The sequence below is a fragment of the Zingiber officinale genome, chromosome 5A, assembly GCF_018446385.1.
Source record: "Zingiber officinale cultivar Zhangliang chromosome 5A, Zo_v1.1, whole genome shotgun sequence".
NCBI classification, from domain to species: domain Eukaryota; kingdom Viridiplantae; phylum Streptophyta; class Magnoliopsida; order Zingiberales; family Zingiberaceae; genus Zingiber; species Zingiber officinale.
In genome coordinates this window covers 92,835,982-92,904,703 of record NC_055994.1, presented here as the reverse complement: position 1 = coordinate 92,904,703, position 68,722 = coordinate 92,835,982, and the positions used below count along the sequence as shown (strand labels likewise).

The 68,722-nt window shown below is 42.4% G+C and overlaps 1 protein-coding gene, 1 long non-coding RNA gene and 1 pseudogene across 4 annotated transcripts; 2 read left to right on the top strand and 1 right to left on the bottom strand.

Annotated features, from left to right (window-relative positions):
• The first annotated feature begins 11,368 nt into the window (after window positions 1-11,368).
• On the top strand, window positions 11,369-15,808 carry LOC121979801 (annotated as a pseudogene).
• Window positions 15,809-23,360: 7,552 nt separating this feature from the next.
• LOC121980996 (B3 domain-containing protein Os01g0723500-like) lies at window positions 23,361-25,690 on the top strand. 3 transcript variants are annotated; one of them, XM_042533296.1, is made up of 4 exons: window positions 23,361-23,948; window positions 24,038-24,461; window positions 24,839-25,080; window positions 25,171-25,690. In XM_042533296.1, the coding sequence occupies exons 1-4, from the start codon at window positions 23,817-23,819 to the stop codon at window positions 25,447-25,449; spliced, it is 1,077 nt and encodes a 358-aa protein (XP_042389230.1). In that variant the 5' UTR covers window positions 23,361-23,816; the 3' UTR covers window positions 25,450-25,690. The 3 variants fall into 3 exon arrangements, with proteins under 3 accessions (XP_042389230.1, XP_042389231.1, XP_042389232.1); XM_042533297.1 differs by having other exon boundaries at window positions 25,161-25,371; XM_042533298.1 differs by having other exon boundaries at window positions 25,154-25,370.
• On the bottom strand, window positions 24,221-26,836 carry LOC121980997. Its single transcript, XR_006111701.1, has 3 exons — window positions 26,731-26,836; window positions 24,453-24,544; window positions 24,221-24,362 (listed from the first exon to the last, which is right to left on the bottom strand). It is a non-coding gene; the product is annotated as an uncharacterized LOC121980997 (long non-coding RNA).
• Window positions 26,837-68,722: the final 41,886 nt, after the last annotated feature.

Sequence of the window (68,722 nt, the reverse complement as noted above, 5' to 3'; positions counted from 1 at the left end):
GTAACTGTGAGGACGCGTTCCCGAGAAGGGAACTTAGGCGTCGATCCGACTTAGAGCCATTTCTGAACTCTAAGTCGAGGTCTTGACTAGATTCCGGTCTCGGTGAGATGGAATCTAATTACTATTTCATATCCATTCTATTTTCTGTTTTCTATTTTCTGTTTTAACTCTGTTTTGCAGGTGACTAATATTTTTGTGCAGGGTTAGAACTGACCAGGATCGGTCGACCGAATGTCTGGATCGGTCGACTGAACCTCCAACTAGAAGCAGATCAAAACTCCAGAGCAACTAGATCAGGTTCGACCAAAGATCGGTCAACCGAACCAAGGAGGATCGTTGACTGGATTAGGCCGAGTTGATCGGGTCAGAGCAGCTGATCGGTAGACCGAAAAGGGTTATCGGTCAACTGAACCTTGGATAGAAGTTGACCAGATCGAAGCGGAGCGAACGGATCGGATGAGGTGGAAGTCATCTGATCAGTCGACCGAACCGGGGATCGGTCGACCGATCCGCTTCGGGTCAAAGCTGATCCCGAGCTTTGACGATCTTGATCACTGTCACAGAGCCTATAAAAGGGACCCTCAGGGAGCGGCCTAATTAACAATTCGAAAAGAACATCCAATTCTCCTGTACACTGCTCTAAAGTCTTCAACTGTGCTCTGTTACTCTGACATTTGACGTCTAATTTCCTTACCTTTATACTGTCGGTATATGTGCTCTTAATCTAATACTTGTACTCTCAAATTGTAATCATTTTACGGATTGATAGTGATTTCCCACCGAAAGCGGTCAACGCCCGCGGACCTTGGAGTAGGAGTCGACCTAGGTTCCGAACCAAGTAAAAATCTTGGTGTCTCTGTCTTCTTTGTGTCTTCCTTGCTTTAATTTCCGCTGCGTACTCTTATGAAAATTTTAAAACGCTATTCACCCCCCCCCCCCTCTAGCTTCAATTCAATCCAACAATGACCTCTCGACAATACAGCTTTGTCAAACGATCCAGAGAATCGGTCTTCCGAATCGCTAAGAAGTGCACGGATTTGGTTATTCGGTCAACGACTACCCAAATTACGTCATAGCCTCATCGTGTCCTAGGCAAGTCTACCACAAAATCTATAGTGATATATATGTTCCCATTTCTACTCTGGAATAGGAATCTTTTGAAGCAATCCAGCAGGTCTCTGGTGCTCAGCCTTCACTTGTTGACATACTAGACATCTAGTTATAAACTCCGCGTTGTCTTTCTTCATGTTGTTCCACAAATAGGAATGCCTCAAATCTTGATACATATAGGTTCCACCTGGGTGGATGGCAAATCGAGAGCGATGAGTCTCCTGAAGTAGCTTCTCTAAGATCGGATGAGATTGAGGTACGCATAATCTCTCTCAGAAATAAGTAATACCCTTGTCATCTTGGGTGATCTCGGCCTGCTGCCCAGAAGCTATCTGGCTGCCTACGGACTGTAAGTGTTGATCACCGGTCTGAGCCTCTCAAATCCTCGTCCTGATCGACGACTAAGCAACATGGTAACCAGAATATCCTGCTCGGTCTGTCCCTGCTCCTGAAGGCCCAACTCGGGGAAAATCCTGAATCAAGTTCGTGACTAAAATTCGGTGGCAAGCTAAGCGCCTCGTCAACCACATTAGTTTTTCCCGGGTGGTAGCTAATGGTACAATCGTAATCCTCCAGAAACTCCATCCATCTTCTCTGTCGGAGAGTGAGTTCCTTCTGGGTGAAAAGATATTTGAAACTCTTTTGATCTGTAAGAATCCCAAATGTAAATACCCTACAGATGATGCCGCCAAATCTTCAAAGCAAAGATAATGACGGTCAGCTCCAAATCATGTATTGGGCAATTCTTCTCATATTCCTTCAACTGACGAGAAGCAAGGAGACTACCCTACCGTGCTGCATCAAAACAAACGCCCAAACCTTATAGAGAAGTGTCAGTATAGAGTACGAACTCGTCCTCTCCAAAGGCAAAACCAGAACTGATGTCGACATTGATCTCCAATTCAGTTCCTGGAAGCTGGTCTCGCCGGCTTCTGGCCACGTGAACTTCACACCCTTCCTGGTTAAGCATGTCAGTGGCATAGCAACATGAGGAAAACCCTCAATGAACCTCCGGTAATAACTAGTTCGACTAAGAAAGTTGCAAGTCTCCTATATAGACTACGACAACTCCCAACTGGTAACAACCTCTATCTCTTGTGGATCCACGGTATACCCTGACCATGTGTCTCAATCATCTCACAGAAGACAATCAAAATATGTACTACTGAATTTCACATATAAATGTTAATGTCGAAATATCCTTAGAACTATGCGAAGATGGTGTACGTGATACACTTCGGATCGAGAATAGATCACCACGTCGTCAATAAAGATAACTGATGCTAATCTAATATCCTAGGGATACCCAAATCATCGAGTCCGTGATAACATCTAGGGCACTATAAGCCTAAATGATAAACCAAGAACTTATAATGTCCATACATCATGTATCCTCAACCATAAGATCCCTAACAATAAACACCAAGGAATATATCATCAAATATGAGAACAACGTTCTATCATAAGAAAAACAACATATGTGGGAGCAACGCTCTACCACAAGCAATCCTCAATATATGGGAGCAATGTTCCACCACAAACAATCCATAATACGTGGGAGCAATGCTCCACTACAACAAACTATAATATGTGGGAGTTATGCTCCGCCACAACCAATCCATAAGTGATCAAGACATCTAACTATCTAGCTAGAGAATGCACGAGATCGCTCTACCACAGGTCACTGTGGGCAGCCAAGGGTATAACAACCTAGTAAACATATCATATCCATCGTTAACTCTCTCAACATCGTAGTGGGACACTCACTAGTAAGAGAATTAGTTGAACAAGGTATATAGCCAAAGACATAATGGTAGACCCTCAACATAGGTAGAATCATCATAATACTACCAATAATACACCCGACATACGTGCATACACTACATCGGTATGATCGACATAATTCTCCAATTAGTACACACCAAAACACACTCATAGCATAGGTATAGATCAGCATGATACCTCCAACAATACATACCGAATCCGTGTGCATATATCGACGTAGGTATAATCGACAATACACCTCAAACAATACTCACCTAACATATTTACACATACGCCAAGAGTATAATCAACATAATACTTCCAACAAATCATAATAGACACGGGTGTACACACAAAACATATATAACCAACAAGATACCTCGAATAATACACTAAATCACATGTACATCTACCACGACACAGATTTAATAGACAAGATACTTCCATCATAACACCCAAATACATGTGCACATATCACTATCTAGATTCAATTGACAAGATACCTCCAATAAAATAATCAGACACGTACACCTAACCACATAGGTATAATCCACAAGAACCTTACAATAACTCTAACTGGACATGTATACACACACCCATCATATGTACACACAACCTAGATATACATAATTAGCATATTTAACCCAATCAACCAGACAATCCTTATAATTCCTACTCTACAAGGGTATATACAATAGAGTTCAGAAATTAAGACACGAGACTGTATAAAACATAAACCTCAAAAAAATCAAGCATAAGTACCACATAGGAAAATAACAATCATAGACAATCCAAGGTATAACAGCCTAACCATCCAATATTAACAATGCTCTAAGTTCAAAAGAACTAATAGAGAAAGGAAGAAATACCCGACATGGTTCAACATTGCACGTCCATGTTGTACCACTACCAAGACTATACCTAATGAGGAAAGTTTATTATCATATTCCTTAAGTACTCTCCACATTATACACCCTAATAACGGTTGCATCTTATAAGTGTTAAGCAATTAGCTCTACACCTTCTTACATCAGTGGGGGTCACCTAGCCAATTGTACCTTTTAAGTCATCTGACCAGGTACAGATAGTCCATGGTCAAAGTCCCCATGGAATAGGATACATTGATCCTTTATAGATTGACCAAGCCGACAATGGTATACGACTTAATTCAGTCTTTTCCACGTCAGTACAAGTCATATATTCAAATGTGCTTGTAATATCTAACTAAGCATGAATAACCCAAAGATCAAAATCTCCATAAAATAAAGTAAGTCAATCCCCTGCTGATCGAACCAACTAAAAATTAGATCGGTCATCTACTAACTAAATCTAACAAGAGTACATTAATCCTCCACAAGTAACTAAGGTAAATTGATGATCACGACTACCCAAGTTGACAAGTGTAAATCAGTCTTCTACTGACTGATCAAACAAGAGTAGATCAATCATCTACCGACGAACTAACTAAGATAAATTGGTACTCTACTAGCCGTGTCAACATAAATATGCAGGTACTATCCACTACAAGTTAACAGTAGCAGAGACTGATATGTGCCTCCAATTCCTAACCATCTAGTAGTAACAGAAGCTAAAACTACTGGTGATATGATATGAAAAATCACCTGAGACTGTAATCCTTGATCTGCAGTAGGGTCGGCCGTGATCAGTGGTTGACCCAACACATGTAATATATGCTACAACAACTAGACAAGTACTAATAAAGAGTGCTAATACATGTCATAACTATCATAGTCAACAATGCATATACTAACAGAAATGTATGATAACAATATACTAACATCCCTCCTATAGCTTGGAGATGTCCTATTGCTACCTGGTCCCAAAACCCGAAAAAAAATCAAATCGAGAAAACCAAAACACGAAATCCAAAATACAAGAAAGTAGGCATCGTAAACCTGTGGCTCTGATACCAAATAAATTGTCACGCCCCAGGTAGTCCCTACCAGAAGAAATTTCGAAAGCATCTCCCTTGTACGGGTGACAATCTAAAGCATTACTACATACAAAATATACATCAGTCACACACGGCTGGAATATATATATAACCACGCAGTTTATATCATTAGCCCACTCGCTGGAACAAAGTAAACACAACCATGCAGTTATATATATATTTAACAACCCACTCGGCTGTACTAAAAACCCACACAGCGGAAAAATGATAAAGAAAATCATAAAAACTGAAAACAACAACTGCTAGCCTGCAAGGCTTTACACAATAACCACAACACAAATACAATAACAACGCTAAGTACATCAAATACCAAATACACGAAAAACGTAAACAACACTCGAAGCGATCTTCGGATGTGACGTAGGACCGACGGACAGGATACTCCGAGCAACTCCATAAGTATCTACCTGGTATCTAAAAAAAAATATATACCAACAGGGTGAGTCCAAGAACTCAGCGGATACCATATAGACAGACATAATAAGTTATAACTAACAGTAATAACTATGCAGTACAGTTTCCTGAACAAAAGTAAGGAATAAAGACTGAAAAGGGCTAAAGAAATTGTATTCACCAAAACCTCCTATCCGGAATATAAGGGTCATCAGACCAGATGCAAAATGTCACCTATATGCATGTCAAGCATATGCAACCATCAAAATGCAACAAACAATATGCAGCAATCACAAGCAATAAATGCAATCATGCAAAATGACATGTGTCACCCCTATCACCAGTCAGTCATCTCACATGCGATGGTGAGACCGAGTGGGTAAGGCTATGATAACTGTGCACTCTGCCATCACTGCACCTGAGTGACGGAGTGGACAGAATGATGTCGGAGTACACCTATCCTCCTACCCCAAACAGAGTGGGGGAGTGCAATGCTCTCATCTCTCTGAGACAGTCCAGAGGAGGGATCCCTGATGTGCTACTACGCTGCGACATGCTACCCATGAGTGGACCAGCGGAGCACTGACAGAGCAAACTACACACACACACTGCCTGATATACCACTAACCCATGAATGGTTGTGTGTGCAGATCATGTAACTAGTGATGTAGTCAACAATAATGGAGTCGACAATCGCTCAACATGCAATCATGCAAGATGGTGCATGACACTAAACATGTAGATACAAACAGTATACACCTCCATATAACATGCATCATACAAGAAATAAATCATACAATGATCCAGGTAACCTAAATCTATGTACACAAATTAGATATATCAAATAACTAGACTACTACACAGTAGAACAATGTATGTCACTATTCCTATGAACAGGAGTAAACATGGCAACAAACAAGAGAATATAATCATGAGTGCACAACAGACAAGAATATAGGTAAACTACAAGAACCAAATAGTGACATACCAAAGCAGATGCAAACATAATCATTACTACTAGAAATAAATTATTATGCATATCTAAAATGACTATATCAAGAAAATAGGTCAGAAGTACCCGCCTCAATAGAAGATCGTGACCAGAAATCCTACGTCGAGACGCCCATCTCAAATCAACATCCTATAACGACATACATATAATTTTAGCTAATTCAAAGTACACCAATTAACAAAATCCAAAGTCCTATTAAACCAGGAAACTCTAATCCATCGATCAATTACCCAATAACAAATCCATCCCTAAATGATCGATCTTTTACATAATGAATCAAACCAATCCAAACAAACTCACCCAACTTCAATCATGCTAATGCTGACCCACGATCGGAGAAGTTTGATGTTGGAAATTGGTGGCCGAAGTTGGATGACGCTGCTAGCCACCAGAGTTGGATGACGCTGCTAGCCACCCAAACAGATTCCCCAAATCAGCATTGTACCTAGACCTTTACTTTAGATCAATCAAGCTTAATTCAACAACCTTACCAACTCTCGATCAGAAGTAGCTGCTGACTTGTGATGATGGTTTGTGAAGATGACCATGCCTAGCCGGTGAGTAGGTGACACTGCTTCGATCTAGTCCAAACGACAATCGAAAGAGGGAGATCATAGTGCAGTGAAATCGAGGGGTAACCGGAACTCTTACCTGACCTGTGGTTGTTGCTTCACCAATCCAAGCTCGCTCACAGGAAAGCCGCGATGGATCGAGCTAGGGTTGTCGGCGCTAGGGCAGAGGGACAACAGACGGTCGACGCTAGGGCACAAGGAAAGGGTCAGCAGCCGGCGCTAGGGCAGGGGAAAGACCCCGTTGTCAGCACTACTCCGTGCTGTGGCATCGGCTGTGGGCGGGGGTGATGCAAGGAAGAGAAGGACTGTCGCGCGGCGATGCTCTAGTGGCAATCCCCGCGGTGAGAACCTTCGCGACAAGGAGACGACGGCAGGGGAGGAAAAGATGTCGCGGGAGAAGAGAAAGGGAGTGTCGGCTAGGGAAGGAAAGGAAGATCAACTGCCGACGCTAGGGCAGAGACGTGTTGCTGGTGCCGATCCTTCCTCTCGGCGATGGTTGCACTCGGCGACGGCGGAGGATTGACTTCGAGGAGGGCGAATCCAACCAGGGCAGAAGGTGGCTAGGGCACAAGCAATCGATCGGGAGAGAGGGGGCGCAAGGAAAGGGAAGAAGACAAGAGAGGAGATGGCGGCGCTAGGGCGGTTAGGTGGGAAGAAGGAGAAGAGAGTGACGTCGGGTTGGGAAGGAAGAGGAGGTCGATGTTCGGCGGGGAGAAGAAATCGGGCTCGGGGAAAAGAAATAGGAAAAGAAAAAAAATAAGAAAAGGGAATAAATTAAAGAACTTAGGTTTTCCTTTATTAAAGTCTAGATTACTTCCTTAATCAAACTCTCATATTTGGATATTTTAAACAGATTTTTCCCATGCCTATTAATTTATACTCGCAAACTACCTCATTCGAATTTCGAAAAATCCCCAGAAAATTTCTAAAAATTCCTAAAAATTCCATTACGGCTATTCCTCAAATAACCCTATTATTTAATTATTATTTTGTTCGATATTTTACAGCTCGTGATGAAAAAAAATGAGGAGTGTCATCTGGTGAATGAACGCTATAGTGCTCCGGAAATGAGGAAAACAAATAGAGAAATTGTTTGAGGTGGTCGATGATGTTTCCGTCGGCTACTCACATGCAGGTTGAAGTCGAAGTCGATATGGACGGCGGCGCTATGCGTACATGGAAGAGAAACTTGAGATATTAGATTTTAATATAAAATATATATTAATAAATCTAATTAATTCTCAACTTAATTAATAAATAATTTAATAAAGTATAATGAAATTAGACCATAAAAATATTATATAAAATTTTTAAGTTTTAAAAAATCCTATATAAATTTTATATATTTATATTTATTTATTTTAATAATATGATTACTAATCAAATTAATAATATTATTATTAGTTTTATTACTAATCAAATTTATCAATTCAATATGATAATTTAGGTCAAATTTGTAAATAAAAATATTTAAAATTATTATAATATTATTCAATTTAAAATTATATTATTAAAGTTTTTTTTAAATTAAAAAGTGAGATGTTATCCCCTCTTGTTTTTTAGTCAAATCAAGATAAAAATATAAAAAATTAAAAAAATATAAAAAGTTGAAAAAAAAATTGGTATGGAAAAGTATGCTATTTATTATTTTATTAAAAAAATTAATTTAATTAGGTATTTTAAGTTTTGTTCAAAGATAAATATTGCGCGAGATCATGATCATCTATGTTTTTCCAAGATTGAATACACGCCTTAACCCTACGTGTCTCTCTCTTTTCTTCTGTCACAAGAGAGACATTCCTTTCTCTCTAGAAAACTACACAATCCTGGGTTCTCACTGTTAAATTTCAAAAGTATGTTTTTAATGAAATTTTTTGAATCAACCGAGTCGATAGTATCCACTGTATCAATTGGTATCAAATTCTAGTATTCATGTGTGAATCAACGGAGTCAATAGTTTCCATTGCGTCAAAAATATAGTTTCCATAAAGTTTACAAATATAAATAAAAGTTTTGTAAAAAAGTCTATAGAACTCAATAAAATTCATTTCACAATTATGTGGAACTCTATAAAATTAATAAAAATCTATCAACTTTAAAAAATCTATCATTAATAAAAAATTAAAATTAATAAAAGTTATTCAATCTTGGTTAAATACGTCCTAAAATTATCGAGAAGAATATTCGGAGGCTAGCTTTGACAATGACATCATGCAGTAATAAGAGCCGTCCGATCTGCGGATCGTTCAGTGGTAGTACAAGCTGAAGACGAACCTCCCCTGTTCCCGCCCCCACCCATGCCCACCAGTCGTTCGATGAATAACCGTAGTGAGCAAGCGAGGCCCAGGAAGAGCATGCCGCCGGAGAGGCTCCTCCTTCCCAGTCAGTCGTCCAAGACTCCGAGAGATTGTGTTTGGATTTTTTATTGCAACAATTTGTATCGTGTTGTTCACATTACTTTGTGGTAGTTTGAATGGCTACGTTTACACTATAGTTTTGATAGCACTCGGCGTCACGATAGTTTGCCATGCTTATAAGTTATATGTCACAACGACGGATTCAGTCCAAGCTAATGGTTTCAAAAGAAGCTTCTAATCTGACCATCAGAACCGTTCCTTGAGTGGAAAACGTTCGAACCCATCTGCCGCATCAACGACATCGATCACTTGTCGCGTGTGTTCAACAAACACACATTTGGTACCTTCTCACATCATGGCCAAGGACGATTACTTTTCCTGCAATGGCTTAATTACCAATTAATTGATTTTGTTGTAGGACAACACCCTCTGACTCTTAACTCCTTGTTAGAGCATCCACAGTTGGAAGTTCCCATTGTAGATGTGGCAGCACAGAAGAAGCTCCCTCCCATAATGAGGGAGCTTCTTCCCCATTTGACAAGGAGTGGCTCCATATAGATGGAGCCGCTCCTTCACCATTTTTTTTTTAATTTTTTAATTAAAATAAATTTTTTTAATTTAAATATAATATTAGAGATATTTTTTAATTAGGAAAGATATATATATACGAGGTTTAAAAAAATATGGGATCATCAAGTTTCATGTTAGCAATTTATAAATTTAAATTTTATAAAAATTTAATGGTGTATAATGTAAAATATGGAGAAGAAATGAGAATTATATGTAGTGAAAAGTGTGAGACCCATGAAGGAGTTGTTGAGAGGTTTTTTATAGTGAAAATATGTATGAGGTTTTTAATTTTTGATGTGGCACAGACGTGATAATGAAGGAGCTCTCAATGGGCTCTAACCGCTATGGATGTCCTTATGGCATTCTATAAGTGCACAAGGAAAATCAGTATTCCCAATTCATATTTACTGAATTAGAGTATGGAGATCAAACTTAGGACTAACCAATTCAAGGTGGTAAAAGACGAATACATTCGTCCCCAGCGTCCTCGTCAACTCATCCCAGAGTCAACACAGAAGAGGTAAATCACGGGCAGCTATTAGCCTTTGAAATAGTGACTAGCACATAAGGAAGACATTTACCTCGGCTTTGTCGAAATTCGAACTCCAGACCTCGTGTTGGTAACATCTCAAGCGCTAGCTACTAGACCCATCCGAGGGGACTAGGACTAGGGGTGCTCTGGTTATGATGTTGTTACCCATTGACTGAGGTGTCAAGTTTGAGCTCCCACCTACGCAGACTCTTATCAATTAAAAGTCCCCAATTTGGGGTCTGTTGACTGAGGTCGTCGTTTTGGCGGTGAGATGCTCTTATCAACCAAGTGGTACTGAGGTTTCCCAAAAAATTCTTTCGGGGATTTCTGGGATATGGGGCTGTGAAACGGTGGGCCCAGTCATTATAAAAAGTTTACCCTATCTTAGTTTTTAACAACTGAACTAGGGGTGCTCCGGTTATGACGTTGTTACCCATTGATTGAGGTGTCATTGTCAATTAAAACTCCTCAATTTAGGGCCTATTGACTGAGGTCGCCGTTTTGACGGTGAGACACTTTTATCAACCAAGTGATACTGAGACTTCCCAAAAAATAAGTTAGTGGTGCTGAGGCTCTCTAAAAAAATTCCTTCGAGAGGATTTTTAAGGTATGAGACTATGAAACGATGAGTCCAGTCACTATAAAAAAGTTATAATCAATAGTAATCTTGAGATATCCAAAAAAAAAAATAAAAAATTAAAAGGTATATTTTTGGGGCAGGTTGATCACGAACTTCAGTCGGACAGGGTTTAGCTTATCACAGTGATTTCTTCAAATAAGTAAACAATAAATTTCATGGAATTGCTACATAATCCAATCTTAAAGAATTACGTAAAAAACAAAAAACCACCTTCCACAAAATCCAAACTATGATCTTACATCCTATCGAAGCTTTTTCTTCTCTATCCAACTCCAACAAAAAAACATGAGCGTACAATGGAATATGCTCTTCGAGCTCCCGTTCTCCCTCGATCGCCTCGAGGATTGAAACGCCATTGTTTCGACTCAACGCTGTATAAATCACGCTCTCTAAATCTTCCAAGATCATAGGAAAATTGATCGAGTAGTAGCTGATCATTAATCATGTCTTCGATCGCAGTTCTCAATGCCTTGGACTCTGCCAGGACGCAGTGGTACCACATCACGGCGATCGTGATCGCCGGCATGGGCTTCTTCACCGACGCGTACGATCTCTTCTGCATCACCACCATCTCGAAGCTCCTGGGCCGCCTCTACTTCCCCAGTGTCGACGGAAAGACCCCAGGGAAGCTCCCCACCGGCGTCAACAACGCCGTAGTCGGCGTGGCCCTGGTCGGCACACTCTCCGGCCAACTTGTCTTCGGCTGGCTCGGTGACAAGCTCGGCCGCAAGCGCGTCTACGGTATTACCCTCATCCTCATGGCCGTCTGCGCTATCTGCTCTGGCCTCTCCTTCGGCGGCTCCCGTGGCGACCCGGCCAGGGCCCACAAGCCCGTCCTCTTCACCCTCTGCTTCTTCCGCTTCTGGCTCGGGTTCGGCATCGGCGGAGACTACCCTCTCTCCGCCACCATAATGTCGGAGTACGCCAACAAGAAGACACGTGGCGCGTTCATCGCGGCGGTGTTCGCCATGCAGGGCGTCGGGATCATCTTCGCCGGACTGGTGTCGATGACGCTGTCGGCGGTGTTCCTGCACTACAACCCAGCGCCAGCGTTCAAGGACGACCAGGTGAGGTCCACGCAGGCGGCGGCGGATTACATGTGGCGGATCGTGCTGATGCTGGGGGCTCTGCCCGCGCTGGTGACGTTCTACTGGCGGATGAAGATGCCGGAGACCGCGCGGTACACGGCGCTGATCGCCGGGAACGCGAAGCAGGCGGCGCAGGACATGGCGCGGGTGCTGGAGGTAGAGATGGAGGCGGAGCCGGAGAAGGTGGGGCAGATGAAGGCCGCCAACGAGTACTCGCTCTGGTCGCAGGAGTTCCTCCGCCGGCACGGGTTGCACTTGGTGGGGACCACAACGACTTGGTTCCTCCTCGACATCGCGTTCTACAGCCAAAATTTGACGCAGAAGGACATCTTCCAGGCGATCAAGCTGACGAGTCCGGCGAAGGAAGTGAACGCGCTCCGGGAGGTGTTCGAGATTTCGAAAGCCATGACCATCGTCGCGATGTTCGGCACCTTTCCCGGCTACTGGTTCACCGTCTACTACATCGAAAGGATCGGAAGGTAAAAGGATGAATCAAACCAATGCAATTGGATTGAACTGATTAATTTCGAATTAATCCAGGTATCTGATCCAACTCATGGGCTTCTTCATGATGTCCCTGTTCATGCTGATCATGGGCGTCCAATACGTCTACCTGCGCGAGCATAACGCCACCCTCTTCGCCGTCCTCTTCGCGCTCACCTTTTTCTTCGCCAACTTCGGCCCCAACAGCACCACCTTCGTGCTGCCGGCGGAGCTCTTCCCAACCCGAATCCGCGCCACCTGCCACGCCATTAGCGCTGCCTCCGGCAAGGCCGGCGCCCTCATCGCCGCGTTCGTCGTGCAGAGCTACACGCTGAACCAGGAGCCCCAAAAAATCCGCAAGGCCCTCATCCTCCTCGCCTTCACCAACATGCTCGGATTCTTCTTCACCTTCCTTGTGTCGGAGACTAAGGGCCGGTCCCTCGAGGAGATCTCCGGCGAGAACGAGAGAGCCAGAGCTGACGCCGGAGTCGACGTCGAGAAGAGCTCCGCCATGTGAAGTCATCGTTATAAATAAATAGGTGGGCCAAATGAATGAAACGATACCTCATGAAACGCCGTATTAATGGAGTACTATATAATGTTACTATTTTATTAAAAGTCTCTCTTTTTTATTAACTAACTTTGATAAACCTAAAATAAAATTATATTAATATTTTTTTTTCTATTCACACTAAAAATAATTTTAAAATTTATTAATAATTTTACAAACTAAATAATCAGTAATCTAGAATTCGAGACTTAGTTGCGATATACTATTATGAATTTTTCTCATCATTAATTTTCTCTGATTGTTTTATATAAAAAAATATAGTTATCTTTATTCTCACATCTTAAAATTGACAATACTATAATCAAAGAAGCTTCTATAAATATTTTAGACCGACAATGTTAAAAAATATATATATTTTTTAATTTTTTTTACTAAGATAAGTATAATATTAAATTAAATTAATTTTTTTCATAGAGAAACCGTAAGGGTAACACTAAAAAATTCAAACAATTCAGATTTTCAAAAACTCAAATAATTTAGATTTTCAAAAGTCAGGTACTTTACCCTAATGACTCTACTTTAGTATTTTAATGCTAAAATACTTTAATTAATATAATTTCATTATAAAAGGGTCGATATGATTTCAACGTATTATATTACACACGCGACGTGTGTGCACGATCACTAGTATTAATTAAGTATAATTGCTAAATCTAGCCTTAAAGTTTCACAATTTATCAAGTATAAGAATTATTTTCAATTTGTCAAATGAGTTAAGCAGAATTATACAGGACTAAAGAGTACAATCTGAAATAATATTATCTCATTTGAACCAATTTAGAATACTTTTTTTAGGTAAATGGTCCAAATAAATAGGTAATTATAAATCTCTTTAAACTTTACTTACTTTATATATACATATATACAGAAATCTTATGCTGCGGTGCCTTATGTGCGGTTTTACTGTGGTACTTGCCACGTCAGCGAGAAAACACAAAGCGAAATCAACGCTGCTATCCTCCGCAGCGTTCACCAAACTCCGACTTCTCTCCTTTCCTTGTCGCGAACCCTAGCCGCGCGAAGAGAACCCCCGACTTCTCCCCCCTCCTTCTCCTCTCCTGCTGTTCTGCCGCGCGAAGAGGAAGCCGATTTCTCTCCCTCTCCGAAACCTGCCGCGGTCCAGCTCCTCTCTGCGAGTCGTCTCCTCTCCGAGAGCCGTCTCCTCTCCTCGTTGCGAACCCTAGTAGAGTGCGGCGCCGCTCAACCGTCTCTAGCCGCACTCTCTCCCTCTTCGAAACCTGCTGCAAGCCGTCTCCGAGAGAAAGGCCATCTCCTTCCTCTCCGCTACCTTCCTCTTCGCGAGCCACCTCCTTCCTGGTCGTCGAGCCGTCTCCAGCTGCAAGCTCTCCCTCTCCGCGAACCCTATCAGAAGTGGCGCCGGCGCCTCCCTCTCCTCGAACCTTAGCAGAATCGCCTATCACATTCCTGTGTAACTCTCTGCACACTTACCTCTTTAAATGTTTATGTTTAATTGAGAAAGCTTCTTCATGTTTAAAGTTTCTATTATCTATTTGTGACAAAGATGTTTCATGCCTATCCAAATGGGTACAATCTTGATACTCAAATCGCTTTTACAATTAAGATCTGTCTTAGATTTTGATAGTGTAGCAGTTTCCATAAATGAATTCAATTTCGGGTAAAACCGCACATAAGACACTAAATGAATTCATGTTTAAACTATGATACCTGAAAGAGATAAACTCATGTAATTCTCTTTTTCATTTTTGGATTATGATATTATAGAGATTGAATAAATATAATTAGATGCAAATTATGTTTGTTGCTTGCTTTTTTTTTTTTGACCTTTTATAATACATGTTATGCGGAGAGAATGATAAGTTTGCATGTTGTTTGACCTTTTATGATAAGTTGCATATTGTGTGACCTTTTTATATTTGTTTCTTGCTTTTTGTTATCTTTTATAATACACATCAGTTTGCATGTTGTTTGATTCAAAAATTTTTAACTTTTATATCGAATAAAACAGGTCGGTGTTGTAGCTGGATTTCAGTACTCAAATGGTAAACCCTTTGATTTGATTTTAGCTTCCTATTTGAATTTCACAATCTATATTTAATGTTTATTTATTGTAATGTAGGGAAAAACATATGTGGTTTTTGTTGGACGAAACCCCGGTGTTTATGATAGTTGGGAAGAAACTCATACTCAAGTTAACAAATATAGCGCTGCATTGCATAGATCATATCTCAGTAAAGAGGAAGCATTTGGAGCTTTTATTTCATACAAGGAGAAACAACATGCTTTCATTGCCCCTACTGTCCAAAAATGTTCAAGCTCAACTTCGAGTTCAACTTCAACTGCATCTTCAAATTCTGGTGAAAAAATGAAGCAGACGGAGGAACTAGCGAAGTTGATAAAAAGTCAACTAGATTTAGCTGATGAATATCGTCGTAATGCAGCTAAGATCGCCAAGATGTGTGAAGAGATTAAAAAAAAAATGGACTCTGTTCATATCAGTGATTAATTAATAGACTTTATTTAGTTGGATTAATGTATTTGACGGTAGACTTTTTTATTTAGCTGGATGAATGTATTTGACAGTAAACTTTTTTATTTACTTGAATGAATGTATTTGATAAAGGTGAATTTATATTTATTTTTTAACATTATTTTTTTTTAAGGTCGTCCTTCAATTAATGACTGAATATCTACGCCTGAGCACTGAAATTAGCTCTTGCAGATGTTGATTCAGGTTGAAGAGAAACACTTCAACTGATTAGTTATGAATCCCTTTTGTCTCCACTATTTTGCTGCTAAACTAGTAAACGACTGGGGTACTTGTGATCATGGATATTGTCTTTTGATTCCATGCATGCATGTTTCTTAAATCACACAGATGAAAATCACTAACCCAAGAAGAAGAATTAAGTTAATAAAAAAGATCCAGTGATACGCTGGGAGGGTTTAGGGCTGGGAGCTCTAAACCTGGATCGGTCTGGTGACCGATCCAGTGATACGCTGGTTGACTGATCGGTCTGGTGACCGATCAGTAACCAAACAGTGTGTTTCAGTGAATTACCTGATCGGTCTGGTGACCGATCAGTAATCATACAGAAGCGAAGAAGATCGGGAGAAGAAAGAGGGGGATCGGTCTGTGGACCGATCCACCTGAGTCCTGATCGGTCCACAGACCGATCAGAGAGTTGGGCAACTCTCTGTGAAGCGTGCTGATCGGTCTGGGGACCGATCAGCATAGGTCCTGATCGGTCCCCAAGACCACCGAGCTATATGATTCGTGGTATTTAAGGCGTGGGAGGAGAAAGGCTGAGCAATGACGCCGCCCACCTCGTCTGAGGCGAAATCAATCGTAGCTTAATTATTTGCCCAGCGCCGGGGTTTCATTGAGGACATGGAAAATCTGCACACGTCTCTGCTGGAGATTCAAATCATCCTTGATAAGGTACAGAGTAGTGGGTGCAACGACACCAAATGGAAGACATTGATGCAGGAACTCAAGGATGCTGCTTATGATGCTGAGGACTTGATAGATGAGTTCCAACCTGAGGTGAGGTTTGATGCGGGAACTCAAGTTAACAGCATCATTTCTTTATGAGCTTTAACTAACTTTTGTAGCAAAAGAAAACAGCATCATTTCATCATTTCAACTGGAAAACAGCATCAGTTAAAGTCTCGTGATTAATATAATTAAAGCAAGAAAACAACATCATTTCATCAAATCAACTGGAAAAAAAAACAAACTTCTGCCAGTGTAGCCAAACAACTTATATACATCTTTCTTACACGAATTAAAATACAATTATGCCTAAAATCAGAACAAAATCAGCATCCCATTACAGCATAGTTGAAAATGTTGTAAAATTTGCCAACAGCAAAAACCAAATTGAGACAAGCTTGATGTGCATCCCTAATGTCTGGTTTGCTTGTATTCATGATCTCTAAAACTCTAAGCCTGGTTCATCAATGCGAATCATCAATTAATATCCATTCTTGCCTAAAATTAATATTAGGAGACAAGCGAGAGTGAATAATGTATGCAAGAATTAAGACTAGATACAAAACATATTATATTTTTCACATAAAATATGCCACTAAGTGAAATAAATTCATATACAATATTGTTACATAACTAAACATGCATATTACATAAACAAGGGGACCCATACAGAAACAAGGGTACCCATATTAAACATGCACAGATTGGAAACTACAACATCATGCATATCAAACAAGGGGATCCATGTAGAGCAAGTTTTCTACTACTAAAACTAAACAATCAATCAAGCTCAAATACATTGTAGAGAAGCAACGAGATATCTCTAATTGAAATTCCATAATGTACCTAATGTACCTTAATATGGTCCCAATCCATATTTACAACAGTGAGTCCATAATGTATCCTCATGATAGTGCTGTGGAAATCATAATCTTTATTTACAAATATCACTATTCTGAAATTAAAGAAATGCACTAAACCAATCAAACATACAAACACAAAAAAATAGATATACCAACCATAGATAATTACAACATCTTAGCGCATGTTATTAGAACCTGTAACAATAAAGATAATTTATTAATTTTATTGTCTCAATAAACAATAAACCACTATAATTTAAAAATTTTAAACTTTGATAGTACCGGCTATAGATCCCAAATCTGTTTCATATGTGTCGTCAAAACTGATATGATCATTATCTTCAATTGATCTGATAATTGGCACATTGTCATATACAAAAGATAATAAAATAAATTTGTTTGCAAGAAAAATTGAATCGACACATACCCTTGTTGCAAATTGGGACAGTTACGCTTGTCATGTGACACTCCTCGAAGTCCGCATCCACGACAAAGCCTAGAATTTGATGTTGATTTCTCCTTTGATGATTTTAATCTCTTTCCACATCCTTTAGTTCGTACTACAGAAGGATCAATAATACTAAGAGTCTCATCCATTGATTTTTTTTCTTTGACTTCTATCACTGCATGTTGTATTAATGGGCATCTCTTGAATTTTGTTGTAGATACAATCAAATTGTTCTTCCAAGAAGGTTGTCCTCTCAGTACTCAAAGATGCATCATCAACTAACACTGAAGCTTTATAGGATAACCTCGAGTGCCTCGAAATCAAATATATTTCTGAATCTGGATCATCAATGACATTTTGCTCTCCTAAAACATACATTGCTCCAACTTTTGCATATTGCGTCCATCGTTTGAGTATATACATATCAGGCAAATGAAACACTTGGTTGATACGAAAAAAAGCTAACATATGTCTACATGGAATGCCCTCAAACTCAAATTTTGTGCAGCTACACGATATGTAATCCCTTTGTTTGTCATGCGTGAGCACTCTTGATTTTGAGGAAGAGGAACTTTGAAATTTCATCACGTGGTAAACTGCTGAGGCAACTTCTATACATATCTGTTGCACATAATAACTATGACTCTCGATCATTTCACTTTGAAACTCAAGCCATTTCTTTTTTGTGTACAACTTAACCATTTGACTTTCCATTGGCCAGGTTGTATTAACTTTGGGATTCTCATTCATATCAATATGGTCCGCAACTAACTCATTGTGTCTTTGGTGTCTCAATGCTCTATTAAAACGTGTGATAAAATCCATTAATGAGTTCTTATTTGAGACATATTTCTTGAAAAATGCATGTGACACTTCAGATCTTTGGCTACTTGACATTCCTGCAGAAAATACATGACTAAAATATGTTGGCACCCATCTGTGTCGTAATTCATACATCAAAGACAACCAATCATTTTTCTCTAAGTTAGCTTCCTTGATAGTATCTTCCCATGACTTCTCAAAATCATCAGGTGTTGTAGAATTTGCAATGACGTTCTTTATACTGTGATAATAATTTCGAAAAGTCAAAGGGTCTAATTTTTCTGGGAATTTATTCAATATGTGTCACAAACAATATCGATGCACTGTTTGAGGCAAAACCTGTGCAATAGCTTTTGTCATTGCAGGATCCTGATCAGTGATGATAATGTTTGGTGCACCTTTAGGCATGGCTTCTAAGAACTTTGTAAGCAACCAAACAAAAGACTCAGTTTTCTCATCACTAAGAAACCCTCTACAAAAAAGAATTGTCTGATGATGATGATTAACTCCTACAAATGGTGCCAAAATCAAACCATATTTGTTGGTGTTATAAGTTGTATCAAATACAATAGCATCACCAAATACACTATATGCCCTTCTTGATACATGATCAGCCCAAAAGCACCTACTAAATCTGTTATCTGAATCAATCTCGTAGGCAAAGAAAAAAGCTGAATTCTTCTCTTGCTCAGATGTAAAAAACTCGATAAGTGTTTCAGCATCAATACCTTTTTGTTCATCACTTAGATTTCTCTCAAAGTTTCTAATATCAGTTTCTGTACAACCTACCCGTTCAGGACCTCCATACTCTATCTCTAATAAACGCATTTGTTGGCAAGTTGGTACATTGGCCTCTGAAAATTGAGTTGTCAATGCTTTTTTGGCTGTCGAAACACTACGATGTGAGCGTAACAAATGCACCTTTGATGGAGTTGAGAGCAGATGATTATGAGCTTCTATAAAGTTACAGATAACCCAGTCCAATCCCATCTGATTCTTGACAAATGCAATATTTGCCTTACAACCCGTTCTAACTGTGCCACGTGCTCTTTCCCTTATTTGTTTATCAGGGTTTGGATGTTTATTGTGTCGCATTAGATCTGTATGCCCTTCTTTAAAGCATACAATTTGTTTTCATGTCACTTCATTTGTCATTTTGTTTTTCCTGCTCGTGCTATTCCTTGAACTAAATCCAGCTTCTCGTGCATATTGGTTATAGAACGAATATGCATCCTCTAGAGATGAGAATTCCATTCCAATTTTTGGTTTTCGATCATCTGCAACTTGGGGAATGAATTCCTGATCATCAACTCTATTTTCTTCCATTTCTGGGTGCCCTCGCATTTTTTTTTGACAATAGATAAATAAATAAAAACTGTTTTAATTAACAAAATAAAATAAAAGTGATTCTGATATAGATACAACAACAAACCATAGACATGATATAAATAAAAATTGTTCCAATTAATAGAATAAAATAAAAGTGATTCTGATATATATGCATCAAATCCTAAGAGAACATCATCTAAGTTAAACATGAAATTGACTGTACTTGTCCCCAGGGCGTAGCACAGATGGGGAGTGCATGGTTCTGTGGCTGAAAGGTCCAGGGGTCGATCCCCGGGGTGTCACTGCCTGGGGTTAACGTCTCCGCTATGCACTTTCCACATGTGTACCTGCATTTACCTCCCTCCATATCCGTGGGACCGGCTCTAGGGGGGCTGCTGATGTGGCGGTTCCACATTTTTTTTTATGAAATTGACTGTACTTATGCAAATTCTTTTTCTGTTTTACATGTCTTTTTACATCTATTGTTTACTTGATTTTTTTACATTTGCTTGATATTTATATTGTTTTTCATATTTGCATCATACTGTTTGATTTCTAATTAAATTGTTCCTTTTGCAGTTAAAATGAGCTTAATTTCCCAAAGCGTGCTTCTGAATGAAAGGAAGGGCAATAAACTTGATAGAGAGGTAGCTGATGCGGTTGTGGATGATGAAGTTCAGGAAGTTGATTTGATTGAGGAAATTAAGTTTTAAGCAAAGCACTCTTTGATTGTTCCCTACTAAGAAATCCTATTACCATTAACTCAGCAGACATATCAGATAATCTCCAAAGAACCCTAAAACAGGGGTGAAATGGTTAGTGAAAGAGCAATTCACCTTATGCGGATCGGAAAGCCAAACAGCGCAGGCACGGAGGAAATGGAACCACCCAGGCGAGCAACGGATGAGATCGCAAAACCCTAAATAAAATGAGCAAATAATCACTAAGAACATACATTGAAACATGCCAGATGAAACATAGGAACAAATCAAGTACGGCAGTCGAGCGAAAATCGATCCATCACCTGAAATACTGCTGATGAGAGAAAGGGAGAGATATGCCCTAGTGTCGAGGGAGAACAGATGTGAGAGAACGCCTCCGCTGCGAGAGAAAGTGTGGCGGCTAGGGTTCGCGACGAGGAGAGGAGACGGCTCGCGGAGAGGAGCTGGACCGCGGCAGGTTTCGGAGAGGGAGAGAAATCAGCTTCCTCTTCACGCGGCAGAACGACACTAGAGGAGAAGTAGGGGGGTCTCTTCGCGCGGCTAGGGTTCGCGACGAGGAGAGGAGACGGCTCGCAGAGAGGAGCTGGACCGCGGCAGGTTTCGGAGAGGGAGAGAAATCAACTTCCTCTTCGCGCGGCAGAACAGCAGGAGAGGAGAAGGAGGGGGGAGAAGTCGGGGGTTATCTTCGCGCAGCTAGGGTTCGCGACGAGGAAAGGAGAGAAGTCGGAGTTTGGTGAACGCTGCGGAGGATAGCAGCGTTGATTTCGCTTTGTGTTTTCTCGCTGACGTGGCAAGTACCTCAGCAAAACCGCACATAAGGCACCGCAGCATAAGATTTCTGATATATATATATATATATATTATGCTACGACCCCTATTTTACGGATTGCTGTGGACTAAATTTTACGTATTTTTTTAATGAAATTTTTTTCTCTTTCTTTGATTTTCCTTCGTTCTCGCCAAACCGAAGCTCACCGCGCCTCCTCGCGCCAGCCACCCTAGGCCTCCTCGCGCCCTGCCATCGACCAGCCGCCCCTGCCGCTGGCACGACCGCCCCGCAGACGCGATCGCACCGGAATCCAACCGCGATCTCGTCGGAATCTGGTGCGATCGCGGCCGGATTCCGGACGCTATCACGACTGGACGCGATCGTGCTAGATTCCGGCGAGATCGCGACCGGATTCCGGTATGATCGTGGTCGGAATCCGGTGCGACTATATCCCCTCGCCGCCGAGACTTCCTCTCAGCTCGGTGGTGGGCAGGCAGCAGCAGTCGGAATCCATGCCGTGATCCCCAACGGGTTCACCCCGTGAGCTATAGTGTGGGTGGGTCCAAACGGCCGGAGGCCGCCGGCGGTGGGCAGGCCGGTCGGCGACAGGGCGCGAGGGTGGCTAGCGCGAGGAGGCGCGGAGAGCTTCGGTTCGACAGAACGAAGGAAAATCAAAGAAGAGAAAAAGTTTTCATTAAAAAAAAATGACGTGGACTTTAGTCCGTAGCAATCCGTAAAATAGGGACAGTAGCATAACAATTCTCTCTCTCTATATATATATATAATTTTTTTTTATTATTTGTATATTTAGAGAGAGATTAAAAAATAAGTTTGAATTGGTGTAATAATATATGGATTTTATAATTTTTATGATTTCTTTATAAGTAAAATACTTTAATACTTATCATTTCTTTTTAAAAAAATCGGTGATTTAACTAGTTGATTTATTATTAAATTTTAATATATTTATGTTAGATATTTTAAATTTATTGGAAAAAAGTACAGCTCACGAACAGGACAACTACTAAAGTCCTTAATACAGTGATATTCCTGGATCATTATCCATTAATTATTCCTTGATCGATTATAAAGTCCTTAATACAGTGATATTCCTGGATCATTATCCATTAATTATTTCTTGATCGATTATTCAACGTTTCATAAATAAAAATTCATCCATTAATTTATGGACCCAGGATTCATCAATTTAATTCCCCCAACGCCTCCGTCAATCCGTCCCTAGACCAATACGGAGGAGATAAATTACGGGTGACTACTAGCCATTAATGTAAATGACCAAGACATGGGGGAGATTATGCTCGGTCACACCGAATTTCAATCCCAAGATCTCATATGACAACACTTCATATCTTAACCATCACACCGTTATGAGGAGACAAGTTTTACCACTTCAGAAAAATAAAAAAATGAACGCCAAGAATCACCAATACGTGCAACTATTCGAGCCTTTAAATGTAAGCATCATGCCACTCATATGAAAATTCTCTCCTGAACTCAATCATCCAAATTCAATCAATCAAGTAAAATAGCCACGTATACTCGAAAATATTCAACACTAGTCGCCAAGCAATTTAGTATTATAGACACTTTACAAAATTGCACCAGGTCACCTACTCGTACGGTTTGTACCAATGTATAATGAAACTAAATGGTGATACCTCAACCAGCAGAAACACTGACTGTACCTGAACCGTAAAACTAATTTGTATATCAATAAAATCACAACAAAGTCTAACTGAAATTGGAATATTTACTATAATCAGACTACGACATCTCAATCAAATTGTTACACTCATATAATGAACTTTAGCACCTATTGCAATCAAATTATAATACTTATTTGCTGTGCTAATAAAAGACCTCAATCAAAGTGAAACCTACTGTATGAGTTGTAGCTTCTACTACAACCAAACAGTGACCTTAACAAGATCAAACTGCAAGTAAACTGCATTTGAGATTGATTTTATGAGTTATTATATGAAAACCTTGGTATCTTCTAAGAAGGAACCTTCGCATATTCGTTCTCTTTCCCGAGCCAGATTAAAGAGAGAAGAGAGAAGAGAGAAGAGAGAGAGTTGTGCGTGTGCGCTGCGGTAGTGGAGAAGGCAAATGGCAGCAGTAGGCGCAGTCTTCGATCTTTGTCCTTCCGTTGAGGAAATCAAAGCAGCGCGAGAGACCTCAAAAGCAGCGCTCCTTTTATTGCTCTCCCTTCTTTCCCTATCAATAATTCAGCATCATATCAATCCTTCCACCGCATTAGTTTCATCCACCACCTGAGCCTTTCCAATCTGAGAGCCACCATGAACTCCCAGCAGCAGCAGCAGCAGCAGCAGAAGAACACAATCAAGAAGAAGCAGCAGCAGCAGAACCTGGTGAGGCAGAGGAAGCCCCACTTCTTCAAAGTCCTCCTCGGCGACTTCACCCACCACCTGGCAAGCTCCTCCCTCGTCTATCTCTATCTGAATGTGCTTCCCCTGTGGCGCTTTGATTTCTGTTTACTTGCTCTTTGAATCTGCTGCAGAGGATTCCCCCAAAGTTTCTGAAACACATTCCAGGTCCAGCCACAGAGTCCAAAACGGCCATCTTCCTTCACGGCCCCAGCGGAAGCAAATGGACTGTGGAGCTGAGGAGAAACAGGGAAGGCACGTTCCTTGCCTCCGGCTGGAGCAAGTTCGTGAAGGATCACTCTCTGAAAGAATGCGAGTTCCTAGTCTTCCGGTACGATGGCAATATGCACTTCACTGTGTTCCTTTTCGACACCACTGCGTGCGAGAGGGAGGACGCTTTTGCAGTCAGACGGTTGAAGCAGCCGTGGAAGACGAGAGGTCGCCGGCTGAAGGAGGAACCTGTGGAAGTTAGCAGCTGCTCTGTCAAGCAGGAAATTATGAAACATGGAGTGGAGGAAACTAAACCAGTACAAATCCAGCCTTATTTACCTAGTCAAGGTAACAATTGCCTGTATGAAACTCCAATCAGTCATTGGTTCGGTTCATGGAATAACAATTCTAAAATATCAGAATAAGCATTCCTGTGATCGATATAAAGAATAGCTAATAAGGTTTACAAGAATAATCCTTCCTGGAATAGCCATTCCTGAGATTGATATAGAATAGCTGAGAAGAATAACAAGGATAATACAATTCTATCAAATTTAGTATCTGAATGCATGAAAAATCACTCTGTCAAACTTGATCTGAATGGAATAGCTATGCATGCAAAGTAAACATAATGTGAGTTCTTGCCTGAAGTTAATTCAGCTTTATGAATTGATAGTTAACTTATGCAAATTGAGAGGCTAAAACATGGAGTTGATTGAATGCAGAAAGATGTGTGGCATTCCCTGATCCTATCTGGAATGACAAGCTTAAAATGGAAGAGTTTGAGCTTCCACTTAGTATGATTCGCAACAAAAGAAATTACAGGAGACTTTGCATATCATCAACAAGAAGACATGTGACAGATGAAGAAAAGTTGCAAGCGCACAAAGTTGCCAAGTCTTTCACTTCTGCACTTCCGTACACCATCATTCGCATGTCGACAACAACTCTTTTTAAGGGATACATGGTGAGTCATGTTTTTTTTTTTTTATTAAAAAACTATGAACTTTCACAATCTTGTTTCCCGTGAATTTAACTAGGTTATAGCTGGTTGCAGAATATCCCTACTCGGTTTTCACGGGAGCATCTTCCACAGAATACGTCAAACTTAATCCTCCATGACCCGATCGATAGGTCCTGGGTTGTGAACTACATTCCAAAGGAGAAGGGCAACAAAATATCAAGAGGGTGGATGGCTTTTGCAAAAGCCAACAAACTTGAGGAAGGAGACTTCTGTGTATTTGAGCTAGTTGGTACGGTCAAGCTACGTGTGCATATTTTTCGGGTAATTGAGGAAACTCTACCTATATCTACGGTGCCAACAAGGTCAGAATAGGTCGCATCCAATTCCCACTTCTTCAAGCTCCTTTGAATGAACTTGGCTTCCAAGCCATTGGAGGAACTATATATTGTAGGTGGGGGAAGAGGAGTGCCTTTCATGTGAACTATTGTGTTAGATATAAAATGGTAGATTATCTACTAATTAATACATGCTTGTGCATAATCCATCTGGAAAAAAAAACCCTTCAAACTATACTGCTAATGTAATGGTAGTAATATTTTTCTATTTTTGTTCATGTTTTTGTGTTCTTTTCATGCATTTCCATGCTTATGATGTGTGAACATTAATCAAGAGTTTGATGTAAATTCTTTGGCATGACTCTTGAAAAATAACATTTGCAAAATCAAGAGTTTTGAGCACACTTGAATTGGAATGTTACAATATGACTTGCAAAGTGGTGTTAGTAAACAAAATGACAGAGAACTAATTCTATCAATTGATTCTGAGGAATAAGCCTAATAATTGGCTTATGTAAGAATCCTTGAAGTTTAAATCATCTAATATTGCTTAGTTCTCTTTGCCGAATGAAATATCACAACTGCAAAGTTTTTTTTTCACTACTAACAATTTCCAAATTGCAATATGTTGGGCGTTTTGTCACTGCGTTCATTCCTCTGACTCAAATTTTATGCTCTATTAATAGTTGGCATTTGAGTTTTCCATCATCCTTATGTTCCTAACTATAAATCTTAGCAAATTGGTGGCTTTATCCAAGTTAAACCTAACTTCCTAACTACGCAACTATGCAAGCTCAAACCGGCAGTAGAAAATGCAAGATACGACTATACGCTATGCCTCCCGCGCAGACGAAATAACTCATCTCTGGGTATCACGCTACTATCTGAGTCCCAAGTTATTCTCATGGCAATAAAACTAAATCAAAGACGACAACCTTCCAAATCAGCCCTTTGAATCATAATAGAACTTGAACTTCATTTTCGCTGTCGAAAATTATTCCATTGTTCACTTTCCGGCCACTAGTCTCTCCATTCTCGCTGGAAGGAGGATGTTTCAGATGCTAAAGAATTAAATTGGGGCTGCATGCATATAACAAACACAAAATAGACACAGAATCACTCTTTTAATGTATGTTCCCATCCGGAGTTCTTAACGCCCAATGCATATACTCAAACCACAGCGACATACCTCGGATTCAAAGGGGATTCGATCAGTTTTCCATAATACAAATGCAGGAAAATCAACCGATCAATGCAAGGTAACGAAACCTCACAGCAGAGTGGCAGATCTAGGAAAACATAAAGGGCAAGAGCGTACCTTCGGCGACCTTGAGCCGAGACGCCATGGGCAACGATGGTTCCTCGGAGGGCGGTTAAAACAAGGAAATCGAAGGATTTGGGCGTATTGTCGCGCAAATAGAATCGGCGAAGCTCAATTAAGTGCAATGGCCCATATATATGAGCCCAAACTGAGTCCTAGTGAGACTCAGGCCCGACCCACAACAGCCAGACACCTTCAACACTGCCATTCCCATGTCGCGCCGGATGGCAAGCATTCGCATTGATGTTAACACGTAAATATTATAAGATTCACAGTGTTATCGGGGCATTTTCAATGGTTAAATTTTTTAATAATTTTTTTAATAATTTTTAATATGTCACATTAATATCATATCAAACGTATAAAAAATTCTTAAGACATCTTTAATGGTTAAACCTTTCAATGAATTTTTTATAATTTTCAATATATCACATCGTACCACATCATAAGTATAAATACTTACTATTATTTCTACAATGAAAAAACCTCCATATAAATTTTTTTTTACATTATAAATCATATATTTTTTAAAATTTTCATTTAATATATCTATATAATTTTCATTTAATATTTTAATTAATTTATGATTCCAATGTAATTTATTTATAATTTTTAATTAATAAATTTATGATTTTAATTAAATTAAATTTATAATTTTAAATTAATTAATTAATTTATTTATGATTTTAATTTAATTATAATCATTTCTATATTTTTTAAATTTTACAAATATTTCACAAAGCTTACAAGATGCTCTAATACTCACACATACCTCAACATTCAGGTGGTGTTTGGTTTAGAGATTTGGGAATGAGGAAATGGGTTCATTCCCAAACCTTGTGTTTGGTTGACAGAAATGGAATCAATATTTTAGAATGAAATACAAAAATTTTGGTATGGATGAAATTTACCCCCTCTCTTGGATTTTGATGGAATGGGAATAAGAAGTAAGTTTTGGACGAAAATACCCTTAGTATATTTGTTCAATTTTTCTTTCATTTCACTCTCGATCTCTCCTTGTTCTCTATCATCATACTTTCTCTCTCCTTATTTTATCATCATATTTTCTCTCTCAACATACTTTCTCTCTCCTCATTCTCACTCATCACACATTCTCTACCATTTTCTCTCTATATTCTCTCTCACCACACACTCTCTCATTATTTTCTCTCTCTTCATTATCTCCTCATTTTTTATCATACTTTCTTTCTCATTATACTTTCTCTCTCCTCAATCTCTTTTACCATACTCTCTCCATATTTCTTCTCATCACACTTTCTCTCTCTTCATTCTCTTCCATCACACTCTCTCTCCTCATTTTCTCTCATCACATATTCTCTACTATTTCCTCTTTGTATTCTCTCTCATCATACACTCTCTTATTATTTTCTCTCTCTTCATTCTCTCTTTATTTTTTCATCATACTTTCTCTCTCCTCAATCTCTCTTACCATACTTTCTCTCATCATACTTTCTCTCTCTTCATTCTCTTCCATCACACTCTCTCTCCTCATTTTCTCCCATCACACTTTCCCTCCCTTCATTTTTTTCCCATCACACTTGTTAGAGTGTATACTAAAAGCCTAGCTTTTGGTATAAATATTTATCTAGAAATAAGAATCACATTGGTCAAAAGTCTACATTTATGATAAATGTAGTTGCTCAATTAATTTATATTGTAGATAACATGGTGTGTGGTGTCACACACAGAAGATCATGTTATTGGTTCCTTATAAATTATAAACAGTAGCTCACGACCAAGATGGAAAGGAACAAACCATTGGAAGGTCGTAGTGTAATTAGGTATTAGTATATCTTAACTATATAATTACACTAGTACACTTAGAGTGTATTGAGTAGGACCATTTGAGGTCGTTCCTTTTATACTGACTTTATAAAGGAACAAAGACCTCAGTTATTATGGAAGTGTGTGCTCTTAATCCTAATATAATAACAAGCACATATATTTGATATTTATTTCTTTAATTTATCAATGGGTGAGATTTAGTTCGATGAATCAATAAGCCCGATAAGTTGGGAAATGATATCACTTATAGTGTGTGTTGTTGATTATAGAAGGAAACTGTGTCCTAGTAATCTAGGTTGAGAATGTCCCCAAGAGGAGCTCATAAAGATTGTCATGTTAAACCCTGCAGGTGGACTTAGTCCGACATGACGATGAAGTTGAGTGGTACTACTCTTGGAGCTAGATATTAATTAAGTGAGTTGTCAGTAACTTACTTAATTAGTGGACATTTGTTATTTTAAACACAGGGAGACTAACACACTCATAATAAAAAGGAGCCCAAAATGTAATTTGGGATTGGTGCGGTAGTTCAATAATAGTTCTCTAGTGGAATGAATTATTATTGATAAAATTAAGTTGTGTGTTCAGGCGAACACGGGATGCTAATTTTATCGGGAGACCAAACCAATTCCTCCTCTCGGTCCCTATCGTAGCCTCTAGTATATAGAGATTTATACCCACCTTCTTACCCATCCAATGGGGCCGGCCAAGCTAGCTTGGAACCCAAGCTAGGGCCGGCCAAGACCAAGTGGATGAGTTAAGTTGGTGGCCGGCCAAAGCTTGGGTCCCAAGCTTAGGTGGCGGCCACTAGAATATTAAAAAGGATTTTTATTAAAATTATTTCTTATGTGGATATCATGTTTTTAAAAGAGTTTAAAATTAAAAATTTCCTTTTATAGCTTTCTACAAAGATTAAGAGAAGAGATTAATCTCTTTCCTTATTTGTAGTTTAAAAGGATGGTTTTAATTTTGGTAAAACTTTCCTTATTTGTAAATTATCTATATGTTTAAAGAGAGTTTAAAATTTGAAATCTTTCCTTATTTGTTGATTAAAGGAGGATTTTAAATTTTAAGAAAACTTTCCTTTTAAACATGTTCATGATTAAAGAAAGTTTAAAATTAAATATTCTCTTTTATAAGTTTCTACAAGAGATTAAGAAAAGATTTGATATCTTTCCTTATTTGTAGATTAAAGAGATTTTAATTTTTAGAGATAACTTTCTTTTTATTCACATGTTTAAAAGAAAGATTTTAATTTATTAAATTTCCTTTTATAAACCAATCATGAAGGGATAAAAATTATTGAGAAATTTTATAAAATTCGGAAGCAAATAAGGAAGTTTTAATTGGTGTTTAAAATTTTATTTGCTTGGAGTTTTTTTTTGGCCGACCATTATAAAATTGAGAAAGGAAATTATTTTAATTAAATAAATTTTCCTTTTCAATGGCAAAAGAATTAAGGAAGTTTTATTAAAATTTCCTTATTTGCCAAGATCAAGGATTATAAAGAGGGGTAGAGGAGGCTTCATGGCTAATGAATCTATTCTATTTTTCTCTCCCTCTTTTCTTCTTCTTGTGGCCGGCCCTAGCTTTTCTCCTTTCTTCTCTTTTGGTGGCCGAACCATACATCTCTTGGAGCTCTTGTTGGTGGCCGGACCTAGGAAGGAGAAGAAGAAGAGGAGGAAGCCTCATCTTGAAGATCCCTTGGAGTATTGGTGGTGATCAAGTTCTTCTTCCTTGGAGGTGGTTCTTCTTGTGGCCGAACCTTGCTTGGAGAAGAAGAAGGTGCGTGGTGGTTCTCGTCTCGGAAGATCGTCGCCCACACGACGTCCGGGATAAGAAGAGGAATACGGTAGAAGATCAAGAGGTTTTTCTAAAAGGTATAACTAGTAATTTTTCTTTCCGCATCATACTAGTTATTTTTGGAAATAATACTAAATACAAGAGGCTTACGTTCTAGTGTTTCGAATATGGTTTTTCGAAGTTGTGTTCTTTTGTTTCTTTCTTTTCCTTGTGATTTGATTGTTCTCTTTGGTTAACCTAAAGTTATTTTAGGAAATTAAATATTAGCTTTCTATTAAAGGTTTTGTCTAGTCGGTGGTGGTTGCTCCCATATCCGAGAAGGCCCTCGCCACGTCGATACTGGAAACCTTTTATGGAAATTAATATTTAATGGAATTAATAACTTAAGGAGACTTGGGTCGAACGTGTTAAGTTCCGCAGGAGATCCAAGTCAAAACCTAAAAGAACAAATAGATTAAGTTTTGGATCAAACGTGTTAAGTTCCGCAGGCGATCCAAAATTTAATTTAAAAGAACACATGGTAGCTAGGAAAAGGTTCAGACCTTTGTACAAAATTTTTGTACAGTGGAACCTCTAGGCTTTCCGAGTAGCAACCAACAATTGGTATCAGAGCTAGGGTTTTGCCTCTGTGTATTTGGTATTAGTTTAATTATGCACATGTCATACATAATTTAGGCAGGATAATAGTAGGATGTGCTAACTTTGTGGATGCAGGATCCAACTATTATGGCTTATAGTTTTATGTGTGTGATTGGACCCTTGGACATGTCAAGGGCATTTATATGTGTGTGCATGATTGTATTATAAAATACAGCAGGATTTAGTTTTATTATGATTTTATTTTGATCTAGATACATGTACATTCCTTTTATGGAATATAGGATCAAAATTGTAAAATTCTATTTATGTCGCGGATCGAATCTTGCAAAGCGTGGAACCTTCTAAGGACCAGAGGCGCAGCGGAACAAGGAGCAAGATGGATGCGACAGCTAGACCCGGTGGCGGTGGCCAAATATGGCAGCAGCTTGGGATGACAACACGGAGGACAACTAGAGATAAAAGCCATAATAGTTGAAAATTAGATTTTCTATTTATTGCTTTTATATTGTCATGTATGTTAGTTTACAAGTTTAGTAGGCTAGCATAGTTAAAATTCCTCATTAATAAATAACTAAGTGGGAGGGATTTTAAGTAAATCCCATGGTCTCCATTATTGGTTTGTAAGTGATGCAAACAAGCTTGCGTTGGCTCAGAGTGCCTTCCTCCATAACGGATGAGCTTATTTGCGGATCACTAGAGCAGACTTCCATTTTGGATGACTATAGGAAGTTAATTAGGCGTGTGATCTTCCCCAACGGAAGGGCATAATCTTATTAATGGACTTAGTGTCAAGTAATGGTATACACTTAGACACATCTAATAGTATCCTCCCCATCGGAGTCACTGCTATTATTTGTGTGACCAAATGAGACCAACTATTAATTTGTCATAAAACTAGGTTGACAAGATAATAAAATTAAAGGGTTAAACCCCCTCTTACAAATGATTGATTTTGTATACGTCCACACTAACGTGGCATACAAAATTAACGGTGTTTGAGATAATTTTATTTGTCATAAAGTTACGTTGACAAGATAGTTAATGGGTAAAACCCTCCTCTTACAAATGTTAATTTTGTATACGTCCACACTAACGTGGCATGCAAAATTCACGGTGTTTTGAGGTGTTGGTAAATTTAAATAGTATTGTTAGAGGAATCAATATTATTTTAAATTTAGAGTCTTGACCAAATATTTGATTAAAGATAGATCAACTATTAATTTTATTCGTCATAAAGTAAGGATGACGAGATAATAAAATAATAAAATTTCCTCTTTGAATTTGTATACGTCCACACTAACGTGGCATACAAAATTCATGGGGATTTTTAAGAAGTTGGTCTTAACCAAATATTTTTGTGATTCTTAGGATGATGGTCAATCCCTAGCTGATATACTTTAGTATAGACTTAGTGGTCCCAATTATAATTAATTGGAAATAGGATTTGGACATTAAGGTAGACTGTCCTTTTAGAACTAAGAATAATAAAGGTGTATTTAATTCATTAGTTGATACATGTTTAGTGGAGTTATCTACCGGTACCTGGAGTGTAGATACAAGATGTCATTAATCATGTCTGCAATTCACAGGAAACCCGACAACTAAATGAAAGGTAAATCACCGTCCACATGGGCACTACTGTAAAAGTAGCAGCTATTGCAGTGGGAGAGGTTTATTCTCTAATAGGAATAAAATTTGGATTATCAGTAATCGTCTTTACGTACTAAGTTTAGGAAGAACTTGATTTCAGTTTCTAAACTATTATAGAATAGATATTGTGTCTATTTTGATAACAAAGCTGTTATCAAGAAAAAATAGACAAGTTATCGATTCTGGTATGTTGGTTGACAATTTATAATCCAATAACTCCCACGATGTAATAAATGGAAATTATAACACATCTTCTAACTTTAAGAGGAAGCAACCTTCGGAGATGAACCAATTATATCTTTGGCATCTAAAGCTAGGTTATATTAACTTAAGTAGGATTCATTGGTAGCTGATGAACTTTTGGGTTCATTAGTAGTGGAAATCTTTCCAACCTATGAGTCTTACTTGGAAGGAAAAATAACCAAGAAGCTTTTAAGTCAAAGGGGTATGGAGCCAAAGATATGATGGAATTGGTTCATTCTGATTTGTGTGATCCTATGACTATCCAGGCAAGAGGTAGTATCGAATATTTCATCTATTTTATAGATAACTATTCAAGATACAAATACATTTACTTAATGTGCCGCAAGACTAAGTACTTTGATTAGTTCAAAGAGTACAAGGCTGATGCGGAGAAATGTTAAAGTAAAAGTATTAAGTCACTATGGTAAGATCGTAGTGGCAAGTACCTCTTAGGATAATTTGGGAGTCACTTATCAGAAGTCGGGACTCAATCCTAACTAACTGCACCTGGTACACCCCAACAGAATGGTGTAGTAGAAAGAAGGTATAAGGCTCTTATGGAATAATTAGATCGATGATGAGTTATTACCAAATTTGTTTTAAGGATATACACTAGAAACAGAAGTGAACATAATACCTTCTAAAGTCAGAACTCTCTACTCCCATAGAATTGCAGAATGGGCGTAAGCCTAGTCTGAAGTATATTCGGATTTGGGTGGTCTAGCACATAAGAGACACTGATAAGTTGGGCAGGAGTTCACTTGTTTGTGAGTTATCCTAGAGAAACAAAAGTAGGTTTATAGTCTTAAAAATCAGAAGGTCATTATCAATGACCGATTTTTAGAATAGGACTATGTAATAAACCACATGCCCATAAGTAAATTTGTTCTTAAGGAAATAATAAAGGACATGTCTAATCTAGTACCAACTGTACAAGATGAAATATCACAAGAAACTGCAACACGTATCATAAAAGATACACAATTACAGATAGTGCCTCTTCGTAGTGGGAGGGTTGTCAAGCAACCTAAGAGATTTATGTTTTGGGAGAGTCTTTGGACTTGATCCCAAATAAACATGAGCCTGATCCCGGACATATGATGAAGCACTCCAAGATAAAGATCCAGCATCTTGGCAAAGAGTAATGAATAACAGAATTAGAATATATATATTCTGATAAAATCTGGAAGCTTGTAGAACCACCAGATGGTGTAAAAGCCTTTGGGTGTAAAAAGGTCTATAATAGGAAAAGAGGGATAGACAGGAAGGTAGAAACTTTCAAAAGCAAGGCTTGATGAAAAAGGAAACTTTTTCACTGGTAGCCATGTTTAAGTCTATCCAGATTCTTTTATCTATTTGGCAAGTGGATGTCAAGACAGCATTCCTTAATGGAAGTCTTGAAAATAGCATCCACATAAAGCAAACCAGAAGGGTTCATTATAAAGGGCTAAGAGCATCTTGTGTGAAAGCTCAATCAGTTTATGGACTGAGGCAAAGCTTCAAGGTCTTGGAACATCCAGTTTATCAAAGTAATCTAGACCTTTGGATTTATTGAGTAAACGGATAAGTCTTGTGTATACAAATGGTGTGATGGAAACGTGGTGGTGTTTCTTGTACTATACGTAGATAACAATTTTGGTAGTTGGAAACAATATCAAAATGTTGTCAGAAGTAAGGGTATGGTTGTCCAAATAAATCGATATAAAGGACTTGGGAGAATGTATATATTTTTGTGATCAAAGTAATAAGGGATCGCAAGAAAAATATATATAGATATCCGAGTTTAATATATCGAAAAAATCCTTACTCGTTTTAAGCATGCAAAACTCCTAGAAAGGTTTCTTACCTTTTAAGCATGGAGTGTTTTATCTAAAGAGATGTCTTGATGACATCAAAGGAAATTGAGGACATGTAGGCAGTTCTTTATGCTTCGGCAACCTAATGTATGCTATGCACGAGATCAGAAATCTGTTTTGCCAAGGGCATAGTTAGCAGATATCAAAGTAACCCTAGACAAGGACATTGGACTGCAGTAAAGCATATATTAAAGTACCTTAGAGGCACTAGAGATTATATGTTAGCTTACAAGGCAGTTAATTTGGTCCCTGTGGGTTGCATGGATTTTGACTTCCAATCGGATAGGGACAATAATAAGTCAACATCGGGGTTTTGTGTTTACTTTAGGAGGTAAAGTCATAACTATGGAAAAGTGATAAGCATATGTATTTTTCTGGACTTCACCATAGAAGCTTAGTATATGGCAAGCCTCTGAGGTAGCCATAAAAGATGAATGACTCAATAACCTCAAGATAGACTTAGATATGATTTCTGATTTGTCCAAAGATTATTACAATTTATTGTAATAATGTTGGTGCAATAGCAAACTCGAAGAAACCATAAGTCTATAAGGCAAGTAAACACAATAGAGCGCAAGTACCACCCAATACAAGAAATCGTATAAACGAGGAGAAGTTGTTGTCGCCTAGATTGCATCAGATGATAACCTAATGTCCTTAAGGCAAGAGCTTTTTGAAAGGCATGGGAATCAGATGTATGGCAGCAGATATGGCAGCTTAGTCTTTTAGTATAAGTGGGAGATTGTTAGGATGTATACTAAAAGCCTAGCTTTTGGTATAAAATATTTATCTAGAAATAAGAATCACATTGGTCAAATGTTTACATTTGTGATAAATGTAGTTGATCAATTAATTTATATTGTAGATAACATGGTGTGTGGTGTCACACACAGAAGATCATGTTATCAGTACCTTATAAATTATAAACAGTAGCTCACGACCATGATGGAAAGGAACAAACCATTGGAAGGTCGTAGTGTAATTAGGTGTTAGTTTATCTTAACTATATAATTGCACTAGTACACTAAGAGTGTATTGAGTAGGACCATTAGAGGTCGTTTCTTTTATACTGACTTTATAAAGAAACAAAGACCTCAGTTATTATCGAAGTGTGTGCTCTTAATCCTAATATAATAACAAGCACATATATTTGATATTTATTTCTTTAATTTATCAATGGGTGAGATTTAGTTCGATAAATCAATAAGCCCGATAAGTTGGGAAATGATATCATTTATAGTGTGTGTTATTGATTATAGAAGGAAATTGTGTCCTAGTAATCTAGGTTGAGAATGTCCCCAAGAGGAGCTCATAAAGATTGTCATGTTAAACCCTGCAGGTGGACTTAGTCCGACATGACGATGAAGTTGAGTGGTACTACTCTTGGAGCTAGATATTAATTAAGTGAGTTGTCAGTAACTTACTTAATTAGTGGACATTTGTTATCTTAAATACAGGGAGACTAACACACTCATAATAAGAAGGAGCCCAAAATGTAATTTGGGATTGGTGCGGTAGTTCAATAATAGTTCTCTAGTGGAATGAATTATTATTGATAAAATTAAGTTGTGTATTCGGGGCGAACATGGGATGCTTAATTTTATCGGGAGACCAAAACCAATTCCTCCTCTCGGTCCCTATCGTAGCCTCTAGTATATAGAGATTTATACCCACCGCATACCCACCTTCTTACCCATCCAATGGGGCCGGCCAAGCTAGCTTGGAACCCAAGCTAGGGCAAGACCAAGTGGATGAGTTAAGTTGGTGGTCGGCCAACTTGGGTCCCAAGCTTAGGTGGCTGACCACTAGAATATTAAAAGGATTTTATTAAAATTATTTCTTATGTGGATATCATGTTTTTAAAGAGAGTTTAAAATTAAAATTTCCTTTTATAGCTTTCTACAAAGATTAAGAGAGAGATTAATCTCTTTCCTTATTTGTAGTTTAAAAGGATGGTTTTAATTTTGGTAAAACTTTCCTTATTTGTAAATTATCTATATGTTTAAAAGAGAGTTTAAAATTTGAAATCTTTCCTTATTTGTTGATTAAAGGAGGATTTTAAATTTTAAAAAACTTTCCTTTTTAAACATGTTCATGATTTAAAAGAAAGTTTAAAATTAAATATTCTCTTTTATAAGTTTCTACAAAAGATTAAGAAAAGATTTGATATCTTTCCTTATTTGTAGATTAAAAGAGATTTTAATTTTTAGAGATAACTTTCTTTTTATTCACATGTTTAAAAGAAAGATTTTAATTTATTAAATTTCCTTTTTATAAACCAATCATGAAGGGATAAAATTATTGAGAAATTTTTATAAAATTCCGGAAGCAAATAAGGAAGTTTTAATTGGTGTTTAAAATTTTATTTGCTTGGAGTTTTTTTTTGGCCGACCATTATAAAATTGAGAAAGGAAATTATTTTAATTAAATAAATTTTCCTTTTCAATGGCAAAAGAATTAAGGAAGTTTTATTAAAATTTCCTTATTTGCCAAGATCAAGGATTATAAAAGAGGGGGTAGAGGAGGCTTCATGGCTAATGAATCTATTCTATTTTTCTCTCCCTCTTTTCTTCTTCTTGTGGCCGGCCCTAGCCTTTCTCCTTTCTTCTCTTTTGGTGGCGAACCATACATCTCTTGGAGCTCTTGTTGGTGGCCGGACCTAGGAAGGAGAAGAAGAAGAGGAGGAAGCCTCATCTTGAAGATCCTTGGAGTATTGGTGGTGATCAAGTTCTTCTTCCTTGGTGGTTCTTCTTGTGGCGAACCTTGCTTGGAGAAGAAGAAGGTGCGTGGTGGTTCTCGTCTCGGAAGATCGTCGCCCACACGACGTCCGGGATAAGAAGAGGAATACGGTAGAAGATCAAGAGGTTTTTCTAAAAGGTATAACTAGTAATTTTCTCTTTCCGCATCATACTAGTTATTTTGGAAATAATACTAAATACAAGAGGCTTACGTTCTAGTGTTTGAATATGGTTTTTGAAGTTGTGTTCTTTTGTTTCTTTCTTTTCCTTGTGATTTGATTGTTCTCTTTGGTTAACCTAAAGTTATTTTAGGAAATTAAATATTAGCTTTCTATTAAAGGTTTTGTCTAGTCGGTGGTGGTTGCTCCCATATCCAAGAAGGCCATGTGCCTCGCCACGTCAGTACTGGAAACCTTTTATGGAAATTAATATTTAATGGAATTAATAACTTAAGGAGACTTGGGTCAAACGTGTTAAGTTCCGCAGGAGATCCAAGTCAAAACCTAAAAGAACAAATAGATTAAGTTTTGGATCAAACGTGTAAAGTTCCGCAGGCGATCCAAAATTTAATTTAAAAGAACACATGGTAGCTAGGAAAAGGTTCAGACCTTTGTACAAAATTTTTGTACAGTGGAACCTATAGGTTTTCCGAGTAGCAACCAACAACACTTTCTCTCTCATCACATTTTCTCATCATACTTTCTCTCCTCAATCTCTCATTTTCTCTTATCACACTTTCTCTCTCTTCATTTTTTCCTATCATTCTTTCTCTCTTATCATACTTTTTCTCTTCTCAATCTCTCCTATCACACTCTCTCTCCTCATTTTCTCTCATCACATTTTTTCTCTCTTCATTTTTTCTCATCACACTTTCTCTCTCATCATTCTTTCTCATCATATGTTTCTCTCACATTCAACTTTCTCTTCCATCTAATTTTTTTCTCTTATTTTCCTTTAAAGGTAAAAAAAAAAATTTAGGTTCATTCCGATTAAAAATATTCAACTAACCAAACATTAGTTTTAAGAATGATACCTAAGCTCATACTCATTCCCATTCCATTATACTATGATACTCATTCCTATTCCGATTCCCAGGAGAAAACTAAACGCCACCTCAATTCTTTGAACACACACATATACGACTAAGTGAAGGCCTTACATAGTAACCACTCAAACATAAAATAATATGAGTTTAAGGGGTTGCCTGGTTCAATAAGGGGAATGAGTATTGGAATGGGAATGATATTAGTGGGGAATGATAATGGGTATCATTAATTTAATGGTGTTGCTTGGTTTAGTAAGGGGAATGAGTATCATTAGTAATGGGAGGTTTTTTCAAGGAATGAGTTTCAAACCACTTGTTTTAATGGGGAATGAATGATTGCTGACAAATAAGGAATGAAACCCTTGTGAAAATATGAAACCCTCAAACCAAGCACCTATATTTCATTCATTTCCCATTCTCCATTTATCAAACCCTCTAAACAAGCAGACCCTAAATCTTTTTAAGTATCCTCTCACCATTCATTTCGTGTCTGCGGACTTGTCAAATTAAATACACCATGCAAGACATCCTAAGCGGTAAACCTTATACTATGTAATTCTAAAGCACAAGTAAAGAAGGAAAAAGAATCTATGATAGAAAATTATCCTCAAAAAAGAGTAGAGAAAGGGAGAAAAAAATTTCTTCTTTTGTATATCTATTTATCTTGATAAAAAAAGATGGATACATGCAATGTAATTTTGTAAATAAAAAAGATATATGCGTCATTTTTTTAGTATATAGTGCAATTTTTAGAGTTAAAAATTGCACATGCATCATTTTTTTTAGATATATGGTGTAATTTTATAAATGAAAAAGGATATATACGTCATTTTTTTTCATCCGTTATTTTACATCCAATTTTGAGATGATCAATTTTAGCTTCAAAAATATTCGTGGATGAATTATAATTTTTTTATTATCTAAAAATTTTAATGAAGTAAATGATGATTTTTTTTAATTTTGATTTTAGCTCTCCCAAATAAATTGGGCATTAGTGAGCATGCATGCTATCACCATGATAATGTCGGTGGAAGACTTCTATCATTTATTACGATGTGTTAGTTCCTATAACTCCTTACTGATGGAACAACAGAAGAAAAGATGATCAATAGTTTCATTTGTAAGTTGACAAAGTGAACAGGTTTTGCAAGTCTCGTATGATATGCTATCCTTTGTTCGTATTCGTCGGTTTACAAGGAGTCAAATTGTGAATTGGTGCTTCAGCACACACCACCGAAGCCCACGCATTTTTGTCACTCCTGGGTTTGAAGTAGCCATAAGCAGTAGTTGAACCACGCCGTAACTCACCGTCAAACCAAGTTGATAGAATTGCCACCCTTTGATGTCCATTGTCGGCCTGGAGGTGTAGCTTATCCTGATCCGTAATAGGCATTTGATGAAGGGAGCAGATGGTCTTAAAAAAATAATAATAAATCAGGAGATGAACCATTTATAATTATGATCCGATCATGATCGTAATTTGATCACAATTGATTGTGATCCCTCCCTAGGTTTACCATCCTCATGTTATAATTTGGGTCAGGATGGGTGGCCGGAGATCGTCGGTGGTGGGCAAGTGGTCAGGCAGCTTGGCACCTAGTGGGGGCCGCCTCTGAGTGGTCTTGTCCCGATCCAAACTCTTACTTGGAAGGGGCAGTGAACCCAGGGAGATATCGCAACTAATTATAATCGGATCACGGCGATGATCCCGCCATAATTACAGGTGGTACATTTTCTAAACCACTTTTTTATGGACCAAGATCTGGGTTCATTTGATGAGGGGAGTGATGCGGAGATAAGAGTTTACGTGGCACAGGTCGATAGTCACGGTGTAGATCAAACTCAAAGTAGTCAACATCAGGGTTCAAGCAAGGCTAATCCGAGCAGGAGTGACTACATCAGTCGACCGGAATGATGCTACCCGGTCGGTATAAAATCAGTCTGAGCGAACCACCCGTCCGGTCAGATGTGGCACCGACATCAGTCATGTGAAGTAATAAAAGAGAAGACTAAAGGTCTTGAGGAAGAGAAAACAAAGGAGAACACTCCATCTGTCATTAAATACACAGAAGCCAAGACAAAGATGTCTTCTATAGATAATCAATCATTAAACAGAGGAAGATGGAAGGTCACTAAGAAAGGTATAAAAGGGGAATGCTAGGTATGAGGAAAAGGTAAGAAAAATAAATCTCAGTCTCTACCATTTTTCATTTTCCTTCCTCTGTTTCTAACTTAAGTGTTGGAGGGCCGACGCTAGGGACCTCTTCTCTGGTTTTAGTTTTGTTTTGCAGAGAGAAGCGAGGTCATCATCCAGTCAGCGAAACTGCCACCTCCCCAGCTTTCCAGTTTCACGCTTTCGGATAGGATCATTTTGGCGTCGTTTGTGGGAACGTAGCCTGCATCAGAACAAGAAGATGGAAGATGTCGGACGACCCACAACAGTGACGCTGACGCAAGAAGATCTTGACGCACTAATACAGGTTTAAGTGGAGAAGATATTGGAGTAGCAACAACAGCAAGTGCTGGCCAATAGGCAAGCGCAGGAGCCTACAGCTTCCCCGGCAGGCCGCTAGGTTGAGCGAGGAGACCGAACAGAACAGCTTTCCATTCGGGACCCGAACAAGAGGTCGATCGGTACCTGTGGGGAAGCACCTCATGCGCCCCCTTACATCAAGTACTGTTATGGATTCCAGCAGAAGAGAGGGGCCAAGTGGACAGAGACCGAGAATTTTCCTCAGATGAGGCACCCGCTCGAGATACAAGGAAGAGAAAACATCCAAAGTGGATAATTCGCCCGAGCGGGTCAATCAACAGTTTTCGAAGGGGATTCTAAATGATCCGCTGCCGAAACATTACACCCCACTGACGATCGGGGAATATGATGGAGCGAGCGACCCCGATGACCACTTGGCCAAGTTTGATAACATGGCCACGCTACACCAATACACGGACGAGGTAAAATGCCAAGTCTTGCTTACCACGTTATCTGGATCGGCACAACGTTGGTTCAAATGTTTGGTGAGCGGCTCAATCCACAGCTTCAAAGACTTCCGAGCAGCCTTCCTGCATCACTTTGCTAGCAGTCGCCGCCACTAGAAGACGAGCGTAAATCTATTCTCATTGAAGCAAGGACCCAAGAGGCCTTAAGGGCATATATCCAACGCTTCAAACAGGGGACGATGGGCATCCCGGCGGACCCCTTGGGCGTATTAGTAAATGCTTTCACTCAGAGGCTCACTGAAGAAGAATTCTTCCGATCACTCATCCGGAAGTCCCCAAAGGACTTTAGTCATCTACAGAAAAGGGTCAATGAATACATCAATGTAGAAGAAGCCCAAGCGGCCAAGAAAAAAGAGGCACTTGCCGAACCAGCGGTGGTGTCTGAGCGGCATCAACCGAGTAGCCATCAGCCTTCTAAAGGACCCCGATTGGGAGGAACTCAATTACAACACGAGCCTAGGACGCATATCGTGCAACACGTTGGGGGCGTATGCCTAAAAGCCTCCAAGGGCAAAATATGGAAGTCGATGTTTTACTCTTTCCATCAGTCAATGACTCATAATACCCGGAAGTGATATTTGGCTAATAGACTGGCCCCAAGAAGGCAGTATCGTTAGTCACCATCGCCCGATCAGAGATATAGGCGCTGATCAGCTGGGCAAAGGGAAGGCGAAAGGACAGAGGTCGAACCATGCCACAATCAATCTCAACAATGAAACAATCCAAGTACTCCTATTCGAGAGCAGGCCAAACAGAGACGACCCTCAGCTCGAGAGGAAGAAAATATGAGCAATGCTGCTCGAGGTGAGATAGGAATAATCGCCAGGGGGCCGACCGACGGTGATTCCAATCGAGCAAGAAAGTTGCACGCTTAGCAGCTTGAAATTCACGCGATCGGCTACAGCAAGGAAAAGGCTGAAGAACCTGAAATCAGCTTCGGCCCGAAGGATTTGGAGGGGGTAGAGATCTCCCATGACGACGCCATGATTATCTGAGCGGTAATAGCTAATTATGTTATTCACTGTACCTTTGTTGACACAAGAAGATCGGTGAATATTATATTCAAGAAGGCGTTTGATCAGCTGCAAATCGATCGAGGTGATTTACTGCCCATGACGACTCCACTCTATGGGTTCATCGGTAACGAAGTGTTGCCGATGAACCAACTGCGTTTGGTCGTCTCGCTCGGGGGATGAGCCGTTGAAGAGGACACGGACGACCAATTTCATCGTGGTGGATGTACCGTCAACCTACAACGTCATTCTGGGTCGTCCGACACTGAATGAGTTCCAAGCGATGGTATCCACTTTCTGCCAGAAGATTAAGTTCCCGGTAGGGGACGAGGTTGGCGAGGTCAGAGGCGATCAATTGGTCGCTCGGCGTTGCTACGTCGAGATGGTCAGAACAGAAGCATGGGCCACCTGGAAGACACTGCGCTTGGAGGTGAGTGTTATCATGGAGAAGCCTCCTGCTCTGGTCTACGACGAGAAGTGTTGATACAGTCTGACCTGGATGTTGTTTTGCTGTTGACACTGATTTAAGTTTGTATCAGATATTTAACTCAGATTAATTACTAATCTAGGTTGACTTGGTTGACCTGATTCGGGAAAAAGTCCAAGTATGGAGACTTGGCACTGGAGAAGTCCAAGCAGGGAGCTTGGCACGAGTGGAAAGTCCTAACTGGGATGTTAGGCAGTTGGAAAGTCCTGGTGAGTGAAACCAGGTGAAAACCCTGGTGAGTGAAACCAGGTGAAAACCCTAGTGAGTGAAGCTAGGTGCAAGTCCTGGTGAGTGAAGCCAGGCAAGGAAAAATCCAGATGGATCAAGGGTGATCGGACATCTGGTGTTGAAAAGTCCAGAAGGAAGCTTGGCATGCGAAGTCGAGAGGGCTCGGTGGCTCGTTCTCTAGGACCGGATGAAGTCGGAGAGAGCTAGGGAGCTCGTTTCTGCCCTGGTGGAGAGGTCTCGGACCGATCCAGCAGAGGCTGGATCGGTCGGCGGACCGATCGAAACTGGACACTGATCGGTGCGGACCGATCGGTGGCTCTTATACGATCGGTGCCGGCCGATGTCGATGGCTCTTGAGCGTTTCGTCGATGCGGACCGATCGAAATCGATCGATGGCCCATGTTCTTGATCGATGCGGACGATCGAAATCAATCGATAACCTCGAGATTTCATTGATCGATGCGGAGACCGTCGGGGCTTTAACCTTTGGGACAGCGACATTTGATCGGTCCGGGGATCAGATTAATCTGATCGGTCGCGAGACCGATCGGAAGCTACCTTTGGAAAGCGGCGCTGATCGATGCGGGGACCGATCGAATTCTGATCGGTCGCGGACCGATCGGCGATAATCGAGCGTGGTTGATGCGGGCCGGTATTATTCGCTTTGCATGCACTTTTACGATTGCGTATTTGTATTCACCTATCATTTTTAACCATTATTGTGAGTCTTTCTAGCTTGCAGGTTGCAGGTCACATTCTCATATCCGGATTCAAATTAAGCTTCATTAAGAGAAGGAGACAAGTACCCTTTTCACTGTAATTTGCTGCAACAAATACATTTGGGGCATCAACGTTCATCGGCGAAATCCGATTACGATTGGACTGCTCGGTTTGACTTCTTCCCATTGGTTGGTATCCGAGACGCCAGTGATTTCCATTGGCATGTGTTCAGAGAATCAGGAGGAGAGGTGATTGGCTACGCTTTGTTGGCAGCAGCGATGATTCGAGCCAGTGAAGCAGAGAGACATAAGAAGGAAGAAGAGGAGTTGAGAAAGGAAGAATTCTGATTCTCATCTTTTGTGATCAAGTCTTGAGAGAGCAAGTTGGTGAAGTGAGCTCCTTCTTTGAGAAGGTTGATTGTCGCTCTGCTCTGTTCTCTTCTCCGCGTGGTTGTAAGCTCATCTTAATATTTTCTCAGCCACTGTAAGTCTTGTGCTTAAATCTATAATCATCGAGACTTTGTTGAGAGGTTGCTCCACGAGAAGGAGACATCTTTAGCGGATCTTGTCCGGGGTGTGATCTACCGAAAGATCAAGGAGTCGTCCTCCTTACGGACACGCCGAGGAGTAGGGCAAGTTATCCCCGAACCTCGTATATTCTTGTGTCTCTGTCGTTCGTTTTAGTTTTTCTATTCAGTCCGGGTCGAGCCCTCTCTGACAAAGTTCTGAAAAATGAGCTTCCTAGCCTTTTCCCACTTTATCTGGTCCTAGAGAACGAGCTGCTCTTCATCCGGACTAACATTCCAAGGAGCAACAAGATGGCCATGAAGGAAGGATTCAGCACCAACAGACCACCGTTCTTCGATGGAGCATATTTGAAGAGTCGTATGGAGTATTACCTCAAGACTGATATCTCCATGTGGTTCTCGGTCAAGGAGGGATTCTCACCTCCAAAGGACGAAGAAGGTAAGGAACTTGACTCATCGAGATGGTCAACCGAGCAAACTCGCAAGGGACAAGCCGATGCCAAGGCGGTTGTCACTTTGCAATGTGGGATAGCCAAGGATCAACTTGTCAAGGTTGGTCCTTTCACCAGTGCGAAGGATCTATGGAACAAGCTCATCGAGCTCCAAGAAGGGACTCGAGACTCTCGGATCGCCAAGAGGGATTTGTTCCTAAACCAACTACAGAACCTTGTCATGAAGGAGAATGAAACTGTAAGTGAGATACATGGAAGGTTCAAGGAGATCATCAATGGTCTCCATTCGGTGGATGAACGAGTAGAAAACCGTGACCTCGTAAGGTATGCTCTAAAAGCTTTTCCTAGGAATGCCTTGTGGTCATCTATGGTGGATGCCTACAAGGTATCCAAGGATCTTTCCATTGTTAAGTTAGATGAATTTTTTTGTGAAATGGAATTACATGAACTTGCTAACAAAGGGCAAAAAGAGAAAGGTATTGCTTTGGTTGCAGAAGAAAAGAGCAAGGAGGGAAGAAGGAAGAAAGAAATTGTTTCATCTTTATCCTCCTCCGAGTCCGATGATGAAGGTGAATCATCATCAAGCGAGATGGCCAACTTCGTGAGAAGAATCATGAGAAGGAGCAGAAGATACAAAGGGAAAGGTAAACCTAGTGAACAAAATATTGACAAAACTAATGTTACATGTTATGAGTGCAGCAAAAAGGGACACTATCGGAGCGAGTGTCCGAAATTAAAAAGGAAGGAGGAACGAGCCAAAAAGAAGGAGGAAAGAGTCAAGAAGAAGAAGGCTCTAAAAGCTACATGGGATGAGTCTTCTTCAAGTTCATCTGAGGAAGAGAAGAGGGAGAAGAGTACACGGCAGTTAGCCCTCATGGCAAGAGAGGAGTCCGAGTCCGAGAGTGAGGACTCAAGCTCTTCAGCCGCGACTTCATCATCTTCGGATGATGAAGAGGTAACATCTCCCCATTTAGAAAAGTGTTATAAAACAATTGCACATTTGGCTACTTCCCTTAAAAAATCAAAAACAGAAACTAAACTGCTAAAAGATGAAATAGAGAAATTAAGGGCCCTTAGGGAAGATGAGGTCGATGACCTTTATCAAGAGGCCCTAGAGGATGAAAACAAAACCTTGAAGGGTGAAATTGAGAAGCTCAAGAAAATGCTTGAGAAATTCTCAACCAGCTCTAAGACCTTAGACATGATTCTAAATGCCCAAAGGGCGGTTTACAACAAGGCTGGATTAGGATACCAACCTAAGGAGTCTAGTTTTATTTCTTTAGTGTCAAGAACCCAATTTCATAGAACACATGTTTCTAGGGTTCATGAGACTAGGAAGAAGGTGACTAAGGCATGGGTGCCTAAGTCTCTCATTGTAGATGCATTAGGTCCCAGAATTTGGGTACCTAAAACATCCGTCTTTCGTGTCTTGTAGGCATTGGTCGAGGGGGAGCATCTATCAACTTGGTTTGTTGATAGTGGATGCTCCAAGCACATGACAGGGGACAAGTCACTATTCTCTACCATACAAAATAAAAATAGAGGTAATGTGTCTTTTGGCAATAATGGTAGTTGATCCTGTCCGAACCAGAAGTCAACAGACGCTGGGCACGTGACGCTCCAAGGCTCGCTGATGTAGGTCTCCAACTAGTGTCGAGATGCTCCGGCTATCCTGCAGTCGGTAGGAAGGGATTCAGACGACCTTCCGCCTCAAGTCGGGTAAATCACGATGAACAAGGTGGCTCGAAGTCTCAGAGTACATACCTCATCCCATCGATGAAACCCGAGGTTCTTTATATAGAGTGAAAGGTTTGGGCACGCGTGCCAGGTGCATAAGTGTCCCTGTCCTATCCTAGGTATGCGGTGTCGAAGCTTACATCCTTTCCTAGATGCTGTGGTATCGAAAGTTTACGACCCATATCGCTCTGATCAAAGCATGCCCTCGATGGGACAGAATCCCTGTCACAAGATTTGGAGCATGACACACACGTGAAACCTACAGGTTGTCGAGAAAGAAATCCTCCGGCCCTTTCCTTTGCTCCCAACTTGTAGTCCGAGCGGAAAGATACCTAAACATCCGACCGGACATCCGCAGTGGTTTACTTGTGCTTTGTGGAGACTAACAAGCAGGGGTGCTTTATGACTGTGATCGGTCAAAAGGTCAGCTCGGTCCATGACCTTTTTAATCGAGCGTCGGAACCCCGATTTGACAGGGTGCCTACCAACTATAAGTGCAAACCGGCCGGACCCTTCCGGGTACTCGATTCCATCGGCCGGCCGGCAGTCCAATCGGACCGGCCATCTATGGCCGTCCGTCCGGTCGGACCACACTCTCCTCTGGGTGGGTTCAGGTGACTTCCACTTGGCGTTGACTTTGCAAGAGAAGGGGGGCCCGCTCTTACTGATCACTTGCCTTCCCTTCAAGTCTAGTCGAAGGAGGCGCATAGTCCGACTGAAGCCGGACGGCTCTTCCATGCTAATCTTCTCCGCCCGGTCAGTGGCAGAGGTATCCTTGAATGAATCAATGATGGCTTCATGGGATCTCCTTAGCGTTCTGCCAATCTTGACATCAATGTCGATCATACCTTCATTAAATGCTCGAATGATTGAGCGCCACGTGGAGCAATGCCATCGGAGTGAGGCGGTTGCATGATATTTTGATGTGACCGAAGCAATTCGAAATAAACGGCTAGATGTATGCATTGATTCCCGTGACCTGGATCCGACGGTGGAGGCCGACCGGCCCTCACCCTATAAATTCTTCGTTTCCTTCTCGCCTTCACACGCCTCCGTTACCTCTACTGTTGCTCTCTGCGCTGTGGAGCCCCGGCGCTTCTGACGCTCTCCGGCGCCTTTCCTCGATTCATCTCCCCTCAGTAAGGTTTTAGATCTCTCCTCCTTCCTTTCCGGTATCTAATCCGTATTTCTTCCCCTAGCTCGAGTCTTTGAAATTCCATTCCTTCGTCTTTGGAACTTCCTTTTTGATTTCTTCTGCCCCGATCATGGCCAGTTCTTCTCATCCCGAAGAACAATCCTTAGGCCCATGGTATACTACCATGCGATCTCGTTTCGAACAACGGGATTTTGATATTTTGGCTGACAATTTCGAAATCCCCGAGGATATCGAAGTTCGCCTAGCTGGTCCTGCCGCTCGGCCACACAGACCGCCGCGCGGTGGTTTCTGTGTCTTTCGCGACCAATTTACCGCCGGTCTGCGGTTCCCCGTCCATCCTTTTATAGCAGACGTCTGCAATTATTTTGGCGTGCCGCTCGGAAGTTTAGTACCAAACACCTTCCGTCTCCTCTGGCGTTGTCGTTTTGTTCAAGATTCACAACATTCCCCTCAGAGGTCTTCTTCTTTTATTTCTATTATCCTAAGCAAGCCGAGCCGGGCACCTTTATTTCAAGCTCGGCCGGTTTAGTCTTCTTCAATAAACTACCCACTTCCGATAAACATTGGAAGGACTATTATTCTACCTCCGCATGCCCGATCGGTGAACTTTCCGACCGGTGGCAAGTCGGTCTACCTCCCCTCCCGAAGAAATTCAAGACCCGGCGGACTATCTTCACGCAAATGTACTAGCCGGTCTCGACTTGACATCAACAAGCTTCTTCACGAGGGAGTGATGTACATTTTTGGGTGAGTCCTATACGGACCCCACTTCGGCTTCGGTAAGAACTTTGCTTTGGCACTTGCTTTAATTGCTAACTGATTTCTTTTCTCTTGCAGCTGACATCGTCATGGACTCGGTGATGGCGGCGTTCTAAAGAAAAGCGGTTGGAGGTATGTGACGAAAATGAAATGGGTATTGACGGTCGGTTCTCACGAAGGAAAGCGGCACCAGTGAATCGGCGCTCGAGCCTCTCAGCGGCATGTGGACAGCTACCTCAGGGAACCAGCGGCCCCAGGAAGGTCGTTCGGGAGGAGGATCGGCCGTTGCAAAGAGGCGCAGTGGAGACCCCTCGCTCGGCTACCTCCGCGTCCAACCCTCGGGGGCCGCCTCATTGCGAAAAAGGCGCGTGCAGAGACCATTTCATCGGCCGGACGCCTTGGTAGGGACGGTGGCTGCTCGGTCGAGGCCACTCGGTCGACACTCTCCCCAGCTCGTTCGGTCCAGCGTTCGACCATCCATTCGCGGTCTTCTGCGACCGATCCGGTCGGGCGATCCACAGTCACGGCCGCTGTCTGAGTTACTCTTCATCTTCGGTGAAGAGTTCTTTGACGGCCGGACGGCCGTGCCGAACACCTGTTACTTTGAAGGGCCCTCGCCGAGATGTGGGCGGACGCTCGGGCCTTGATCCCTCTCGAACTTAGCCAATAGCCACATGCAAGCGGCTACGGGGTAAGTTCTTCGTTGTTTTTGTTTTTGTTTTACCTAAAATATTTCCGCTCGGCTTCTAACAACTGCGCCTTCTCGTTTCAGAGGGGGAAGAGATAGCGGTTTCCAACCGTCTGGCTATGGCGGACGAGGAGATGAGAACAGCTGCGGGCGGCGGTGGTCGGCGGCTCCCAGGACCTTCCTACTCGAGGTTGCAAAAGAGTGAAGAAACTCAAACTCGCTGGTGGCGGAAGAAAGCAGTGATCGGGCGCCCTAGCGGAGTCCGGCGGCGGTCAAGTCGCTTGACACAAGATAACTCGGCCACCACTCGGAAGAACACGGCCATCTCCGATCTGGAGAAAAGCGTGGAGGCGGGGCACAGGGTTGAAGATAAAGGAGGCGGGCGGCTCGATCGGGAAGAAGGCGGTAGCTCGGCCGATCACGGAGAAGATTGAGCGTCTGAATGAGGCCCTGACAAGCTCCAGGCAACCTTCAAGGAATACCGGGATGCCGAGCCGAGCGTCGCCGCTCTCCGACAAAGTTACATCCGATCGCCCGAGTTCTCGGAGAAAATTTGCGAGCGGATGTACTCGGCTTTCGACACAGCAATTACGGCCACTATGACCTATCTGAAGTCGAAGGGCCTTCTTCCGGAGTCCACCAATATTCCAGCCGGCGATCAAGTGGAGCTCCTGAGCAACATTCCGAGGGACCTCTACGACTACATCGAGTAATTTTTGTAATTTCGCCACTCGGCTGAACATGCACCTTTTTGTACTTAGGCCACTCGACCTAAGGTTCTAATTTTAATGAAATGCTTTCCTTTCGTGTACCCTATCTTTTTGCACTGTTCCCTGGCTAACACTTGTACGGTCCGCTCGTCTTCTATCACATCATACCTTGGGCATTCGAGGTGCATTCTTCCAGAATGAAGTGTTTTCCCCAGCTCTTCCGTCCAGCCGAATATCAATCTGGGCTGCTAGCCAGAATCGCTCGCTATAAGCCGATCCGAACCTTTTATACCTCGAGTCCGATCGGAAAATAGCTTCGGTCTGAATCGGCGGGGAATACGAATAATCGCAGTGTCGACGATATTCCGCTCGGATTATTTATAGACGCCGGCTCGTCTCTTGATTTTTAACGACGGTGCTCGTCGGCGCGGATATTTATAGCCGGTCGGCGCGGCTCTCGATCTTTAACGACGGAGCTCGTCGGCGCGGATATTTATAGCGGTCGGCGCGGCTCGATCGACGGGGCTCGTCGGTATTCCGCTCGGAGGGTTTATAGGCGCGGCTCGTCTCTTGATTTTTAACAGCGGTGCTCGTCGGCGCGGATATTTATAGCCGGTCGGTGCGGCTCTCGATCTTTAACGGAGCTCGTCGGTATTCCGCGGAGGGTTTATAGACGCCGGCTCGTCTCTTGATTTTTAACGACGGTGCTCGTCGGTGCGGATATTTATAGCCGGTCGGGCGGCTCTCGATCTTTAACGCCGGAGCTCGTCGGTATTCCGCTCGGAGGGTTTATAGACGGCGGCTCGTCTCTTGATTTTAACGGCGGTGCTCGTCGGTGCGGATATTATAGCCGGTCGGTAGCGGCTCTCGGTTTACGTCTGGGCTAGGCGGCCGTCAAGGCTAATTTTGACACTTCCGTTGGCGTTGCTCTTCGCCTTTCCCCCAGCTTGGATAATGCCCTCCTGGCCGCACGGCTCGGGATCTACTTCATCGAGTATTTTGGCTCGGATAATATACCTCCGTTCGAAGGGCACGGGGCCTTCGATCTTCGAGCGTTTGGCATGACCAATTTAATTCGGCCGAACGCACGGGTTATTGCTTACAAGTCTAACCACATAAACCTCCGGCCGATCGGCACGGGCGGGGGCCTTCGATGATAATGCCTTATATTCGCTCCTTTGACTTTTCATCTCCGCATTTCAAGTATTTAGTCGAAAAATGAAATACAGGGTGATTCAGTGATACACCTTTCACCCCGCTAAGCTGGAGGTGGTTCGCGCTCCACGGTCTATCTAGCTCGTCCGTCTTCATCCTCCGGATAATAGGCACGAGCGGAGCTTCTCGATGATTTTGAAAGGGCCTGCCCATGGCGCTTCAAGCTTGCCGACGTCGCCGACCGGCTTGACTTTCTTCCAGACGAGATCGCCGATCTGGAATTATGCGGCGGTTGTAGTTTTGCTTCATCCGTGACGGTCAGCCGAACGGACACCTTTGCCCTCTCCTCTTCTACCAAGTCCACTCTATGTTTCTTCGTTCGGTGTTGTCATCATCATAGTTACGGATCTGGTGACTCAACGCCTACTTCGACCGGTATGATACCTCACCGCCATATACCAAATGGAACGGTGTGACTCCGTCCCTTCTTTTGGCGTCGTTCGGATAGCCCACAAGGCGCTCGGCACCTCCTCCCAACTCCTCCTAAATGGTCGAGCCGGCCTTGAGAATCTGAAGAATTTCGGTTGGCGACTTGACGGCCGTTGCTCGAGGATAGGCCACGGATGTGAAATGTTGCTCAATCCGTAGCTTTGGCACCAATCCTCCAACATCTTCCAGTGAGCTGCCTTGGTTGTCGGACACCAATCGGCGAGGATGCGAACGACAAATGATGTTACGCGGATGAATTTTTAACCATTTGCTCGATGATCTTTGCCACTCGGCCTCCACCACTTGGAGAAATAGTCTACCGCCACTAGTAAAATTTCCTCTGCCGATCGCCATCGGAAATGGACCTACAATATCCATTCCCCACCGATCGAACGGACATGAGATGGTTGATGCCTTCATCTCCTCTGCCGGTCGGTGGGAGAAGTTGTGATACTTCTGGCATGAAAGGCAGGTAGATACTGTCCGAGCGGCATCTGCTTGTAAAGTTGGCCAAAAGTATCCGGCCAAAAGGATCTTCTTGGCTAACGTCCTTCGATGACCTCCACATGATCCTTGATGTACTTCACGGAGGATGTAGTGAGTCCTCCGAGCTTACATTTTAGCGAGAAGGGCGAGAAAGTTTTCTTGTAAGCGATCTCCGATGAGTGTAAACCGACCGGCTCTTCTTGGAGCCGGGCGCATATTCATCGGATGGTGTGGTGCCCGAACGGAGGAATTCTATAATAGGTGTCCTCCAGTCACTTGGAAACGAGAGGCCTTGCATCCGGTCGACATGCGCCACCATCGCGTTTTCAATTGGGCTGTTGAATGGCGATCGGCGTTATTGAGCTCGAGTTTGGCCAACTCATCGGCGCTGGTTCTCCGTTGGGATCTTCCGAATAAGCACCTCTCGGAAAGTAGCTTTGAGTTTCTCAAGGCCTCGGTAATAGAGTTTAAGCCGAACCAGTTGATTTCAAAGGTGGGAAAGTTCTTTGGCGACCAATTGTGAATCCGAGTAGAGAGTTACCCGACCGGCCCCCACATGTCGTGCCGCCTGTAATCCGGCTATAAGGGCCTCATACTCTGCCTCATTGTTGGTGGCCTTGTAGTCCAGCCGGACGGATAGGTGCATCTTTTCTTCTTGCGGTGAGATAATATCCCAATCCCGCTTCCGAGTCGAGTGGAAGACCCATCCACATATATCTTCCACAGAGCTTCCGGCTCGGGCCTCTGCACTTCGGTCACAAAATCAGCCAAGGATTGGGCTTTAATCGCCGAGCGGGGCTGGTACTGGATGTCAAACTCGCTTAATTCTGTCGTCCACTTGATAAGCCGTCCGGACGCTTCTGGATTCAACAGGACTCTTCCGAGTGGACTGTTCGTCAGGACAATGATTGTGTGGGCCAAGAAATACGGTCGAAGGCGCCGGGCGGCTAACCAATGCAAAGGCCAACTTCTCGAGCCCGGTGTAGCGAGATTCAGCATCTTTCAAAATATGGCTCGGAAAATACACTGCTCTTGCAGCTCGCCCTCACAAGTCTTGAGCCTCTGGCGTATTCGATTGACGACAAATACATATCTGATGACTCGCCTCCGATCGGCTTGCGATCTGATAGAATTCGATATGTTTTCAACTCTTCAAATGCTCGGTCACACTCTTCGTTCCACTGGAACTTAGTAGCTTTGCGTAGGATCTTGAAGAACGGCAGGCTCGGTCGGCGGTTTTGGAGATGAATCTGGACAAAGCAGTTATCCGACCGGTCAACCGTTGCACTTCCTTGTGTTTCGGGAGGAAGCATGTCTTGCGAGCTTTCACCTTGTTGGGATTGCTTGATCCCGCTCGGTCACTATACCCCAAGCGCCCTCCTTTAGCTCGAGCAGGCATTTAGGGATTTAGCTTGACTCCGTATTTGCGCAGTGTTCGGAGGTTTCTTCCATATCCTTGAAAAGATCTGCCGCTCGGACGGTTTGATAAGAATGTCGTCCACGTAAACTTCCGAGGTCCGATCTGCTCCTTGAATACCTTGTTCATCAAGCGATGGCGGCATTCTTTAATCGAACGGCATCACATTGTAGCAATATGTGCCGTCGGCGTTATGAAGCTCACCTTTTCTTGATCTTCGCGCGGCACTGGTGATAGCCTAGTAGGCGTCGAGCATGCAAATTAATTCACAGTCGGCCGTAGAGTCCACCGACTGATCTATCCGGGGAGAGGATAAAAATCTTTGGGACATGCTTTGTTTAAGTCCCAAAGTCAATCAAACTCGCCACTTGCCGCTTGGCTTGAGACCAATACCACGTTGGCTACTTGCCACTCGGGAGCTGCACCTCGCGTATGTGGTGGCCTCCAAGTTTCTCTACTTCCGCCGATTATGGCATTACGCTCGGCGCTAAAATCTCTTTTTTTCTTCTTCTTCGCGTCGGTCGGACATGCAACTCATGTTGCGCTAGGCTAGGCGAAATTCCGGGCAACTCGTGTGTCGACCAAACAAAGACATCATGATTTTCTTGGAGGCATTGGATCAACTTCTTCTTCATTTTTCCTCTAGATCCGAGGCGATGAAAGTGGTGGCCTCGATCGGGTCGGATGGATCTGAACTTTCTCCTTTTCATCATAAATTAAGCGGGAGGTTTCTCGGTTATGGCGTGTACCTCGATTCGGGGACCTCGAGCGGAAGAAGCTCGCTCGGATCATCTCTATATAGCAACGCCGAGTTGCTAGTTGATCTCCCGCACTTCTCCAACTTTGTCCTCCACGGGAAATTTTATCTTCGGTGGAAGGTTGAGACAACCGCTCGGAATTCGCGGCCGTGGTAATCCCAAAATGACGTTGTAGGATGAGGAGAGTCAACCACCACAGTTGTTGTCTGGTCCTCTGACGGCTCTTCTCCAGGAGGGTGGCCAGCGATTGTCAGGCCAATTTGAACTTCATTGCCGTAAACCCGTAGGCGGGGTCGTCATTGAGCGGCTCGGCTCGATCAATTTGCTGCTGATCGAACGCCTTCTTGAATAGTATGTTGACCGAGCTCCTGTGTCAACAAATATCGGTGAATGGTGTAATTTGCTATTACCGCTTTAATGAGCGTAGGCGTCGTCGTAGTACTTCTACCTTCCAAGTCTCGGGACGAAAGTGATTTCGGTCCACTTGCCGCTCTTGGCTCTGTTGACCGTATGGATCTGCGGTGCGAAACGCACGCCTTTCTTGCTCGGTTGGAGTCTCCTCGGTCGGCCCACCGAATAGCGTTGATTTCGCCGGAAGTATTGCTCTGTTTTCTTCCTCCAGTGGATGGTGGGACCGTTCCTGACGTCCGTGACTCTCTGTCTTGGGGATCTATGCGATCGGACGTATGGTGATGTCGCCTCTCTATGCGGGTCCGGTCGGCTTCCTGGGTCCTTTGCCTCGTGTTGAGGGGAGGAGACCGTCGTTCGGCTCTCCGGGGAACAGGATTGGACACAAAGGGAGGCTTGCAATCCCTCGTGTTGTGCGTATCCGTTTGGTGGAATTTGCGAACATTGGGGTCCACCTCTTCTTTGGCTTGGGCGGCAGACACTTCTTGCACGTGCGATCTGGTGTGGGGAGATCGGATTTTCGACCCTTGGTCCTCTAGGTGGTTCTTGAGCGGAGTGCTTCCGCTCGGCATGAACAAGTGCACGCCGCTCGGTTGGAGCTTCTTTTTCCGGGCTTGCCTTCTTCCACGTTTATGTATTCGTTGGCCGATGTAGCATGTGATCATAGTCTCGGGCGGCTTTCGAGCGACCTGAAGAAGTCCCCATCAACAAGGCCTTGTGTGAAGGCGTTCATCGTTTCGATGTGGTCGTTGGGATGTCCATCGCCACTTGGTTGAATCACTTGGATGTAAGCTCGAGCGATTCTTTTGGTTCTTGCTTGATGGCGAACAAGCTAACGCTTGTTTTCGATAACGCCTACTGCTGGCGAAGTGGTGGAGGAAGGCCGTTCGGAAGTCCTTGAAGCTTGTGATGGATCCGTCCGGAAGCCTCCGGAACCACCGATGCGAGAGCGTGGTAAGGAAGACTCGGCACTTCACTCCATCGGTGTATTGGTGGGCGTGGCGGTATTATCAAACTTACCCAAATGATCATCCGGGTCCGTTGTTCCATTATACTCGCCGATCGTAGGGCACGTAGTGCTTAGGCAGAGGATCTCGCAGAATGGCTTCGAAAATTGGCGGTTGGTCCTCTCGGGAGATGAGTCCGTCCGGAGCTTTCCCTTCTGTCATCCCGCCTTGGCATTTCATCGAGGAAGATCCTATATCTCTCCGGTGGCGTGGCTCGAGTGCGAAATAAGGCCGGTGGAATGGCGGTGGTGGAGGTGCTTCCGCTCGGCCCCAGCGGACGTTGCTGTTGCTCCTTGCTTCGGGATGCTTTTGCTTTGCTCCACGAGTTTGGCGGCCCTTATCTCGACGGCGTCGAGTTCCTCCCTTAAGCGTCACCGTGTCTTGTCGTCGGCCTCGTCCATTGTCTGCTCGGATGCGGGAGGCGTTCCCACGACGGCGCCAATTTGATCTGTCCGAGCCGTCAGTCGATGAAGCTGGGCACGTGGCGCTCCAAGGCTGCTGATGTGGGTCTCCAACTAGTGTCGAGATGCTCCGGCTATCACTGCAGTCGGCGGGAAGGGATTCCAGTGACGACCCTCCGGCGCTCAAGTCGGGTAAATCCGATGAACAAGGTGGCTCCGAGTCTCGAGTACATACCCTCATCCCTGTCGATGAAACACAGGTTCTTTATATAGAGTCGTGAAAGGTTTGGGCACGCGTGCCAAGGTGCATAAGTGTCCCTGTCCTATCCTAGGTATGGTGTCCTCTGTCCTTTCCTAGGTATGCGGCTGTCAGAAAGTTTACGACCCATATCGCTACGTCAAAGCATGCCCTCGATGGGACAGCAGAATCCCTGTCACAAGATTTGGAGCATGGTGAAACCTACAGGTTGTCAGAGAAAGAAATCCTCTGGCCCTTTCCTTTGCTCCCAACTTGTAGTCCGAGCGGAAAGATACCTAAACATCCGACCGGACATCCGCAGTGGTTTACTTGTGCTTTGTGGAGACTAACAAACAGGGGTGCTTTATGACTGTGATCGGTCAAAAGGTCAGCTCGGTCCATGACCTTTTTAACTGAGCGTCGGAACCCCGATTTGACAGGGTGCCTACCAACTATAAGTGCAAACCGGCCGGACCCTTCCGGGTACTCGATTCCATCGGCCGGCCGGCAGTCCAGTCGGACCGGCCATCTATGGCCGTCCGTCCGGTCGGACCACACTCTCCTCTGGGTGGGCGGCTGTTCCGGTGACTTCCACTTGGCGTTGACTTTGCAAGAGAAGGGGGGGGCCCGCTCTTACTACCGGATCAGTAGTCTTAAGGTTATAGGGGTTGGAGACATTCATATATCCGAATGTCTCCACATCAAGAATGTTCTTCTAGTCAAGGGGATGACTTTTAATCTCCTAAGTGTCAGTCAATTGTGTGATACGGGTTACACAATTGAATTTCATTCAAGTCAATGTTTGGTTAAACACATTGACACACTTGACACGGTACTAGTAGGCACAAGGGTTGATAATATTTATCAAGTATCGTTTAAAAGTGCTACTAATGCTTTGATTAAGTGTTTCATGTCAAAAGAAGAAGAGTCTTGGCTTTGGCATAGAAGGTTGGCACATGTCAATATGAAGAACATCCGGAAGTTGGCCAACCAAGGACTAGTACGAGGCTTACCAAGCATCAAGTACCAAAAGAATAAACTATGTGATGCATGTCAAATGGGTAAGCAAACAAAAGGTATTCATAAAGGTAAAAGCATTGTAAGTACATCTACTGCTTTAGATTTATTGCACATGGACCTATTTGATTGCAGTAGTGTAATATCATTGAATGGAAGTAGATATTGCTTGGTAATCGTTGATGATTTTACTAGATACACATGGACTTTCTTTTTGAAGCATAAGGACCAAACTATAGATATTTTTATTTCCTTTTGTAGAAGAACTGAAAATGAAAAATCAACAACAATTAAAACCATTAGAAGTGATCATGGTGGTGAATTTCAAAACCATAGGTTTTTAGAATTTTGTCAAGAAAAAGGGTATAGACATGAGTTCTCAACTCCAAGGACCCCACAACAAAATGGGGTTGTGGAGAGAAAGAACCGAGTCAAGAGGTTGCACGAAGCATGCTCAATGAGTACTCACTACCGAGTTACTTATGGGCTGAAGCTGTAAATACAGCTTGCTATGTGCAAAACCGAATCCTGATACATAGGTTTTTAGGAAAGACTCCCCATGAACTTTGGTTTGGAAAACCCCCTACAATTAAACATCTTAGGGTGTTTGGTTGTAAGGTGTTTATTTTGAACACCAAGGACCATCTTGGAAAATTTTCGGCCAAGGCTGATGAAGGGATACTGGTTGGGTACTCGCTCACCAGCAAAGCCTATCGAGTCTACAACAATAGGACTAAATTGATTGAAGAGTCCTCTGATGTAGCTTTTGAAGAAATCCCTAACTCGAATGATCAATCAAGGGCTATAGGAGAAATTCAATTTGAACTTAGAAATCTAAGTTTGAATGATCAAAATGAAGAACGAGTCGAAGTTGACTCTGATGTTGATGAGCAAAGGCAACAAAGAACTCAATCTGATCCTTTGCCAGATATTGAGTCCTTGCCTGTGCCTAGTGAGACCATTCATGAGGCACCATCAACACCAAGACAATCTAGGATAGCCTCTAGTCATCCCCAAGACCAAATTGTGGGAGACATTCAACAAGGGGTTAGGACTAGGTCATTCTTCAGAAATGAGTCTAATGAAGTCGCATTGATTTCAGAGATTGAACCGAAATTAGTTGATGAGGCATTGCACGATCCTGATTGGATCATAGCTATGCAAGATGAATTAGGTCAATTTGAAAGGAGCCAAGTGTGGGACTTAGTTCCTAGACCTAAGAAGACCACCATTATTGGAACTAAATGGGTCTTCAAAATAAGTTAAATCAAAGGGAAGTTGTAAGAAACAAGGCAAGACTTGTAGCCAAGGGCTATAGTCAAGTCGAAGGTCTCGATTATGATGAGACTTATGCTCCCGTGGCACGATTAGAGTCCATTCGTTTGATGCTAGCTTTTGCTGCACATAGAGGTTTCAAACTCTATCAAATGGATGTTAAATCTGCCTTCTTAAATGGCTTCATTAAAGAAGAGGTCTATGTTGAACAACCCCCGGGGTTTGTGAGTACCGAAGCTCCAAACCACGTATACAAGCTCAAGAAAGCTCTTTATGGGCTTAAACAAGCACCTCGAGCTTGGTACGAAAGGTTGTCAACATATTTACTAGAAAAGGGTTTTGTGAGAGGCCAAATAGACCCAACACTATTTCTGCGTAGAGATGGTGAAAATATTTTTGTAGCCCAAGTATATGTCGATGACATAATTTGTGGCTCAAATAACAAGGGCTATTTGAATGAATTTATTTCTCACATGGAAAGTGAGTTTGAGATGAGTCTAGTAGGAGAATTGACATTCTTCCTTGGACTTGAAATCAAACAAACTCGAGATGGAATTTATGTCCATCAGGCAAAATACACTCAAGAGATGCTTAGAAAATTCAATATGAGTGACTCTAAGGAAGTGTCCACTCCAATGGCGACAAGCACTCGCCTTGACAATGATGAGAGTGGAAAACCAATTGATCTAACGCAATATAGAAGCATGATTGGTAGTCTTCTATATCTCACAGCTAGTCGACCGGACATACTTTTTGCTGTGGGCATGTGCGCTAGATATCAAGTCTGTGCCAAGGAATCTCATTTAATTGCAGTTAAGAGAATATTGAGATACCTTAAGGGCACAATTCGAGTAGGTCTATGGTACCCTCGTACAGAGTCTTTTGACTTGATAGGCTATACCGATTCCGATTATGCTGGGTGCAAATTGGATCGGAAAAGCACTAGTGGGGGTTGCCAATTCTTAGGTTCATCATTAGTTAGTTGGTCAAGTCGGAAGCAACATTGTGTTGCTCTCTCCACGACCGAGGCCGAATATATTGCCATGGGAGAGAGTGTATCACAATTGTTGTGGATGATACACACCCTAGAGGATTATGGACTTTCTTATAAGGGTGTACAAGTGCTATGTGACAACATTAGCACGATCAACCTAACTAAAAATCCAGTCCATCATTCTAGGACCAAGCACATTGAAGTGCGTCATCACTTCATTAGAGATCACGTAGCTAGGGGTGACATTGTGCTCACATATGTGGAGTCAAAGTCAAACCTAGCCGACATTTTCACCAAACCCCTTCCGGAAAATGAATTTAGTCATTTAAGGAGGGAGTTGGGGATGTGTTTGGCTCCTTAGGTCCTTAGGACTTCATCATGATCAATAAGGACAAATTAAAATGACAAAAGAAATTGGGAATGATTTTGGGCAACTTGGGAACATCTCACACAAACTATAAGGTTTAACAAAATATTTTTGTTTGCTAGAAATGGGGTGAGATGCTAGGAACAACCAAATTATTCAAAATGTATCATGCATCCCTTGAATAATTAGGTTGAAGAGACATTAATTGAGTATGGGGAAGACCATTACATAATTCATGTGTATTTGGTTCCTAGATCTTACTCATATATTCCAACCAAGGAAACTTGGTTGGACTTTTCCTATAAATCATGTAACCTTGGTTGTTGGAATGTTTGATACCTTTGATCGATACCTTTCGTGATTTTGATTGAAACTAGGATAAGTCATTGAAATAATGATAGAAATTTGGACATATTTTGCCAAATTTGGGACTGAACATAGCAAGGTTGAAGATTTCAGTTTTTAACCTTGAGTTGTCTATTTTGACAAACTTGAAACTTGTCTGAAATATCAGTGTTTGTAGTCGAATTTGAAAGTCTCAAATTATAAACTAATTCACACCATAAGAGCCCATCGTTAGGACATAGTTATGCTTGTAGATTCTCAGGATTCTAGATATTGATTTTGAAAGTTTCATTGGAGAAACTTCTACGAACTATCAAACATATCTAAGGATTTGATTCTTGAAATCACGAAAATTTCGATGTCGAGACAGATGGGCTACGGCCGATCGGGAGAAAATGGATCGGTCGAGGCACGATCAAAACTTCCCAACCTTTACTGTACTACGATCGGTCCGAGGACCGATCGAGTTATTTATGCGCCTCGCGGTCGGTCCGGGGACCGATCGGGATAATCGATCGCATAAGGCTCTTCCGATCGGTCCATAGACCGATCGGTGGTTCCATGGTTAAATCGTGACTTGGGGCTTCTTGATCGATCTCGATGGTCTACGGACGATCAGGAAGTTCCTGATCGGTCGGTGACCGATCGAGGGCTTCCGAATGCTCGATCACTTCGATCGGTCTGACGATCGGGAGGTTCTGATCGGTCCGGTGACCGATCGAGCTTGGATACCTGATCGGACAACCGTCCGATCCTTTCTTCACTGTACACTCATCTAAACCCTTAAAACCTCCCGATCCCTCCTTTTCTTCGTTCACGCGAAACCCTAGCCGACTCTTCCCACCAGTTCACCCTTTCTCTTCTCTTTGAACGCCGAAGCTCCAGCCCTCGGAAGCCCTAGCCTAAAGTTCAAATGGCACCAAGGTAACTTCTTACCTCTCTAAAACTTGGCATTGTGTTTTCATTTCTCATTGGATCTTCTGTTATTGTTGTCTCGGTTCTTATTTGTTGGTGGCTCCTGTGCTTTTCGTTTTTCCCATTGTATCCCCTTAGGAAGAAACCCACTGATGGTGAGGGAACCTCTAAGGAACCAACCAAGACATCCAAATCCAAAACTCATGCTGCTCCTTCCCGACCCCAACCAGCTAGTTCCAGTAGATTCCCAAACCGCCAGTCTGAGCAAGCTTTTCAACAAAGGACATTCAAATTACTCCCTTGTAGGTCCGTGGATAGAAAATTCATGGACGAATTTTGCCCACAAGTGTCCGAAATCATAGCATACTACAAACTCGATTCACTAGTCTACTTGGAACGAGATATCAACTATGACCTGGTCTCTGAGTTCTATAATAACCTTCATGAGACTAGTGATCAAGGTTTTAAAACAAGAGTTGCTAAGCGGACTCTTGATTTCAGTATCTCATCTTTCTTTGAGTATCTCGATTGTCGGAGGTGTTCCGGTGATGTTTTTTCGATATTTCCTGACTTACCAGAACAATTACTTCCACCGTTTGATATCTCACCTGACGACATATATGAGTACTTCTTCAGACAGCCTAGACAAGGGCTAGATGAGCTAGATGTTGACTTCCCTACTTTTGCAGTTGAGATTATCTCCTCAAGATTACATTCTTTTTAAAATTGTCACGAACTGCCTTCTACCTATCACATCTAAACCATTATCAGAGATTCGACCGTATCATTGTCTGATGCTTTACGGGTTGCGTAGGCGTCTTGATTTTGATATCATGTCGAGCATCTACTCCTCGATCATATCATATTCTCAGCCTAAGCGGCTTCACTATTTATATGCCTTATGGGCATATAATTACTGATTGGCTTGAGACCCTTGAGTTGATGTCTCTAAGGGTAGAATAATCAAAATGGTCGGGGAGGATTGCCGACTTGGGAAAGGGCATTTTCCAATGCGGAATCATAGGCGAAATGGGATGTTCGGTGGAAGGATGGGAGAGCTTTAGGTGAGTTACCACGGGACCTCCACGACGAGTTGCACTGCTCCCATTGCTGCCTCCTCCCACCGACATCGGGCGGATCCGCTGCTACCGGATCGGCGAGTTGAGAGCGATTTGATCGTCACGAGGAGATGGTGACTGCTGAGTTCGATGGACTACGCTTACGGATTGAACAGCGCTACGATGACCTGCGCGGGCATATTGACCAGCGCTTCGATGATATGCGCAGTCAACAGGTGGTGACACAGCAGTTGTTACTCGGATGGATGGCACGATACCCGCCTCCGCAGTCTTACCCAGGCTATCCATCCTCCAGCGTGCCGCCTCAGGATTTCACCCTTCCTGCCGATGATGATGATGCTCCTCATGTTGAGGACGTTGATTGATATAGTCTGTGTGTCACCTTGTCTGTATGTATTTTGGATGTTATTTGTTAGTCTGACCTGGATGTTTGCACTTCTGATGCTACTCATATATTTATGCTACTCGGTTTTATATTTGCTTGCTCCTTATTATGCTTCATTTTCTATGTTTTTTTTATGCTGTTCCTATGCCATGATTTGGTTGTATCTTTTGTCTCTCTTACTGTCGTATTGTGACCTTAGAGGGAACTCTAGGTCAGTTAAAAGAAGGCAGTATGGATTCAGGGGGAGCCTTTTTAGTTTTTGTCACCTCATTTGCACCTTTTCGGTGTTTGACAAAGGGGGAGAGGATACCTAAGTTTAGAAATGTATGAAAGCTTGATTTTAGGGGAGAGGATAACGGGAAGGATCTTGATTCCCGTCCTTGACTTGGTGGTGTATCCGTCTTAGGGGGAGGATCCTGATTTCCCTAAAATTATGGGTATATGAGCATTTCTGATCTAAACTTAAATCGTGTTGTCAAACAACAAAAAGGGGGAGATTGTTGATACAGTCTGACCTGGATGTTGTTTTGCTGTTGACACTGATTTAAGTTTGTATCAGATATTTAACTCAGATTAATTACTAATCTAGGTTGACTTGGTTGACCTGATTCGGGAAAAAGTCCAAGTATGGAGACTTGGCACTGGAGAAGTCCAAGCAGGGAGCTTGGCACGAGTGGAAAGTCCTAACTGGGATGTTAGGCAGTTGGAAAGTCCTGGTGAGTGAAACCAGGTGAAAACCCTGGTGAGTGAAACCAGGTGAAAACCCTAGTGAGTGAAGCTAGGTGCAAGTCCTGGTGAGTGAAGCCAGGCAAGGAAAAATCCAGATGGATCAAGGGTGATCGGACATCTGGTGTTGAAAAGTCCAAGAAGGAAGCTTGGCATGCGAAGTCAGAGAGGGCTCGGTAGCTCGTTCTCTAGGACCAGATGAAGTCGGAGAGAGCTAGGGAGCTCGTTTCTCCGGACTAGGTCAGAGAGGGCTCGGCAGCTCAGCAAAGGCTGGATCGGTCGGCGAGACCGATCGGTGAAACTGGACACTGATCGGTCTGCGGACGATCGGTGGCTCTTATACTGATCGGTGCCGACCGATCGGGTGTCGATGGCTACGAGCGTTTGCGATCGAGTGCGGACCGATCGAAATCGATCGAGCTAGCCATGCTGTTCTTGATGATGCGGACCGATCGAAATCATCGAGCTACTAAGATTTCATTGATCGGTGCAGACCGATCGTGAGGCTTTAAGCACGGGACAGCGACATTTGATGATGTGCGGGACCGATCGGATTAATCTGATCGGTCCGCGACCGATCGAAGCTGCGTACCTTTGGAAAGAGCGGCGCTGATCGGTGCGGGACCGATCGATAATTCTGATCGGTCGCGACCGATCGGCGATGATCGGCGTGGTTGATGCGGGCATGACCCAACGTATTGTTCGCTTGCATGCACTTTTCGATTGCGTATTTGTATTCACCTATCTGTTTTTAACCATTATTTGTGAGTCTTTCTAGCTTGCAGGTTGCAGGTCACATTCTCATATTTGGATTCAAATTAAGCTTCATTAAGAGAAGGAGACAAGTACCCTTTTCACTGTAATTTGCTGCAACAAATACATTTGGGGCATCAACGTTCACTGGCGAAATCCGATTACGATTGGGCTGCTCAGTTTGACTTCTTCCCATTGGTTGGTATCCAGAGACGCCAGTGATTTCCATTGGCATGTGTTCAGAGAATCAGAAGAGGAGGAGAGGTGATTGGCTACGCCTGGCTGGCAGCAGCGATTCTGCAGACGGCGGTGATTCGAGCCAGTGAAGCAGAGAGACATAAGAAGGAAGAAGAGGAGTTCAGAAAGGAAGAATTCTGAATTCTCTGTCTTTTGTGATCAAGTCTTCGAGAGAGCAAGTTGGTGAAGCTGTGAGCTCCTTGCTGAGAAGGTTGATTGTGCGCTCTCTGCTCTGTTCTCTTCTCCGCGTGGCTGTAAGCTCATCTTAATATTTTTCTCAGCCACCACTGTAAGTCTTGTGCTTAAATCTATAATCATCTGAGACTTTGTTGAGAGGTTGCTCCACCGAGAAGGAGACATCTTTAGCCGGATCTTGTCCGGGGTGTGATCTACCGAAAGATCAAGGAGTCGTCCTCCTTACGGACACGCCGAGGAGTAGGGGCAAGTTATCCCCGAACCTCGTATATTCTTGTGTCTGCTGTGTGTTTGTTTTCTTTCGTTTTAGTTTTTCTATTTCCGCTGTGCTGTGCTAACAAAGTTCTTGAAGAAATTTCTGTTTAGTGTTTTTCAAAGAGGCTATTCACCCCCCTCTAGCCATCTAAGATCCCAACAAGAAGGAGGAGGTCCAAATCCATCCAAACTGATTGGAGACAACAACCTTTCTCACTGCCGATCTAGAGAGCGAGAAAAAGCAGAGTTGGTCGCCTACCTCATACGAAACTATGACGTGTTCACCTTATTACTGGAGGTCGACCATATACAAGAAGTCCAATTCCCGAGTTGGCTCGCTAACGTGGTACTAGTCTCCAAGACAGGCAATAAATGACGAGTCTACATCGACTTCTGTGACTTAAATAAGACATGCCCGAAGGACTTCTATCCGTTGCCTCAGATAGACCAAATGGTGGACTCCACAATGGACTACGAATTAATATGCATGCTCGATGTATACCAAGACTACCACTAAGTCCCGCTCACCCAAAAGATCAAGAAAAGTCAGTTTCATCACGGCCGACGAAACCTATTGCTATAACGTCATGTCGTTCCGACTGAAGAACGTCGGAACAACCTACCAAAGGCTGATGAATAAAGTGTTCTGTAGTCAGATCGGTCGAAACATGGAGGTCTATGTCGATGACATATTAATAAAATCCCTCCGAGCGGGTGACCTCTGTGCAGACGTCGATGGAATAAAGCTGAATCCCAGCAAGTGCCTATTCGGCGCGAGGAGCGGTCATTTTCTCAGGTATATCGTGATCAAGCGGGGGATCGAGGCAAATCCGAGTAAGGTAAAAGGCTTGCAAGGCACACCTCCGCATTGCAATTTGAAGGAGGCCCAACGACTGACCGGACGGATCACCGTGCTTTCAAGGTTCATCTCTAAGGCGCCCGATTGGAGTATGCTATTCTTCAAAGTACTGCACCGAGCTACAAGATTCCAATGGGACGTAGAATGCGATTGGGCTTTGGAAGAACTCAAGAAGTATCTTAATTTCTTGCATGTGCTACCTAAGTCAAACAACGGAGAGCCTCTTTGGATATATTTGTCATCTACCGAGCATGCAATCGGATCGGCATTGGTCAAGCAAAATGGACATGAACATCAGCCTATGTATTTTTTAAGTCATATATTAAAAGATGTTGAATCTCGCTACACTGGTCTGGAAAAGTTAGCTTATGCTTTGGTGCTTGCCGTTCAGAGACTTCGTCCATATTTTCTTGCTCACCTGATTATCATCATGACCAACAATACCCTGGGAAAAGTCCTCCTTAATCCAGAGGCGTTTGGGTGACTAATTAAATGGATAATCAAACTAAGTGAGTTTGATATCCAATGTCAACACCGAACGGGTGATCAAAGCTCGGGCCTTGGATGATTTTGTTACAGAGGTCTAGAATGCCGAGCTGACAACAACTTGGAGAATATATGTCGATGGTTCGTCCACTTGACAAGGCAGCGGAGTCTGCATTCTGCTCATTTCACCACAAAAAGACCATATGCAACTTTTCGTTTGACTGGATTATCGAGCCACCAACAACGAAGCTGAGTATGAAGCCTTGATAGTCGACTTACAGACAGCACGGCATGTCAAAGCCTCAAAATTCCTCATTCACCCAGATTCCCAGTTGGCTGCCCAGCAGCTATCAGGAACGTTCGAGATTAGCAGCTCCCGACTCAAGTTATATGTAGAAGCCTTCAAGAAGCTAAAGGTAAATTTTCAAGAGGTCACTATACAGAAAATCCCCCGATCAGACAATCAAGCAGTAGACGAGCTAGCTAAGTTAGTTAGTTCATTATCACCAGTCATGATCATCCAGTTGATCGAATAGGTCTCACTGGTAGCGCACATCGACCGGATGGAGGGAGTGGTTTACTCGAGCGACTGGAGATCGCCACTGATCGAATTCGTCCGATCGGATATCACGCCGCTCGTCCGAGAGGCAGCACGACTATTAAAGAAGAGGGTCGGACAGTTCACCTTGGTCGGAGATCAGCTGTATAAGAGAACCTTCTCTAGACCCTTATTCAAGTTCATTGGACCAGAGGATACAGAGTACATCCTATAGGAAGTCCACCAAGGCTCCTGTGGAAGCCATCCGGGCGGCCTTCGCTGACTCAAAAGATCCTCCTGGTCGGATTTTTTTTTTGCCAACTCTCCAAGAGGATGTCGCTTGAACAGTAGACACCTGCCTATCCTCCAAAGGTATCACAACCTCCTACATCGACCAATCAAGGATATTAAGATACCCACAGTGTCTTGCCTGTTCGGCCAATGAGGCATGGACATCGTGGGATCGTTTCTCATGGCAATCGATCAACGGAGGTTCTTGCTCATCACGGTAGACTACTTCTCAAAGTGGATGGAGGCTGAGTCGCTAGCAAGGATAAGCAAGCAAATGGTCATCAAATTCATCTGGAAAAACATCTTGTGTCGGTTCAGCATCCCATGCCGGCTTGTCTCGGATAACGGAAGGTAATTCGCGTGTCAAAGGCTCAAGGAGTGGTGCAAAGGTTATGACATCCAACATGCTTTCATCTCAATAGCCTACCCCCAAAGCAACGGCCAGGCGGAAGTCATAAATCGGGAGATCCTCATAGGCTTACGAACTGGGCTTGACCACACAGGAGGTAGCTGGGTCGACGAACTCCTAAGTGTCTTATGGGCACTTCGTACAACTCCAAAAGAAGCGATCGACGTAACACCATTCCACCTGGTGTATGGAGGGGAAGCAGTGGTCCCCGTAGAAGTTGGAGTAGAATCCGACCGAGTGCAACATATGATGAGGAGAATGGTGAGCGGAGATTGATGGAGCTAGACTTAGTCGACGAAGCATGGGACAAGGCTGCCATTCGGCTGATGGCATACCGGCAACGGATGAAGTAGAGCTACAACAGGAGGGTTATCCCGCGCTCCTTCCAGGTCGGCAATCTAGTGTGGAAGAAGAAAAAGCCAATTGGCAACGTCACCAAACTCGAAGCTCTATCGGTGGGATCCTATAAGGTCGTGCAAAAACTCCGCTCGGGAGCATATTATTTGGAAGAGGATGGAAGACGCCTTGAGAGGTCGTGGAGTGCGAACCACCTCCAACCCTATAGGGTCGGGTAATAGGTGTATGAATAATTATATTTGTATGTGCGTGCATATCTTTCAAATGTAGGACAAATATGAATAAAATCGTAAGCATTCCAGACTTATGAGTCGAGCGGACATATTAGGTCGAGCGGCGACCTTAAATCCTAGTTTTCATCAGTGGTCGAGTAGTGACCTTAAACTCTGATCTTCAGCAGCGGTCGAGCGACGACCTTAAACCCTAGTCTTCATCAGGGTCGAGCTGCGACCTTAAACCCTAGTTGTCATCAGCAGTTGAGTGGCGACCTCAAACCCATATCGTCATCAACGGTCAAGCGGTGACCTTAGTCTTCATCAGCGGTCAAGCGGTGACCTTAAACCCATGTCATCATCAGCGGTCGAGCGGCGACCTTAAACTCATGTCATCATCAGCGGTTGAGCAGCGACCTTAAACCCATGTCGTCATCAACGGTCGAGGGACGATCTTAAACCCCTATCTTTATCAGCGGTTGAGCGGCAACCTTAAACCCTTGTCTTCACTGATGGTCGAGCGGTGACCTTAAACCCTTGTCGCCATCGACGGTCGAGCGACAACCTTAAACTCACGTCTACGCCATGAAACGATCGAGCAGAGACCTTAAAATCGAAACTGATTGTTCGTCTAAGAAAACAGATAATCCGTTGCTGATCAGAGAAACACGAGACCACACTTGCAATTTACGCGTCAATACTTAATCTAAATACAAGT

Excerpts from the sequence above, each read along its gene's own strand:
- LOC121980996 (XM_042533296.1), top strand. The coding sequence starts at position 23,817 with ATGAACTCCCAGCAGCAGCAGCAGCAGCAGCAGAAGAACACAATCAAG. Across the intron at positions 23,949-24,037 it reads GCGACTTCACCCACCACCTG|AGGATTCCCCCAAAGTTTCT; the intron begins GCAAGCTCCTCC and ends AATCTGCTGCAG. Across the intron at positions 25,081-25,170 it reads CTCTTTTTAAGGGATACATG|AATATCCCTACTCGGTTTTC; the intron begins GTGAGTCATGTT and ends AGCTGGTTGCAG.